General features: G+C 38.4%; 1 protein-coding gene across 8 annotated transcripts; it reads right to left on the bottom strand.

The window, feature by feature from the left end:
* Positions 1-8,440: 8,440 nt before the first annotated feature.
* CR2 (complement C3d receptor 2) lies at positions 8,441-57,692 on the bottom strand. Of its 8 annotated transcripts, XM_086342776.1 has the most exons (27): positions 57,544-57,692; positions 44,479-44,658; positions 42,385-42,484; positions 41,876-41,961; positions 39,997-40,395; positions 38,207-38,383; positions 38,022-38,124; positions 37,319-37,404; positions 35,836-36,225; positions 34,032-34,220; positions 33,844-33,943; positions 33,546-33,628; positions 32,443-32,850; positions 30,837-31,013; positions 30,654-30,744; positions 30,300-30,376; positions 25,344-25,751; positions 24,795-24,971; positions 24,633-24,720; positions 24,196-24,278; positions 22,433-22,825; positions 21,213-21,398; positions 19,691-19,879; positions 18,707-18,730; positions 16,701-16,776; positions 12,108-12,213; positions 8,441-9,159 (listed from the first exon to the last, which is right to left on the bottom strand). In XM_086342776.1, the coding sequence occupies exons 1-26, from the start codon at positions 57,599-57,601 to the stop codon at positions 12,123-12,125; spliced, it is 4,419 nt and encodes a 1,472-aa protein (XP_086198902.1). In that variant the 5' UTR covers positions 57,602-57,692; the 3' UTR covers positions 8,441-9,159; positions 12,108-12,122. The 8 variants fall into 8 exon arrangements, with proteins under 8 accessions (XP_086198902.1, XP_086198907.1, XP_086198904.1 ...); XM_086342781.1 differs by lacking the exon at positions 39,997-40,395; XM_086342778.1 differs by lacking the exon at positions 38,207-38,383.
* Between the last annotated feature and the right edge of the window lie 14,397 nt (positions 57,693-72,089).

The raw sequence follows: 72,089 nt of genomic DNA on the forward strand, positions 1-72,089 counted from the left end.
AACAGAAAGAGACTCACAGACTTAGAGAAGAAACTTCTGGTTAGAGCAGGAGAAGGGATCCTTAGGACGTTCAGGATGGACATGTACACACTGTTATATTTAAAATTGATAATCAGCAAGAATCTACTGTATAGAACATGGAACTGCTGCTCAATGTTATGGGACAGCCTGGATGGGAGAGGGCTTTAGGGGAGAATGTATACATGTGTATGTATCCAGTCCCTTTGCATGGCTCAGTCCCTTTGCTGTTCACCTGGAACTACTACAACTTTGCTAACTGGCTATGTCCCTGATAGCTCAGTTGGTAAAGAAGCTGCCTGCAATGCAGGAGACCCTGGTTTGATTCCTGGGTTGGGAAGATCCCCTGGATAAGGGTTAGGCTACTCACTCCAGTGTTCTTCTGCTTCTCTTGTGGCTCAGCTTGTAAAAAATCCGCCTGCAATGCCGGAGACCTGGGTTCGGGTTGGAAAGATACCCTGGAGAAGGGAAAGGCTATTCACTCCAGTATTCCGGCCAGGACGAGTCCATGGGGTCACAAAAAATCAGACACAACTGAGTAACTATCATTTCACTTCACCTCAATACAAAATAAGAAGTTCAAAAAATAAAAAATTTAAAAATTTAAAAAAAGTATGATTTTGTCTGTAGTTTAGAGACTAGATAGGAATAAAGGAATAGTGGATGGAGATACCAAGAAGGAGGATTTTACCATCATCAGGATGAGATTTGGTGGTAACCATGACTGGGATTCGCTAAGAGTCAGACACGACTGAGCGACTTCACTTTCACTTTTCACTTTCATGCATTGGAGAAGGAAATGGCAACCCACTCCAGTGTTCTTGCCTGGAGAATCCCAGGGACGGGGGGAGCCTGGTGGGCTGCTGTCTATGGGGTCGCACAGAGTCGGACACGACTGAAGTGACTTAGCAGTAGCAGCAGCTGCAGCATGACTGGGATTAAAGTAGATAATTAAGAAAGATATTGGACTGTTCTATACATCAGTGTCTGAAATGAGTCGCCAGTCCAGGTTCGATGAACGATACTGGATGCTTGGGGCTGGTGCACTGGGACGACCCAGAGGGATGGTATGGGGAGGGAGGAGGGAGGAGGGTTCAGATGGGGAACACGTGTATAGCTGTGGTGGATTCATGTTGATATATGGCAAAACCAATACAATATTGTAAAGTTAAAAAATAAAATAGAAAGATATTGGAGATAGAATGAGCAAAATTTGCTCAAGCATTGGATTTTGGCAAATTTCTTAAAGTTACTGGTAAGGAAAAGACGAGAATCAATAGTTAGCTTTAGGATTCAAAATGAATGATAAAGGTGTTTATTGAAATAAGAAGTACGGGGGAGGTACAAGTAAGAATTAAAAGATGAGAGAAGTGGGGATGTGTGGTAGGCAGAAGAATGGTTCCTAAGATGCCCCTGTCCTATTCCCCACAACCTGTGTTATGTAACCTTATGTGGCAAAAAGGATTATGCAGGTGTAATTAACTTAAGGAGTTGGAGGTGGGGAGGTTATCCTCTATTATCTTGGTGGGCCGTCTAATCAAAGGGATTCTTATAAGAGTAAGGCAGCAGAACAGAGAGGGAAAAGGCAATGTCTGAAGCAGAGTTAGAGTGATGCCACCACAAGCCAAGGAATCCCAGCTACCTCTAAAATCTGGAAGAGGCAAGGAACAGCTTTTTCCCTGGAGCTTTCAGAAGGAGTCAGTCCCATCAACACCTTGGTTTAGCACTGTAATACTCATTTTTAACATCTAACCTCCAGAACTGTTTTTAAAATCTACACCTTTTCAAAATTCAAGGTAATTTGTTATAGCAGTATCAGGAAACCCATATGGAGGGGATGGGGGTAGTCTGATCAGGGGAGAGTAATGAAGGTTTTTTGGATTTTTAACTGAGAAAGTTATGGAACTTTTAGCCATGGAACAAATGGAGTGTAGTGAGGGCCAGAAGGTGTGAGAATATTCTAGGAAAAGGTTGAGAGTATAGTTTGTTGATATGAAACTAGACTTCTAGAAAGGCCCATTGAGAGGACTTTTGTAAAGGAAATGGATGGAAGACAATCAAAAATCTCAGGAATTGTTGGATCTGTTAAGGAACAAAATGTACAATAAACAATAGATCAGGATAGAAACATATGAACCACATTGATCCAGAGGTCTTAAAAATTTTTTTGTTGAAGTATAGTTGATATACAATACTATTTTAGTTTCAGGTGTATAACATAGTAATTCAAATTTTATAGATTATATTCCATTTAAAGTTATTATAAAATATTGTCTATACGGTAATTCCCCTACATATGAATCTTCAAGTTGTGAACTTTCAAAGATGCAAATGTGTATTTACATGTCCAATCATGTAAGTTAGTCCACCTGTCTGGTGTACTTGTCATGTTCACACCATCCTCTAGAAGTGGTTGCATTTTTTGCGTACTTTACTGTACAGTATGGTATAGAGTCCAATAGTGCAGTATCCTTATTTCAAGCCCAAAATGTCCAGAGGCAAGTGTAAAAGCAGCAGTGATGTAGTTGGTACTACTGTCCTTTTCAAGATACTATACTGTAAGATTTTAAATGTTTATTTTGTGTGTTTGTCTTTTTTTTTGTATTTGTGTGAAAAGTATTATAAACCCATTACGGTGCAATACTAGACAGAAGGTTGTTAGTTGGTTACCGAGGCTAACTTTATGAGACTTACGAACAAATTGGTCTTATGAAGGTACTCTCAAAACAGAACTTGTTCATATGTTGAAGAATTACTATACTCAATATATTTCCTGTGCTGTATGATGTATCTTTATACCTTATGTATTAAAACATAGTGGTTTGTGCCTCCTAACCCCCTATCCCTGTCCTCTCCTCCCGCTCTCTCCCCACTGGTAACCACCAGTTTGTCCCTTATATCTGTGAGTCTATTTCTGTTTTGCTGTATTCATTCTTTTGCTTTATTTTCTAAATTCCACACACAAATGATCACATACAGTATTTGCCTTTTTTGTCTGACTTATCAACTAGAGGTTTTTTAATATTTTTGTGTATTATGGACCCCTTTGCCTATTTGATCAAGCAGGACTCCTTCTCAGAATTGTTTTTATAAATGCATAAAATAAAGTACACAGAATTACAAATAAAACTGGTTATACGGAAATATAGTTCTAGTCATGAATTTTTGGAGGTCTGTGGTGATCAAGATAAAAACCCTAGATTTAAAAATTAGTAGAAGCAAAAGTCATTTGTTTCTAAAGCTAGAGTTAGAGCAAGTCATATGGAGAGTGGAGTAATTTCAAATATCAAATGCCGTAAAGGGGGAGGAGGGGTATGAGGATTGAAAAGGCTTCAAATATTTCAGTAAATATGTTAGCTCTTCTCTCCTCTGTGCATAGATATGGTTCATGGTGGAATAAAGACATTCAAGGTTGGAAATTAATCTTCACTCATTATCTCTTCACTGTTGGAGACCCACATACACACCGTCCAGCAAACCTGCACTCACTCAGCATGTACAGCCTTAGTTCACACAACAGTCCAAAATACTGTCTTACTTCATTAGTCCTTTTATTAAAGTCTCAGTTCCTACCCTCACTAGGTGAAGAAGGGCAGTGTCCCAAAGGCCAGATATGTTTTTAATCTTCCATCCTTGTCCATTAGACTCTCTCCTAAGGCTCTATTGCGATAAAATCAACTTTGATCACATCACATCACAACCCCCTTGTATTTTTTTAATCAATAAATTTATTTTAATTGGAGGATAATTGCAATGCTGTGATGGCCTCTGCCATACATCACCATGAACTGGCCATAGGCATACCTGTGTCACCTCCCTTCTGTCTCCCCTCCCGCCTCTTCCTCCTCCCCATCCCAACAGTTCAGGTCGTCACAGAGTGCTGGCTTTGGGTTTCCTTTGTCACACATCAAATTCCCATTGGCTATCTATTTTACACATGGTAATATATAAGATTCAATGCTACTCTCTCAAATCATCACACCCTCTCCTTCTCCCATTGTGTCCAAAAGTCTGTTCTTTACATTTGTGTCTTTTTTAATATTTTAATACTTTCCTTTTTAATACTTTGATACCACTCTTTCTAGGATTTGATATCATCCTTTCAAGATATTCTAAATAGAGCAATGAAAGAAGAAGCCAGATCATAGTAGGCTGTGGAAACAGAAATAGAAGATTGAACTCCCCAGGCTTACATCACAAGCTATCAGAATATGCCACTCATTACCACTTCTTTTTACACTAGTCTCCTAGCATCTGCTTTCTTCCCTCATTTCTGAAAGGTTTTAGCTCCTACCTCATGGCAAACTTCTCTACCGTTACTCCTGTCATAATCCTCAGTGATTTGATATTCAGTGATGGTATTTTCCAAATACCTTATCTTTTTTCAACAATCCTGTCCTTTCCTCTATTCTGCCACTTATGCCCATGGCCATATCTTAGACCCTGTCATCATCCATAAATACAGTCCCTCTATAATTTTGGCCATCCCACTGTCCAACCACCAATCCTATCCTTCTAGTTCACCTCTAGTACCTTGATCCCAACAATCTTGGTATCTCTCAGTACCTACGATCCGTTTATCTTTTCTTTCAATTTCACACACCCTTAGTATCCTCACGTTCATCCTGACAAGATTCAATTCAATTCCATGGTCCATCATTATAATCACTATCTTGCATTCTGCCTCAGCCGCCTTGCCCTTCTCCCAAGTTATTGTATTTATTATGTGAACAATTTTGCTTAGATTCATTTCTCCACAATTTTGCCCCTGTACTCATGAAACTGAATGTGGCTGGAAAAAAAAAAAAAAAAAAAGTACGTCCATGAGGACTAGTCTAATGACAACTCACTTCAAATGGACCTTTGTAATGCGGGCTGGTGTTCTTACTATACTTACCTAATCCATTTACTCTCTCATTCTTCCAAGTGACTATCAATTTTTTTTTTTTTTTGGCATTGAACTCTCACTTCTCCATTGTTCTTAATATGTTTAGAGCTTTGCTTCTCTTTTTTTTTTAAACGGAAAAAAATAGGAAAAAAATTTAAAAAAAAAAAACAAACTTCTCTCAAAATTTAATCTGAATATTTCTATCCGGTTTAGATAATTTATCTCCTGTTCATAGGGTTATATAGTTCACACCTTATCTAAGGCTAAATTTGCCACTAATGCACTAGATTCTATCTGTTCTTTCTTGCTCAAATACATCACTCTAGGAATTCCCCTCTCTCTCCAGAATTATTACTTCCCCTTTTCTACTGGATTTTTACCATAGCATGCAAACAAATTTCTCCAAATGCAGCAGACATAGTCCCTCTTTGATTTTTTTAAATTATTTTTTCATTTAAAAAATTTTTTCGCCTAATATTTCTTTTGCTTGCAACCCAATCTGATGAGATATCTATATCTGCAGAGCTACCTCCTTCATCCCCTTGAGTTTCTATTTTTATTTAAGTGTTACCTTCTCAATGAAGTCTTCTCTGGCCACTATTTACAGCTGCACATCCATTCAGAACTTCCTTTCCTCTTTATCTGCTTCATATAATGTTAAAATTTTTACTTATTTTTTCATTTTATTTCCATCTGACAATCTGCTTGTCATTTGCCTCTCCTCACTAGAATAAAAGCTACTTGAGAAAACATGTTCATTTATCACTGCTATATCCCACAACCTAAAACATTGCCTAGCACGCAAGAATGGGTACCATAATTATTGGTAAGTGAATAGATGAAATGGTTAAATCTGCTAAGTTCAACCACTTTTTCAGAAAATTTGATGGTAAAGAAAAGGGAGATAGTTTAAAAGAGAAAGCATGGATGGTTTGGGGGAGGATTTGTTTCAGGGTTGGGGGTGGATATGTGTTGCTTTAACTGAACCCATTCTTTTGGAATTAAGCCCCTGATTTTTCCTGATTCCACAGTTCCATATGGTTCAGATGGATCACAATTTCTCAAATATGACAGTATTGACATATTGAACCAGACAATTCTTTGTTTGGGGGCTGTCCTGAGCACTGTAAGATGTTTAGCAGCACCTCTGGCTTCTACCCACTAGATGCCAGTAGCATTCCCCTCCTCCAGCTGTGACAACAGCAAACGTCTACAGGTATTTCCAAATGTCCTCTGTGGGGTGTGGGGGACTGGGGGGAGAGAAGGGAGGGTGTGATTACCCCACTTGAGAAGAACTAAGGTAAATCAATTCTATCCCCAGTTCTAAGCCTAGGCAAACAGCTTAGCCCTTGTCATCTGCTTATTCACTGCTCTGATCTAGTAAGTGGTTCAGCTGAGAACATTGTCCCAATTTGGACAAGTAAGAGTTAGTGAAGGCACTTTTGAAAGAGTTATTGGACCAAAGAAGTTCTTTGTGCTGGAATGCTAAACTGACAGGGCTTCCTAGGTGGTGCTAGTGGTAAACGACCTGCCTGTCAATATAGGAGACCCAGGTTTGATCCCTGGGTCAGGAAGATCCCCTGGAGAAGGAAATGGCAACCCACGCCAGTATTTTTGCCTGGGAAATCCCATGGACAGAGGAGCGTGGCAGGCTACAGTCCATGGGGTCACAAGAGTTGGACACGACTTAGTGACTAAACCACCACCACCAGAGAAGGAGGCCAGCAGAAAAAAACAAAACCAGGGAATGAAACAGATTCCTAAAGATATGATTTGAATATTTAATTCCCATTTTGACTGAAACAAGCTGCACCCTTGACCTTTTCTGTCATGAGACATAAAATTCCTTCTTGGTTTAAACCAGTGTGAGATGGATTTCTGTCACCTGCAGCTGAATAAGTACTGGCTTGAACACATTTTGTAGGTGAAAAAAGGCAGGCAGTGATGAGAGAAAGTATAACTGAGGGAGCAATGTCCTGGAAGAAATAGAAAGGGATGAGAAAACTGTATAGTCTGTAAAAAGTGGTAAGTGGAATTGAGAATAAGGATGGATAAACTTGAGAGGTGAAGAAAGAGGAACTAGAAAGCTATCCTGTGATATTTTCATCCTCTGCTAAGATAAGGAAGGTGGTAAGATATAATATGGGGTTTTCCAGGTGGCTCAGTGGTAAAGAATCCACTTGCAATGCAGAAGACACGGGTTTGATCCCTGGGTCAGGAAGATCCTCTGAAGAAGGAAATGGCCACCCACTTCAATATTCTTTCCTGGAAAATCCAATGGACAAAGGAAACTGGTGGGCTATAGTCCGTGGAGTCGCGAAGAGCCAGGCACAACTTAGTAACTAAAAAACAACAGGTTATAGTAGATGGCTTGAGGTGAATGAACAAATGAGTTGGAGAAATGAAAATGTACTGTAAATGAATAAGATACCAAACTACATACCAACTGAAAGCAATTTCTTAAGGAGATATCTGGACACTCATGTTCATGTGTGGGGAGGCTAAGTTGCTTCAGTCCTGTCTTACTCTGTGCAACCCTATGGGCTGTAGCTCGCTAGGCTCCTCTGTCCATGGGATTCTCCTGGCATGAATACTGGAGTGGGTTGCCATGTCCTCCTGCAGGGGATCTTCCCAACCCAGGGACCGAACCAGCATTTCCTGTGTCTCCTGCATTGGCAGCTGGGTTCTTTACTATTAGCACCACCTGGGAGACCCATTCATGTTCATAGCAGCAATATTCACAATAGCCACAAGGTGAAAACAACCCAAATGTTCATTGACGGATAATTAGATTTTAAAATATTGTATATACATACAATGAAATATTATTCAGCCTGAAAAAGAATTCTGACACATGCTACAACACAGATGGACATTGAGGACATTATACTAAGTGAAATAAACTTGTCACAACAGAACAAGTAACTGTATGGTTCAACTTATATATGAGGTATCTTGAAGTAGTTATGAAATTCATATAAATGGAAAGTAGAACGGTTGTTGGCAGGGGCTGAAAGATGAGGGGAATGTGGACTTACTCTTTAATGGATATAGAGTTTCAGTTTTGTAAATTGAAAAAGTTCTGGAGATCTGTTGCATAGCAATGTGAATATACTTACACTTCTGAAGTGTACACTTAAAAATAGTTAAGACTAAATTTTGTTACATGTTTTCTTTACTACAATTTATTTTTTAAAGATGTCAAACAGCCTACAGAATCTAGAAAAGTGGGAGTAAATCTGTGGTAGTGAATGAGCAAGATTTTATTTTCTCAATAATTTAAATACTGGAACAGAGAACACTGACAGCCAGATTTAGAGTGTGGTAGGAGACAATGAGTGCACTGGGGGAAGGTGTTGCTGGATAAGTGTTGAGGATGAGGGAATTCAGTTTGTGGGTTGAGTTTGACTAACGTGACAAAATGGTGGGCTCCAGGATGCATAATTGTTAAATCAAAAATTCTAAAAACCCTAAAACTATGTCTGCTATTCAAGAGTTCATTAATTCCAGAAAAAAAGATCACAAAAGGCAAGATTTTTTTTAAGATAAAATTTACTTGAATGACTAATGTACACATTGTCAAATGACATTTTACAACTATAGTTACTTCTGAGTTAAAGCTTCAGAATTACAACTTGACTCCTATAATTTTAAAAAAGATGTGCAAACTGGAATTACTGAGTGATTATAGAAAGGCAAAAATATATTCGATGAGAAAAACTCAAATCAAGTGGAAATAAAAGTGAGATGTTTAACTAAATCAGAGAAAGATGCTCTTATTAAAATAAAAACAGGTTTCCCAACAAATGTATGCCTATCATAACCACAGGATATGCTTCATACTTTGCTTAAATAATTAAAACCACACTATAATTAAAAGCATATGGTAACATAAGTATGTTGATTGCAGTATATATGTCTAGATTCTTTCTAGACACAAGGAAAGCTCTTTTTAGTGCCTTCCTTAAAAATGTAACACTTCAGAGATATGTAACTGTTTATAGCCATAGCCTGTCTCCAGGTACATCACAGGTGAGGCTTCAAAAAGTCCTTGAAATGCACATGGCGGTAAAACTGGGCTCCCATCTTTACCATCATCAAGCAACTTTTCTTTGTTCTGCTTGAGACCGATTGCATATAGGAGTTAAATCTTATGAAACAATCTCACTGATGTTGAGACCATACTAATCCACCTATTGATAGTAGAATGGTTTCTTTCCAACCATCAGTAGGGTTCCAAGCGGTGAGGCATACTGAAATAGATTAATTTGTATTTAGGAGGTGGCATGAAAAGCAGTGATGCAACTCAAAGTTTAAATATGAGTGTTAACCTTATCTTTATATATACCAATTACAAGTGCTATAAACAATGAAGTATCATTCAATTAAATGGTCCATCATATTACAAGAAGCAAATAAATAATAATTAAATTTTGCATTGATAGATATGAATAAAAATAAACGAGGAAGAAATTAAAATAATGGTCTCCTACTAACTTACTCATATATTCATTCAACAAACATTTACATGATAGCTTTACTTTGGGCCCCCAGGGCTTTGGTTTTAGAGATCACTCTGGCATAGTCTCTCCCATCCTCTTCTTCTCTTTTTCTGCAACTCATCGGCAACAAGGCATCATTTTCTTCCTCAACTGCCACAGCAGTTTTTCTCTGTCTAGTTTATGGCACTTAATGTTACACTATGATATGTATATGTCTTATTTCTCTGACTAAAATAAGTTCCAAGAGGGTAGAGGTGGTATCTTCATTTTATATTTTATAACTCATATAGGAGAAAGCAGCTTGAAGTCATATTTGAGCTTGAATTCTACCTTTGTCAACTACTGACCCCGAGTCTTTGGTCAAGAGAATTTTTTCTTCCTGGTTTTGTCACCGAGGATATTATATGCCCATTCAGGTATTGCTGCTGCTGCTGCTAAGTCGCTTCAGCCGTGTCCGACTCTGTGCGACCCCATAGACGGCAGCCCACCAGGCTCCCCCGTCCCTGGGATTCTCCAGGCAAGAATACTGGAGTGGGTTGCCATTTCCTTCTCCAATGCATGAAAGTGAAAAGTGAAAGTGAAGTCACTGAGTCTAGTCCGACTCTTAGTGACCCCATGGACTGCGGCCCACCAGGCTCCTCCATCCATGGGATTTTCCAGGCAAGAGTACTGGAGTGGGGTGCCATTGCCTTCTCTGACTAAGGTATTACCTTGGAATAATACACACCTTTTACAGTTGCAGTGAAGGCTAAATGAGATAAGGCATGAAAGAGCCTTAGCAAACCTCAGGGGGGCTCTTCATGTTGCCTGTCAACATTTCTGTACTCCCTATCATTCAGGCTTCACCTATCATGGTGACAAATTAATACCTTCTTCTCCTTCTCCTCAAGTCTTTAACATCTCCTTTTCTTATCTCCTTGTCAGCTGGTCATTTTGCTTTTTATTCACTGAGAACACAGAGGCATCAGAAGAGAGCTTCTACATGTGTTTTCCCAATCACATCTCCCCACCTGCCTTCATCTGCTCCCATGTGTTCTGCCTTTCCTGTTACTAAGGCCAGGCTCCTGGCTAAGGTCTACCTCCTGCTTGAACACTAGATCCCATTCCTCCTAGCTTAGGACATTGCTCCCACAATTTTTCCTTTTCTTTCCCTGTCATTTCCTTCCTTCCCCCTAGATCATTCTCTTCAGCTTATAGGAATAGCAGCTATTTCTCCATTGTTACAAATATGTCCCTTTGCTTCTTATCCTTGCCATTACTCTATTTATCTGCTCCTCCCTGTAGAAAAGATCCTTGAAAGAGAAATCTCCAATTTCTCCCCTTTCATTCTCTCTTAAACACTTCTGTCAACTCCAATTTGCTTCTTTTCCCCTACACCAAAACTGTTCTTATCAAGATTACCAGCAAATCTTATGCCAAACCCAGGTCAGTTTTCACATTGATGTTCCTTGATCTATCAGCACATTTGACAGGGTCTATCACTCCCTCCTCCTTAACGTTCTCTCTTTGCATGACTCCTGGAACACCACACTCTGGGGTTCCCTCCTGTATCAGAGCAGCTGCTATGCTCTTGTGTCAGCTCCTTCCCACTCTATGACTCCTAATGTTGGAGGATCCAGGGCTCAGCATTCAGACCCATTTTCTTCCCTTGCCTATCTCACTCCCTTTATTGACCTTACTCGGTTTCATTATTCTGTATATCCATACACTGACAAGACCCAACTTTGTATCCCAAGTCTGGTCCTATTCCTAAAATGCTGAGTTGTACATCCAGCTATCTTTTTAGCACCTGTATGTGGATATCTATTAGATATCTTACATTTAACATCTCCAAAGTGAACTGCTCATGTTTCTCTCTGGTCTTGATTTCATTCTCAGTTGTCTTAATTAACAGCAATTCTATACTTCGGGCTGCTCAGGCCAAAAACTCAGGCATCATCATTGACTTCTCCCTTTCTCTCATACCCTGATACAAACTGTCAGCAAATTCTACTGTCACTATCTCAAAAATGTATGAAGAATCTGACCTCTCCTCACCAGGCTGGTAATAGCAATTCACAACTTTAATTAGAGTTTTGTGATAGCGTCCACATGGAGGCCCCATCTTTCACCTCTGGCACTTACACTCTCTTCTTGATGAAGAAGTTAAAGTGATCATTTGCTTCCCTGTTTAAAATCCTTCAATGATTCTCATCTCAGAGCAAACACCAAGTTCATTACAATGACCTACCATACCCTATAGGGCCATCAATCTTCACCCTCCTCCTTGTGTGTGCCTCCAATGCAGCAGGAACATACCACCTGATACGGTCTTTGTGCTCACTGTTCTTTCTTCCTCTACAAGGCTGTCCTTGCTTCACACTAGTCTTTGCTGAACTGTCATTTTCTTAGTGAGGACTTCCCTTCTAACTCTTCTTCCCTATCTAGCCCCTTTTCTGGTTTATTTTTTCTCACAGTATTTATTGATTGATTGATTCTTATTTTGTTATGTATTTAAATATTTGTTGAATAGATGAATAAATTTAAAAAAACAGGGACATGAGTTGGTAATGTGAAGCAAGTAAACAGATTTTGTGCATAATTATTAAAGACCTATGCAACAGAGCCATATATATTTAGTACTATACTTATTGATAAATATAAATTGAAAGAAATTTTGACATAGAAATTAATAAAATATTTAAAACTTCATTAGATACCAGTTTGTCTTCTGATTAGTTTGCTGGGCTGTATGGGTCAACAGAGTATATGTCTAGTGTTTCTAAATGAACATCTTCTTTATAGTTTGTATTTGTGTAGTAATTGCTAAATGGAAAAAAAAAAGAAAAGAAAAAATAAATTCTTTATTCACTGGCCAAGATTACTATATAAAGGTGTAACAGTTGTTTTCTTTTTTGCAATTCCCAACACATAGTAAGTACTTTTTATGGATGATTTCATTTTATTGTCTTAACTATCTTATGAAGTAATCATTATAATTCTCATTTTTTGAAAAGACCCATAAAAATAATTTGCTAAGCTACTAAGTGTCCAAATCAGAAGTTGGCAAAACCAATACAATATTGTACAGTAATTAACCTCCAATTAAGATAAATAAATTTACATTTAAAAAAAGAAGTTTACATTGGGCAGCTTTATCCAGGCCTTTTAATGACTAATAATTAGGACTCCCAGATTGAAAAAATTTATAAAGAAGCTTTCACTTTATAATATGATTATAAACTTACCTTTGGAGGGCCAATCTTCCAAACTAACTTAAAAAGAAATTTTTATATTTGATATTTAATTCAAAATACTTATATAATCATGCAGCACTAAAAATTTTAAATGACTTTTAAGACATTTTTACTTTTTTTCTTTCAAAGCACATGTACTTTGCTGTGCTTCTAAAACATTTTGTCAAAATTAGCAAAAGACAATAAAAGGTGATTGCACTATCATGTAGAACTCTGAGATAAAATAATACAAAATTACTAGGAAAGAAAGTTTACCACTAAGGGTACTTACAACTTGCCACTCACTATCACATTTAAGAGGTCAATTTACATATTTAGCAGGAAGAGACATTAAAATTATTACAGAAGATAATTTTTAGGTTAATGTGAGATTTAGGTTTTACTGAAACATCTTAGAAGGCAAGAAGAGAATAACATAGTCTCTTCTTCACGTTTGAATAACTTCAAAATATTTAATTTTGTTAGTAGACATTGATTTTTAAATGATCCATTACTCATCTTACTTACAAAAAGTATTTAAGGCAGTTCAAATGTCTGTATTAAGTATAAGAAACTAAACTGAAGTCAGTTAGAAAATGGAAATAAAACAAGTGATGCTTAGAAGTTTAATTAACATATATGTTTAGTTCATAATCAACTGAGGCTCTTATGTATAGTGTTTGATATAAACATGTTAATAACTTTGTTAATAACTTTAATAATCAGATAGGAATATTACAAATTATTTATGCTTATAGGTGTTCCCAAAGTTTACAAATTTTCCTACACATGTAATGCTCTGATAGCAAACTTTGTAAAAGGAAGGTAGGAGATAGAGACCACCTTTTCTATTTACTTAAATGTCTTTTTAAATCACTCTTGACTAAAATTATGTTCTAACTTCCTGTGAGAAAAGCCATGCAAATGACATCTCTATGTTTGTTTTCTTAAGACCTTTAACTCTCCTGAATTCTATGAAGCCATTTTCTCCCAACTTTCTTTCCTCTTACTTCTGACAGTTCCTTCCCCCTCTTGCCTTTTAAGTATTACCGTTATTCTTAGATCTGTCTTCATCCTTGTTCTAATCTTCTATTTTGTTTGGTACCAAGGCTTCAATTGTGATTTAAGCATCATCTACCTGAGTCCAGGCCTCTCTCTTGAGTCCTGGAAGAGAGTACCTAGAAGTAGCAGATCAGAACTGCACCATTTTCCCCCACAAACCTATCCCTCTCCGTTTTTTGTGAACCATTGGATCCATCCAGTGGCACCCACTTGATTCATACTTTGTGTCCCCTTCTTCCCACATTTAATAATTCACTAAACCTTGAAATACTGATTGAAGGCGGGAGGAGAAGGGGACAGCAGAGGATGAGATGGTTGGATGGTATCACCAACTCAATGGACATGAGTTTGAGTAAGCTCCAGGAGTTGGTGATGAACAGGGAGGCCTGGTGTGCTGCAGTCCATGGGGTCACAAAGGGTCAGACATGACCGAGCAACTGAATTGACTACACTGAAATCCTGAAAAGCCTATTGTCTTCATAGTGAAAATATTTCCTTTTAAGATTTTTTTGGACATGGACCATTTAAAAAGTCTTTATTGAGTTTATTACAATATTGCTTCTGTTCTATGTTTTGATTTTTTGGTCAGCAGGCATGTGGAATATTAGTTCCTAATCAGGTATTGAACATATACTCCTGCGTTGGAAGGTGAAGTTTTAACCACTGGACCACCGGGGAAGCCCTTGAAGATATTTCCTACATCTATTGCATCCTCTTGATCCTCACCACTGCTGCTTTGGTTGACAACTCAGTACTGCCCCTTTTTAAAAAACTGAAAATCTGAACATATTGTTTCTTTGCTTAAGATTCTACAGGGTAAACACCAACTCCTTGTCGTGGCATACAAGGCTTTTGATGATCTAACTTTCAGACCATCTTTCCCCAAGACTGTTAAACATCAGTCCCATGAGATGTTAAAGGCATTTTATGAGAAAAAAGTTCAGCAGCCCAACTCGTCTGCAAGACTCGTTTTTGAAAAATTAAATGGGCTTCTTTCGTGTAGGACCTTAAATAGTCTCATGGTCATTGTGAATCCCCATGAGAAAAATGTAGCTTGAAGTATATCCCAATATTATTTGTTCATAGAACATCATTTCCCCTGAAATCATTCACAAAACAAAGGTTATGTGATAAACTCTGATAAACACTACTGCCTAAAGTACCTCCGACTGTAGACCCTTGCCAGACCTACTGCATTTAGGCCCTTCCAGGCTTAGAACAAACTATTCAGGTTCAAATATGCCATTATTACATAATTTCAATGTTACCCCCTTCATGTCTGATGCCTCCTCTAGGCATTACAGAACTGTGAACAGTGCAATCAGATCACTTAGATAGATCCAAATGATTGGCTTGTTAAAGTAATTTTGCTGGAATTTGTGGGTGACATGTTTATGGTGACATGATTTGGTCATCCCCCACTGGAAGTTATATGAGATTTGGTAAGACTTTACCTGATTATCCTCCCTATCACTAGCATTTATTGATCCTTAAGAACCTGGGCACACAGAACATTCCCTGGCTGATAATTGACGATATCATTTGCTAAAAGTGTATCCTTTGTACCTACCAGAATATTCTGCAATTTCCATAAGATTTTATGTATCAGAGGGGATCTTTTATGTCACTTAAACCTATGCTAACTTCAATGTTTCTCAGGCATGTCAATTGCTTATGTAGTTCTTATAATATATGATGGAAAAACAAGTCCCAAACTGCACCTTCTACTTGGAATACTTTTCTCTACTTGTCTACACTCTGTGAGGCATACCTGCAACATCTTCTCCACTATGAAAGCTTTTCTGATCAAAATTCCTAAGTACTGACCATTTGATTGCATCCCCACCAAACATTACTTAATCTACTCTGGCAATAATACTTTATGGATACAAATTTTTTTTAATAATAAATTTAAAATAAAATGAAAAAGTATGTCTAATTTATGTGTGATAAAACATAATATAGCAAAATGTAGAAACCTAGTAGTATATTTAAAGAGTCATGAAAACAACAATTGAGTTGTTTAAAGATTGCTTAAACAAATAGAAAGGCCTAGTATGTTTCTGTATGAGAAAGCATTTACAGAAAATGTGCCAATTCTCAAAGGTTAACCTATAGACATAAATGTAATCACAACATATATGTCTTTAGAAAATGACAGATCATCTAAAACTCCTATAAGAACAAACAGAAGAAAGAGGAAAATCTTTAAAAACTATAATGAGGGGATTCTTGTCTTGTTAGAAGTTATAATATCAGAAAACTATACTATTTGAATGCAAAGTGTTTGTGATAGAAAAATAGACACATCAATGAAACAATAAAAAAAGAATCCAGAAATACAATATATCCAGATATATTATTTGATATATGATCAAATTGGAGCTAACTTTCTGGAAAACCATTTGGCAATATTAACTAAGCATCTAAATGTTCATACACTTATTCCTAGAATTCTAAGGATCTAAGCTAAGGAAATATGGAGATGTAGAAAAAGTTTCTTTAGGTTTTTCTTGTTTTTATTTATTATGAAAATAAATGCAGAAGCAGTTTAAAATCTACACAATATGGATACATATTATAGAAAAATATGCAATCAAATTGGTAAAAAGAAAATGTGATTTAAATATAAAAATAGGCTAAATGAAAAAAAAATTAAGGCAGGATTAAAAAAAAATAAGGCCAATATTGCAGTTTAAAAAAAAAGAAATAAAATAATCATATAGGCAAATGCCAAATATCAGCAGTTTTTATGACTGGGACTTTTTCCTATTTTTTAGATTTTTTATTATGTATAAATAAATATTATCTTATCTGTATAAATACCATTCAAATAAAATGAATGCTCGTTATCTTTTAAGTTCTTACAGAAAGGATATTCTATTTAACACAAGATGCCTTATTCCAGTTATCACATTGCAGTATTTATTTCATTTAACTTGTGCTTCTGTGTTTAGTTTTAGGAAAGAAGTCAAAATCTTTTGTGTATTTTTGTCAAGCAGGCCTCAAACTTACCGTTCTCTGTGTTTTGATATCATGTATAAGGCGACAGCACCCAAGCAGAAAAGAGCTATTACCCCAGCAGAAAAACCTAAAATACAAAACAGAGTATTAAACGATAGAAAAATGTAACCTACATTGTTTTGAAGTGATTGTGGGGCCTGTTCCTAGTGGTGGGGAAAATGTTATGTGACTTTTTTGCTTATTCTTCTTCAGCCATACAGATACTAAATTCCGAAATAGTTGTATGTGGGCTTACGTTTTGGATTTAATCCAGTTCATATTTATTCTAAAGCACCAAGCATTTGATCACAAGGTTCCAGTCAAGTTTAGGTTCAGCTTTTCTGTTCTTTTCAGTTTTATTAGTAATATTCTTGTCACTGGAGTGAAATTAGAAGCTCAGGACACCAGGATTCCGTGACTTTTCATACAATATTTAACTCTCAGTTGTGAAATATATTTTGCCACTGCAGAATAAATGAATCTGTTTTGATAGCAACCAAATTATGCAAAAGACCAATAGTTAAACGAAAGTTTTGTGTGTGGCACTCACTAGCTCAGTCATGCCGTACTTTTTGCGACCCCATGGACTATAGCCTGTGAGGCACCTCTGTCATAGAATTCTCCAAGCAAGAATACTGAAGTAGGTTGTCATTTCCTTCAGGGTATCTTCCCAACTGAGAGATTGACCTCACATCTTTTGCATCTTCTGCACTGACAAGTGAATTCTTTACCTCTGCACCATATGGGAAGCCCAAACTTTTAGTAAACCTAAACTTTTGAACTAAAAACTGGGAGTAGCTGATCAAGTCATTCATTTCATCCTATCCAAAAGTGACAGTTTGTGATGTGAAGTGCACATTAAAAGAGCCTTAGAACACTTAAAAGAAAAAAAAGTACAATTTCTCATGAGTTCAAATGAAAAACTTAACAGGCAGGATACAGGGCTTCCCTGGTGGCTCAGATGGTAAAGAATCCGCCTGCAATGCGAGAAACCTGGGTTGGATCCCTGGGTTGGGAAGATCCCCTGGAGAAGGGAATGGCAACTCACTCTAGTATTCTTGCCTGGAGAATTCCATGGACAGAGGAGCCTGGTGTACCACGGTCCATAGGATCACAAAGAGTTTGACATGACTGAGTGACTAAGCACAGCACATATCAGTTCTGTTCAGTTGCTCGTCTGACTTTTTGCGACCCCATGAACTGCAGCACTCCAGGCTTCCCTGTCCATCACCAACTCCCGGAGCTTACTCAAAGTCATATCCATTGAGTTGGTGATGCCATCCAACCATCTCATCATCAGTCGTCCCCTTCTCCTCCTGCCATCAGTCATTCCCAGCATCAAAGTCTTTTCAAATGAGTCAGTTCTTCACATCAGGTGGCCAAAGTATTGGAGTTTCAGCTTCAGTGTCAGTCCTTTCAATGAATATTCAAAACTGATTTCCTTTAGCATGGACTGGTTGGGTCCCCTTGCTGTCCAAGGGACTCAAGAGTCTTCTCCAACACCACAGTTCAAAAGCATCAGTTTTTTGGCCCTCAGCTTTCCTTATAGTCCAACTCTCACATTCATACATGACTACTGGAAAAACCAAAGCTTTGGCTAGACGTACCTTTGTTGGCAAAGTAATGCCTCTGCTTTTCAATATGCTGTCTAGGTTGGTCATAATTTTTCTTCCAAAGAGCAAGCATGTTTTAATTTCATGGCTGCAGTCACCATCTGCAGTGACTTCTGAGCCCCCAAAAATAAAGTCTGTCACTGTTTCCATTGTTTCCCCATCTGTTTGCCATGAACTGATGGGATCAGATGCCATGATCTTAGTTTTCTGAATGTTGAGTTTTAAGCAGCTTTTCACTCTCCTCTTTCACTTTCATCAAGAGGCTCTTTAGTTCTTCACTTTCTGCCATAAGGGTGGTGTCATCTGCATATCTGAGTTTATTGATATTTCTCCAGTGCCTCAAAATTTACATATATTTGTATAAATTACCTTAGAAGTTTTATTGAAGAATTTAAGAAAACTTACCAGCAATAAGAGGAGCAAGTGAACCTAAGGAAAATACAAAATCATGAAAACATTAGTTTAGTTGCATGGCTCCACATAGCTCCAAATACCATGGATGTCCCAGAAATTAACACTCAGATCCCTCTTCTTTAAGTCTACTTAAAAAGATGTATCAGAACACTGAATTATACCCAATCTTTCTTCATTCTTTATGTAACAACTTCATTGGCCTTTAAATTTTTTTCCACTTTAAGGTGAGGTAGTTTACTCATGAAAAAAAAAATAATAATAAGCTCAACTTTATAATCAGGGATTTCTCAGGTCAGAATGGAAACAACGATTACAACAGTTTAGTTAGCATATTTTTGGAGGTCCCTGTCATATCAGTAAGCACTTATAAATCAAGATTCAGCAATAGCAGAAGTCTCAGGAGCAACTTCTTTCAAAATACAGTCTGTCTTTTGTATCTGTGGATTCAACCAACCACTAATTAAGAAATATTTGAAAAAGTAAAATATTCCAGGAAGTTCCAAAAAGCAAAGCTCACGCTGTTAGCCCAGCATCTATTTACATAGCATTTACATTGCATTGGGTATTATAAATAATATAGAAATGACTTCAAGTATATGGGAGGATGTGCACAGATTATATGCAAATACTATGCCATTTTACATAAGGGACTTGAGAATCTGCAGATTTTTGTATCTGAGGGGGTCCTAGAACCAATTCCCCTGAGGATACCAAAGGACCACTGTATAAGGCTGTGAGCTTTGCACCTTTTAAATCAGTGCTCATCTCTCTTTATATTCTTTCTTTACTTTCCCAATCTTCAGAAAGTCTCACTTTTACTACAATAGACCACTGACTTCAAATTCTTCTGTTACTATACCACTGATCACAAACCTACATCACTTTGAAACCCAGGAGTCCCTGAAATTGGATAACCCTCTGTCTCTTCTTTCCAGTGAAACAAGTAGAAGCTGCAGAGAAGCTCTTTGCACTTACTGGGTGATTTGCAAACAGCCAAGGGAGGGTTCCATCGGTGATCTTCCTGACACTGGCTCTGGGGACTGCCTTCTAGGGTATACCCGTCTTCACACATTAAAGTGACAACAGCTCCATATTGATACATTCTTCCAGGCTCCAGCCCATTCTGGATTCCATTTATATGTTCTGGGAAGCTACAGTTCACCTCTGAAATTAAAGGAATCTAATTGAATCTGTGTCATATTTTGACCTTCAACTAAGAATGTAGATACTGCCCTTAATGGAAAGATTTATGAAACCAATTTATTCTATTCTCAGTTAGTAAAACTTCACTGAAATAACACAAAATTATATCCTAGGCATAGACTTTTAGTGTCAGCCATCTACCTCAATAACACCCTGGTTATCAAATAACTTTCTTTCTTGTGCTTTAGTCTCTAAACCAATAATGAATAATTTTTGTGGCTTCTTAGAGAAATGATGCAGGATGAATGAGTAATGTTAAGACTTCTGAATTATTTCCTCAACTTCTACTCTTGTTCTCTAACTCTTCTTAGATCTTTAGTCTTTGCAGTGTAGTGGCCAATAGTGTGAGATTTTGGATTTAAACTAACTCTAGGGCTTTCAAGTTGTTTGACTCTGTATAAGTTATAAATCTCTCCATTCTTCGAGGACTTCATCGATAATACAGGAATAATGACACCAATCTCATACGGTTCTCATGAGGATTAAATGACAGAAGGCATGCAAAGTGCTGTGTGCCCTAAGTGCTCAACTAATATTTAGTATTAACTCACCACTCATATTTCATATGCACTATTTATGATAGTAAAAATGACATTCTGAAAAACTTTTATAAGTATACCCATAATTCTACCACCACTTACAGGGAAATATGCTCAAAAAAGTATTTTTAGGAGTATTTTGTCAAATGTACACTTATCATAACTAACCACAGTGCACATTCGATCTGTATTAGTTGTTTAATCTACATAAAGACTTCATCTTTCCATATTTAAGTGACTACATATATGATAGCTCATATAGACTAAGGCCTTCAGTCATTTTCTTTATTTTGCAATATTTAGATTACTTCATCTATTAATCCAATTAAATATATTTAATTGTATTAAATACATTAATTAAATGATCCAATCAATGCATCTATTTGGCTATTTTAAGTTGAAAGTACTTAGGAGAAGGCAATGGCACCCCACTCCAGTACTCTTGCCTGGAAAATCCCATGGACAGAGGAGCCTGGTAGGCTGCAGTCCATGGGGTCACTAAGAGTCAGACACAACTGAGCGACTTCACTTTCACTTTTCACTTTCATGCATTGGAGAAGGAAATGGCAACCCACTCCAGTGTTCTTGCCTGGAGAATCCCAGGGACGGCGGAGCCTGGTAAGCTGCCATCTATGGGGTCTCACAGAGTCGGGCACAACTGAAGTGACTTAGAAGCAAGTTGAAAGTACTTAACTGAAAATATCTACTTGGGACAAATTTTATTTAAAAAATAAGAAAACAAATACAGAACACACCTTTACAATATGGAGCAGGTTGGTTCCAGGTTCCTTCATGTGTGCAAAGAAGGAGTGCCTCTCCCACAAGCAGATAGCCTTGGTTGCAGCTGTACAGGATTGACATTCCAGGAGAAAATCGAGTTATGTCTCCACCAGTATGATTTCCATGGGAGATTGTAAGTGGACGTTGACAGCCAAAGAAAGCTTAGACATCAATATGAAAGGATTTTTAATTTAGTACAGAGGAACACATAGCCAATACTCTCTGTAGTTGATAACAATACATAAAGAAGGCAGGCAACAAGCCAACTGATCAGTATCCAAAAATACTCATTCCACCCAAACCAAGCAGTATAGGACAGATATTTGCATTTCCTACCTACACCATATATGATCTGAAAGCAAATGTCAAAAGTAAGATAATGAAACATCAGTGGTTGCAGCCTACAATTGTAATCTATCAAAGAATAGTAATCTTTTCTCTTTATATGGTAGAAAGGCTATAGTCAAGTGTCACGCCTTCAAATATCTACAGGCACCAGGAAGTGATGCCAAGTTATAGAGCACCTATCTTTCTAAAAATGGCAGCCACTGCCTAATTCAAGCTACTGGTACCTTGCAGGAAAGCAAAGGGGATCCTCACTGTATCACAGATTCACAGTTTATCTTGGGCAGTAGGGATGGGTCTCACTTAAAATAAGACTGCTGTGCTAGACAAAAATAAACAGTTCTGAATTCAGTTCTTGGTTGCCAGTTGGCATTCTCTGTTGCAGATAGCCACTGACAGGGATAAAACCACCAATGACAACTAAAATTACAAGACAATTAAGTGGGTTTTAAGGCTAGTTCCATTCTCCAGAATACTCAAATATATCTTTCTGGCTGATAGCACAGCCTTAAATATGAAATTATCAAGCAATGTTACTGCCAAACATTTGCTGAAAAAGGTATGTGCATTTTTGCTATTCTAAACTAATAAAAATAATAAATTTGGAAGATCCTATCAATTTAGAAGTTAACTGTTATCCTTTCATGTACCTTTTGTCAACATGCTTGGAAAGAAAAAGGAAAACAAAAAATGAGCTGAGAAAATAAGACAAGCAAGTGTTTTGTAAAATAATATGATTACCTAAGCTTTTAACTTGCCTTTCTATAGGTGAAATGACAAGTGCACATTCAAAACCCCTTTTTAAAAATTCTATGTAACACCCCATATTTTGTTCCTTAAAATATCTTACCCTTTTTGATGCAAGTTGGTACACCTGGCACCCATTTGTTGTTGGTATGGCATCTAATCAAGTGACTGCCATTCATGATGAAGCCGGGATTGCAGGCAATATGTAATATGTCATTGTGGGAATATGAAGAATAGGTTTTATTTAGCTTGTGTCCATGCATGACTTCTGGGTTAGGGCAGTGAGTCACAGGAGGAGATTTTAAGCACTGCGGGGCACGTCCACTCCAAGATACAAGTCCTTTAGAATCACTTATGCACCGTATACTTTTCTCTCCCAGGAGATCAAATCCTTGATCACATTCATAAGAGACTTCGCTTCCATATGGAAAGCCTCCTGGCAGCACACCTCTGTACCTCCCATTGTTAATCACTGGTGGGTCCTGACAGTGGATAACTGCAGAAGAGAACAGGAAATTCTGCTTCAGCTGGTACACCATAGTAGACAGTCTTCATTCAGATACAAATGCCACTATGCAACTGTGTGTACTGCTGCTGCTACTGCTGCTGCTGCGTTGCTTCAGTCATGTCTGACTCTGTGCAACCCCATAGACAGCAGCCCACCAGACTCCCCTGTCCCTGGGATTCTCCAGGCAAGAACACTGGAGCGGGTTGCCATTTCCTTCTCCAATGCATGAAAGTGAAAAGTGAAAGTGAGGTCTCTCAGTCGTGTCCGACCCTCAGCGACCCCATGGACTGCAGCCGACCAGGCTCCTCTGTCCATGGGATTTTCCAGGCAAGAGTACTGGAGTGGGGTGCCATTGCCTTGTGTGTACTGCACATAGCTATAAAGTTGTTTCTTGGAGGAGGAAATGTCAATCCACTTAGTTCTTGCCTGGAAAACTCCATAGACAGAGGAGCCTGGCAGGCTACAGTCCATGAGGTTGCAAAGAGTTGGACATGGCTGAGTAACTGAGCACACATAAAGTTATTTAAATTTTAGATGCTGAATCATAATTTCTTTAAAAAACTTCATTGAATTTTTTGACTCTATGAATAATACATACTCATTCCAAAATAATTCAGAAAATAGAGTATAAATATAGACAAAGGAATAAATACAGCTATGTTCCCATGAAATAAATAGTTTATATTGTTATTTTTTTAATTTTTAGCAATTAGCAGGCTTACTGCAAATACAGTCATTCCTCAGTACCCACAAGGGACTGATTCCAGGGTCCCCCATCAGTACCAAATTCCAAGGAGGCTTAAGCTTCTTATATAAAATGGCATAGTGTTTGCATTTAACTTATGCACAGACTCCTATATATTTTAAATCACCTCTAGATGACTTATAATACTGAATACAATATAAATGCTATCTAAATATTTACAAATACAATGTAAATGCTAAGTAAATAGTACACAGTGCATAGCAAATTCAAGTTTAGCTTTTGGAAACTTTCAGGATTTAAAAATATATATAATATATATATATATTATATATATATAAGTATATATTATATATATATAATATAAATAATATAAATATAAATAATGTAAATGTAAATAATATATAATATATATATTATTTACAGTTGGTTGACACAAAGTTATGAAGCCTGCAAACACAGAGGGTCAACGGTATTCATTTCCTACTTGACAGTTTTGTTTCCCACTGCCAGTACTATCTAAATACCAAAACATGTTTTATATAAACTAAGCTAGAACACATACACTGCTGAGGCATAGAATAGCTCTGCAGTGACCTATCCTCTTTACCTCTCTACAACCCCATGGACTTTTTTTTTTTTTTTTTTAACTTACTTTCACAAACTGGAATCCTTTGGAACCAAACCCTATTTTCATCATCTTGACATTTTTGAAAAGCATATTTCATCATCCGGTACCTAGAGAGAGATTATAATACATTTTCTCTTCTTAAAAATCACATCTCTGAAACCTAGCCTCCTCAAACCAGTAATATAGAGGCACTTCTAAATAAGAAATTTGGCACAAAAGAGTCAAAAGTCTTGGCCCTTCAAGTAAGAAAACTGCTTTAGACTTAGGGTGCTCCCAGCAAAGACATTTTCATGTCAATAAAGGACTGAAAAGTTAGAGATGCTAGTTAGACCTTCATAACCTCGCATCCTCTGTTAATGTGACAATGAAGAACCTTAAAAGGGAGTCACCAGGACAAATTGAGGCTAGAATTAATGCATAAAGCAAGATGGAGACCCTTTATGAGAATGAGTCTTACTAACCCTTCTTGGCAAGATGTATTAACTGGTACCACAAGTGAATCAACTGGAGGTTCTCGAACATCTTCTTCCAAAGGTTGGCATTGTGCTTCTAGAGGAGCAAAGTTGAAATTACTTATATATGCTTGATATAAAAGAGAAAGACAACTCAGGAACTGAAAATACCTTCACACCGAGGGACAGACGGACTCCAATTTCCTGAAGACATACAATGAATGGATCTGTTTCCCACAAGCAAGTAACCAAGGTCACAGGTGTAGTCTACAGTCATCCCAGAGACAAAGAGGACCCTATTTCCACCTGTATGCCGACCATGGTGGAGCCCAGAGGGTGGCTGACAGCCTGGAGAGAAAACTTCCCACATAAATACCAACAAAAACTCAAGAACACTAAATACACAACATTTGACAATAGACAATCTGAAACTTTTAAGCAAAACAGCAAGCCCTTATTCATTACTGAGTGCTTTCTGCTCTTTTGAAGGAAACTGCCACCTTAAAAACAGATCTTCTGAATTATCTACCTTGACTTTATCCCATATCCAAGGGAGCATTTGGATAAAGAACATATACAACACGAATAGACTGTTTTAATACAGAATGGGATGGTAATCTATGCCCCTTTGCTTTTTCCCACAACTCTAGCTTTGAGTGGGAGGTAACAAACAAGAATAAACAAATAAATACCTCCATTTTTTCTCCACTTGATTTTTACCTTTTTCACAAACTGGTATTTCAGGATCCCAGGTGTTATTGGCTTTGCAACGAACCTGACTGCTGCCCTTCAAAATAAATCCATCATCACACTTGAATATCACACTGTCATTGTAGAAATATGGAGCTTCCTTTCCAGATATCTTGTATCCATTTGCAACATGGACATGCGAACATTGAACAGCAGGGAGGGAGAGTTTACAGAGAGGAGCAGGGCCACTCCAGATGCCTGTCTCTTGATCATTGCTTATACAACGAATTGTGCTCTCCCCAATGAGGTTGTACTTCACTCCTCTCTCTGGCCCAGGGTTACATGTGTAAGTGACTGTAGTTCCATACAGGACATCTTCTGAAGAACTGCCTGTGTGTACTCCATTGTAGATAACAGGAGGTGGTGGGCAGGTGATATCTGGAGGGAGGAAAACTTACTCTACAATTCTGTTTCAGTATTAAACACCAAAGAAAAGAAATGAAGCTGATTATAAATCTTTTATCAGGTTTCCTAGAGAATATGGGTGAGATATGATTATGTTTTGTGTCAAAACTCATCATGTATGTAAAATTCAATTTAAAAGATTTCATTGAAAAAATCTTTGCAATGTGTTAAAAGATGTATATAAATATCATATTGTGACTAAAGTCTGATAGCAAATTATTAAGAAAAGAATTCTTTTTATAACAACCAATAGGTCAATAGGCAGACAGAATGAAAATCACAATCACAGAAAACTAACCAAACTGATCACAGGGACCACAACATGTCTAACTCAATAAAACTATGAGCCACCAGGATAGATGGGTCATGGTGGCGACTTATGACATAATGTGGTCCACTTGAGAAGGAAATGGCAAACCACTTCAGTATTCTTTCTTTGAGAACCCCATGAACTGTATGAAAAGGCAAAAAGATATGACACTGAATGATGACCTCCTCAAGTTGGTAGGTGCCCAATATGCTACTGGAGAAAAGTGGAGAAATAACTCCAGAAAGAATGAAGAGACAGAGCCAAAGTGAAAACAATCCCCAGCTGGGGATGTGACTGATGATGGAAGTAAAGTCTGATGCTGTAAAGAACAATATTGCATAGGAACCTGGAATGTTAGGTCCACAAATCAAGGTAAATTGGAAATGGTCAAACGAGATGACAAGAGTGAACATCAACTGTTTAGGAATCAGTGAACTAAAATGGACTGGAATGGGATAATTTAGTTCAGATGACCAATATACCTATTACTGTGGACAAGAATCCCTTAGAAGAAGAGTTTCCCTCAAAGTCTACAAAATAGTCTGAAATGCAGTACTTGGGTGCAATCTCAAAAATGACAGAATGATCTCTGTTCATTTCCAAGGCAAACAATTCAATATCACAGTAATCCAAGTCTGTACACCAACCACTAATGCTGAAGAAGCTGAAGCTGAATGGTTCTAGGATGACCTACAAGACACTCTAGAACTAACACCCAAAAAAGATATTCTTTTCATCACAGGGGACTGGAATGCAAAAGTAGGAAGTCAAGAGATACCTGGAACAACGGGCAAGTTTGCCCTGGAGTACAAAATGAAGCAAGGCAAAGGCTAACAGAGTTTTGCCAAGAGAATGAACTGGTCACAGCAAATATCCTTTTCCAACAACACAAGAGATGACTCTATACATGGACGTCACCAGATGGTTAATACCAAAATCATATTGATTATATTCTTTTCAGAAGATGGAGAAGCTCTATACAATTAGCAAAAACATGACTGGGAGCTGACTGTGGCTCAGATCATGAACTCCTTATTGCAAAATTCAGACTTAAATTGAAGAAAGTAGAGAAAACCACCAGACCTTCAGGTAAGACCTAAATCAAATCTCTTCTGATTATACAGTGGAGGTGACAAATAGATTCAAGGGATTAGATCTGATAGACAAAATGCCTGAAAAACTATAGATAGAAGTTCATGACATTGTACAGGAGGTAGTGATTAAGACCATCTGAAAGAAAAAAGAAAAAATGCAAAGAGTCAAAATGGTTTCCTGAGGAGGCCTTACAAATAGCTAAGAAAAGAAGAGAAGTGAAAGGCAAAGGAGACAAGGAAAGATAAACCCATCTGAATACAGAGTTCCAAAGAATAGCAAGAAGAGATAAGAAAGCCTTTTTCAAGTGATCAATGCAAAGAAATAGAGGAAAACAATAGAATGGGAAGAAACTAGAGATCTCTTCAAGAACATTTAAGATACCAAGGGAACATTTCATACAAAGATGGGCACAATAAAGGACAGAAATGGTATAGACCTAACAGAAGCAGAAGATATTAAGAAGAGGTGGCAAGAATACACAGAAGAGTTATACAAAAAAGATCTTCAAGACTCAGATAATGATGATCCTGTGATCACTCACCTATAGTCAGACATCCTAGAGTGTGAATTCAAGTGGGCATTAGGAAACATCACTGCAAACAAAGGTAGTGGAGATGATGGAATTCCAGCTGAGCTATTTCAAATCCTAAAAGATGGTGCTATGAAAGTGTGGCACTCAATATTCAAGAAAATTTGGAAAACTCATCAGTGACCACAAGAATGGAAAAAGTCACTTTTCATTCCAATCCCAAAGAAAGGCAATGCCAAAGTAGTTTCACACTACCACACAAATGTTCACCCACTAGTAAAGTAATGCTCAAAATTCTCCAAGCTAAGCTTCAACAGTACTGAACCAAGAACTTCCAGATGTTCAAGCTGGATTTAGCAAAGGCAGAGGAACCAGAGATCAAATTGCCAACATCCGTTGGATTGTAGAAAAACAGGAGTTCCAGAAGAACATCTACTTCTGCTTTATTGACTATGCCAAAGCCTTTGACTGTGGATCACAACATCACAACAAATTGTGGAAAATTCTTAAAGAGATGGGAACCCCAGACAACCTTACCTGTCTCCTGAGAAATTTGTATGCAGGTCAAGAAGTGACAGTTAGAACCAGATATGGAACAACAGACTGGTTCCAAATTGGGAAAGGAGTACATAAAGGCTGTATATTGTCACCCTGCTTGTTTAACTTATATGCAGAGTACATCATGCAAAATGCTGGGCTGGATGAAGCACAAGCTGGAATAAAGATTGCCAGGAGAAATATTAATAACCTAAAATAAGCAGATGACATCACCCTAAGGCAGAAAGTGAAGAGGAAGTAAAGGGCCTCTTGATGAAAGTGAAAGAAGAGAGTGAAAACGCTGGCCTAAAACTCAACATTCAAAAAATGAAAATCATGGCATCTGGTCCCATCACTTCATGGCAAACAAATGGAGAAACAATGCAGTGAGAGACTTTATTTTCTTGGGCTCCAAAATCACTGAAGATGGTGACAACAGCCATGAAATTAAAATATGCTTGTTCCTTGGAAGAAAAGGTATGACCAACCTAGACAGCATATTAAAAAGCAGAAACATTACTTTGCCAAAAAAGGTCCTTCTAGTCAAAGCTAGAGGGCTATGAGGGCTTCCCTTATAGCTCAGTTGGTAAAGTATCTGTCTGCAATGCAGAAGACCCGGGTTCAATACCTGGGTCAGGAAGATACCCTGGAGAATGAAATGGCAACCCACTCCAGTATTCTTGCCTGGAGAATCCCATGGACAGAGGAGCCTGGCAGGCTGCAGTCCATGCGATCACAAGAGTCGGACATGACGGAGCAACGAAAGAGAGAGAGAGAGTCAAAGCTATAGTTTTTCCAGTAGTCATGTGTGGATGTGAGAGTTGGAGCATAAAGAAAGCTGAGCATCCAAGAATTGATGCTTTTGAACTGTGGTGTTGGAGAAGACTCTTTCGAGTCCTTTGGACTGCAAGGAGATCATATCAGTCAATCCTAAAGGAAATCAGTCTTGAATATTCATTGGAAGGACTTCTGAAGCTGAAACTCCAATACTTTGGGCACCTGATGCAAAAGACCCTGATGCTGGAAGGACTGAAGTCAGGAGAAGAAGGGGACACCAGAGGATGAGATGGCTGGTTGGCATCACCTACGTGTTGGACATGTGTTGAGCAAGCTCTGGGAGTTGGAGATGGACAGGGCAGCTTGGCATGCTGTAGTCCATGGAGTTCCAAAGAGTCGGATATGACTTAGTACTGAACTGATATGAATAGGTCAATAAACAGCACAGAGGAATAGAATTAAGGTTTTTTGAGATGGCTTATCTTTGTGTTGTGATGGTATGGTAGGTTAGCCAAGAATTTTTATTGTTTACTTAACATCTACTTTTTGCTAGACAATGTTCTCATCCTTAATGTAGGGATAGTAGCATTTAATTATAACAACTTTGAGGTCTGAAATCTTATGGCAACATTACAGATAAGAGGCCTGAGTTCAGAGAAATTACATAAATTGCCCCAAGTCAATAAGTAGAAATAGAATCTGAGTTCAGATCTCATCTCAGTCCTCTTTCTTACCACTAAGCTAGTATACCCAGACTTAAGGATGATGGTTCATATACTTACTGACTTCATTACTCTTATTCTCCCAAATCACATAAGAGAATCAGTAGTTAAATGAGTTCACATTAAGTGATTGCTATGCTTTGAGTAAAAGAGGAGACAACAGAAAGCAAAACTGTGCAACTATAACTATTGACAGAGAGAAAAGAATGGAATCTAATATTCATAATCCCATAACATGTCTAAAACAGAAATCTCATAGGAAGCTAAAGTGAAAGTGAAAGTGAAGTTGCTCAGTCGTGTCCGACTCTTTGAGACCTCATAGACTGTAGCCTACCAAGCTCCTCTGTCCATGGGATTTTCCAGGCAATAGTACTAGAGTGGATTGCCATTTCCTTCTCCAGGGGATCTTCCCAACCCAGGGATCAAACCCGGGTCTCCTGCATTGTAGAGAGACGCTTTACCATCTGAGCCGCCACAGGAAGCTAGATCCTCTGTTATTCATATTCATTGATCTCACATTATTCTAGATCCCCTGTTATTTTTCTACTTACCTTTACAAAGACGAATTTCCATAAACCAAGGAATTGTGCCTTGACACTGCTGATAGACACTTTCACCCAGTCGGTACCTAGGGACAAAGAGTCAAGACATTTTGTTATCTGTGGACCATTAGCCTAAGCAAAAGCTATTGGCTCAATAGCACATATTACTTTCAGGACAGGCAACTATAGGAACAAAAATGTAGCCACCAGGAGCACAACCCATCCACTGAACAGCATAGTCTCCATTAATGGAAAAACAGAGTGATCAACATGTCCACAAACCCATGAAGAAGGTCTTTGAGATAAACTCTTAACACAGGGCTTGCAGTGTAGCTACTGTAGTCTGAGATAGTCCTCACTTACCCTTCATCACAAGTAGAGTTAACATCTGGTCTAATAAATTGGTTCTTGGGTTTTTTAAAGACTTGCTTTCCGACAGGTTCACATTCTGCCACTAAGAAAAAAAAAAGGAGAATGAGAAATCAACTGAAGGCCATTTCAAAACCAAAAAAAAAAAAAAAAAAATCAAAATTCAGAGCCTGGCACCTTTGCATGTGGGAGCAGTGGGCATCCACACTCCATCAGGGGTACAATGTATGGATTCTTCTCCCACCAGCTCATAGCCAAGGTCACAGCTGTATTTTATGGATGTCCCAGGGTCAAAGCGAACCCTGTGTCTGTCTTCCTTCTGCCCATTGAGGATTTTAGGAGGGGCTTGACAATCTAAAAGAAAGGCAGATAATTTTTCTTATGTAAACAACAGAAAAAACTGAGCCAAAGATATTGATATCAATGCTACAATGCCATTCTGGTGGCAGTTGTACAGTACAGCCGTAATCTTGCAGCCCAGTTTTGGGTAACTTTAGGTCAGTGGTTATCTTTTTCTTTTTCTTTTTTTTTCTGCATTTAGGCTGCTGTAGATTGTTTTCCATTCCAACTGAGTGCTCCAACTCATTTGCTGTCTCTTCCTGTTTTAAGGAACCCTCTTGTATGCTTCTAATGGGAGATTCTGATCTATCTATAGGGTGGGATTTTGCTGAAGTCTCTTTTAAGAAATCACTGTTAAGACAAGCAAACATTTTCTCCAGTTTTTTTTTTTTTTTTTCACTTTAAAGAAAGGGACAATTTAGTGATCCCTAATGTTTTTCCTCCAAGGATACTTCCACAAAATGAATGGTAGTGTTTTAAAAGGCTCTGTATAACTGATATTCACTATATTTGATGAGGGTGGGCTTCCCTGAAAGCTCAGCTGGTAAAGAATCCACCTGCAATGCAGGAGAACCCGGTTCGATCTCTGGGTTGGGAAGATTCCCTGGAGAAGGGATGGGCTGCCCATTTCAGTATTCTTGGGCTTCCCTGGTGGTTCAGATGGTAAAGAATCTGCCTGCAAGGTGGGAAGATTCCAACCCAAGGATGGGGAAACAATGGAAACAGTGGCATACTTTATTTTCTTGGACTCCAAAATTGCTGTGCATGGTGACTGCAGCCATGTAATTAAAAGACACTTGCTCCTTGAAAGAAAACGTATGACCAACCTAGACAGCATATTAAAAAGCAGAGACATTACTTTGCCGACAAAGGTCTGTATAGTCAAAGCTATGGTTTTTCCAGTAGTCACATATGGATGTAAGAGTCAGACCATAAATAAAGCTGAGCACCAAAGAATTGATGCTTTTGGACTGTGGTGTTGGAGAAGATTCTTGAGAATCCATTGGACTGCAAGGAGATCCAACCAGTCAATCCTAAAGGAAATCAGCCCTGAATGTTCATTGGAAGGACTGATGCTGAAGCTCCAATACTTTGGCCACCTGATGTGAACAGCTAACTCATTGGAAAAGACCCTGATGCTGAGAAAGATTGAAGACAGGAGAAGGGGATGACAGAGGATGAGATGGATGGATGTCATCACTGACTCGATGGACCTGAGTTTGAGCAAGCTCTGGGAGTTGGTGATGGACAGGGAGGCCTGATGTGATGCAGTCCATGGGGGTCACAAAGAGTCGGACATGACTGAGTGACTGAACTAAACTGATACTTGGTATAATTGAGGGGACTGGAAGCTGGAAAAGGTCCTGCTGAAGTCCATAACACCTTCTCTAATGTTTCTAAAGAAGAAATCAGTAGCATTTATTCTGAACATTGGAATACCCACCCTTTTCACAGACTGGTACTGACGGTTCCCATGTGCCTTGGGCATTACATCGGACTGCCCTGCTACCCTTCATGGTAAAGCCAAACATGCAAGCAAATACCACAGTGTCATTATAGGAATATTGATCTCTCTGCCCAGATGATATTTGGCCTCTTGGGATCTGAGGAGGTGGACACAAAAGCTCAGAAACAGAAAGTTCACAGCGTGGGGCAGGTCCGCTCCAGGTCCCAGTCTTCTGACTATCGGTGGTACAACGGATAGTTCTCTCCCCAACGAGGATGAAGTTCACTCCTTTCTCTGGGCCTGGGTCACAAGTGTAACTGACTGTGCTTCCATATCGAAAGATCACTGAAGTGGTGCCTGTATGTCTTCCATTGAGTATAGGAGGAGGTGATGGGCAAAGAATTTCTAGAAAATTAGAGAGATAGTTGACAAGATTACAGCTGTACTATCAACAAAGAATGTCTCCGGTGTTTCTAGATGCCACTCTCATATCCTCGGTTCAGGGACAATAGTGTTTGAATCTGTGATGAATCTGTCAAAGCAGCTATAGCAAAATAATTCAGAAAGTATGATCTAAAATTTTGTTCCTGAATATATCTACTTTGCTGATCCTTTTATTTCTTTTACCAAGTATATAATCTCCATTATGTGCATGGCCTGGATGGCAATTGTACATAGCTTTCAGAGAAAAAAATGCTCAGGAACCCTGTTTTACCTGAGTAAGCAAAGGATAAAGAGATAATACAAGGATGCTTCAGTGAAGAATATATCCCTTAAAATCTAAAGATTTCTTCACAGCCTGTGCAAGTCAGTGAAACTTTGAGCCATGCTGTGCAGGGCCACCCAAGATGAATGGTCATGGTGGAGAGTTCTGAAAAAATGTGATCCACTGGAGAAGGAAATGGCAAACTACTTCAGTACTCCTACCTTGAGAACCCCGTGAACAGTATGAAAAGACAAAGATCTCTAGAGGAGATCTTTGTTCTATAAGATCTGTGTAGTAACAACTAGACAAAAAACTTTCAGTTAAGCTGAGGAGGCAGTGTCTTGCTGAACCTCTGGCCAAGGAGCAAGTTACAAACTACAGTTGCCTAACTTACCTTCACATGCTGGCATCCTGGTCCAAAAAGTACGCTGTCCAAAAATTACACACTGACTAGAAAGTGGTCCTTGTAACCGATACCTGGAGACAAAGGGAGGTCATTCAGAATGATTAGGCAGAATGAAAGCCTCTATTAAAAATCCAAGATAAATTCACTTAATTTGTGGGCACTAACTTCTTTTTATCAGCATTATCTCACAACCTCAAGCTGTCCATCGACCCTCATAGTTTCACAGTTCACACCATGCACACATAAGTCAAATGAATGAAACCCCATTGGGCCTCTAGACACTCACCCTTCATTACAGGAAAAGTTCACAGTTGCACCAACCCCAAAACTAGTGGGCCTCTTTATCTGCCCATTGAGAAATGGTCCTGGAGCTTCACACTCTGCCTCTAAGAAAGCAATCCAAAGATGAGCAAAATATGGCAAGTAACATAACAGCCCAAATTCTTAACCCAGATGATTGTCAATTTAGAGTACCTTTACATGTGGGAGCAACAGCACTCCAGTCTCCCGAAGACAAACAGTGAATGGTGTTTTCTCCAAGAAGTAAATAACCAGGTTCACAACTGTAGGTCACAGTCAATCCTGGAGCAAAGGAGCCAACACTCTCCCCTGTGTGATGCCCATTGGCAATTGTGGGAAGTGAAGGACACTCCAGGGGGATATCTTTACACACACATTAGGAAAAAGGTCATCAGATAACAGTTCCTTCACAGTCTGTATTTTGATTTAGTACATACATCCAAATAAATGATACATGATGTATGGCAAACAGTCATTATTAATATTCAACTCAGTCTTTTAAAGATTAAACAGGTGTGGTTTAATTATATCCATTTTATACTACAAATAGTACATTATATTTTAGTTATACTTTATGAATTATATTTACCATGTGAAAACCTTCAATTACCAAAAAATAAAGTCCATTTTTCACTCATACTCCCATTCTACCCTTAAGCCTATTCTATGCTCCAAAAGTAGCATGCTGTTATTTATAAGATTATCCTGCCAGATATCAGTAATATAGTTTGTTTTTATCCTATATGTGATATATACACACACATTTTTCCTTTGTGTGATGCTCAATACATATTGTTCAATGCCTTGCTTTATTTGTTTAATAATCTATGTCTTTCCATGTCAATACATAGAGGCCTATCTAAGTCTTTATAAAGACTTAATTGTTTTTCAGGCTTCCCTGATGGCTCAGATGGTAAAGAATCTGCCTGCAATGCAGGAGACTTGGGTTCCATCCCTAGGTCAGGAATACCCCATGGAGAAGGGAATGGCAACTCATTCTAGTATTCTTGCCTGGAGAATTCCATGGACAAAAGAGCCTGGCAGACTCCAGTCTGTGAGTCTCAAAGAGTCAGACATGATTGAGTGACTATCAAACACACACACAATTGTTTTCCATGGTCACCTCATTTGTGACTATCTTCAGAATGCCCCCAAGATTTTATAGATAGAATCGTATTTTGATTATTTTGATAGTACAATTTTTGTCAAATATTGCCAGATCCCATAATTACATAACTGAAATTCAGATTTAGAGTTCAAGCAATGTAAGTCAAACAAAATACAAAGAAAAGGAACTTACAGTAGTTCCTGTTCTCAAAGTTGTTGTTCAGTCACTAAGTCATGTCCAACTCTTTGCAACCCAATGGACTGCAGCATACCAGACTTCCCTGTCCTTCACTATCTCCTGGAGTTTGCAAAAACTCATGTCCATTTTCAAAGTAACTTGATTTGAAATGTTATGGCTTAGGAGATGAGTTTGGAATATAGTGTGGATCACTCAGAAAGTATTTATAGAGGTCAAAGGGAATGGCAAATCATTTCTGCCGTACTACATTAACAGCTCTTATAGATAAATTTTAAATCCATTTAGTATGTTTTTGCTTTAGGAGCCCACATTTCTTTTCATTTGACAATACCTTAGATAGACAGTTTAAACTATCCACTTTCCACAGTCCAGACTAACTCTGGCCTCTATCATTGTGAGATATTCCATTCAAATATTAGGTGTGTTCAGTTAGATTTTCCCATTATATTTTAAAATTATTTGCTCTATTGATGAATGAACATTTATATCCCTCTACAACTAAGGAAAAAAAAAATAGGAAACTGTCATTTTCACCCTTTCCCTTGCTTCCTCCCTCCACCCTTACCATTTACACATTCACACTGTTCTTCCTTCAGAATGATCCCAAACTTAACCTGCACAGAAATGGAAGGGACCAAGCTCCTGGCTCAATTTTACTTTCATTCTACTCACCACTCTCACAGGTTGGTAATGGTGTCGGACCCCACCTTCTATTTGCTCGGCACCAAACAGTTTTGTTTCCTTTCATGGTGAAATTGGCATTACAGGAAAATGTCACAGCATCACCGTGTCTGAATGGTGGTCTAGATGTTTTACTTCGGTATCCCCCTGGTACTATGGGTTCAGAGCAAACAGAATTTCTATCGTAATATTCACAGATAGGAGGAGCTTTATCCCAGATTCCATTCACATTGTCTTTACTTATACAAAAAAGACGTCTTTCTCCAATGAGGCGGAAGGCACTCTGACATGTATAGGTCACCACAGCATTATGAGCTACAGGACCAGAATAATAACTACTGCGTCCATTTTTGATAGAAGGAGGGGGGTCACAAAAAATCCCTGCAAAGTAGGAAAGAAAATATGTGGTCACACTGATCATGAAAATAAGATTCAAATTTAGATAAAAGATCCAAATATAGGTCATGTCACTGTTTCAGAAATAGATTAGAAATTCATATAATTTCTTTCTTATTCATACTGACTCTGACAGCTCAGTAAGAGCTGTCCCTAAGCTGCTAAATTCTTACCTTTCTCTTGATCTTCAGCAAAAAAAGCAATTAGGACCAAACAATAACAATGAAACAGAATTTATTGAATAGTTCTGTGTCTAATCAACTTTAATAATGAAACAAAAGGTAAATAGTACATGAAAATAATGTTAATGACGTACTAATTACATGTGTACAATTTGGGCTCAATAGGCCTGGTTTCAAATCCCCACAGTCATTCAATAGCTGCGTGACCTTAGACAAGTCTCACCCTCTTTAAGCCTCAGTTTCCTAATCTAGTAAGAAAGTAGCTGAAAATGACAAGTACAATACCTGGAACATGCTAATTATGCAACACCTATTTCAAGCACAACTGGGGCTATTAAGTATAGAGACCACATTCTGTCCTGTTACAAAAGATACTGCATCCTCACTGCAAGTCAATTGTCTTCTTTTAATGCTTGTCTCCTTTGAAGAAGCCACAGGAAATGGTTTCAAATAATATCTTTTATTTACTTGTCCTATTGGGCATGAAGAATATTAATTGTTTATAGCTGTATTAGTATATGTACACTTTTCCTGAGTGAGTCTCAGAATAAAGAAAAAACTGCCAACCTCTGAAACTTCTGGTTGATTTCCATTTAGCTCCAAGATTTGCTCATCAGATGAGGAAGTGGCATTACCATGTCAGTGCATCAGTGCTATTCATTTTCAGCTGGAGTAACTTTTGAGAGCCTTTATCCTTATACACATAGAATACTCAACACCATTTGTAGTCAACTGAATAAAGTTAGTTTTGGCCTGCATTCTAAAACATACAGAAGAGTGGCATGTATATGTTCAAAGCATACATGTTGATAGATTTTATAATTGATAAATGCATAAGAACAGACCAAAAATCAAGAGGCACAATCCATACTTGATTACTTTTGCTTTCTACTCACGTTCACAGACAGGAAATTTATTACTCCAGAAAACTCTCATTCCTTCTGAGACACACTGACTAGAAGACTGGCCATTTAACCGGTACCTTAAACAATAAGGGGCAGCAAATTATCACCAGAACAAACCAATTCTCCGTTACATGGAAACTAAACACTTCTTTCAAGAGTGTGGGATTAATGGGGTCTATCTTCATAAGAATTTTCCCTAAGGAAAAAGTCCAAGATTGCGAATTAGCTAAGTTATATGAAGACTTCAGACCAGCTAAAAACACAGAGCAAACAGTCCTGATGGTCTGCTCTTTCCTTGAGTTCTTGCTTTAATCTTCAGCATCCAAATGTTAAGATTTTCTTGACCATTAGAAGGAAACAACCTTAGTTCCTAGTGAAGAAAACATCAAAGACTTTGTTTCTTAAGCTCACTTCAAAGAGCCCCTCTTACTGAACCCTCAACATCCATTCAGTCTCCATAAAAGAAATCTTAACTTCTGAGCCTAATCTTTGCTTTTGCAAATGATGAGAGGACAGTTCCCAACTTTGGCTGACCATGCACACATTTGGAGAAAATAAATGGGATTCTTTTAACAACAGAATTCTTAATCATAAAAGGTAAAGAAAAGGAGAGAGAAAATCAGAGGCAAAGAAATGTAACTGTCTTTAAAGATCACACTTAGCAATGACTAGCTATGGGTCACTTTGCACTCACCCTTTATCACAAACAAATGAAACCTCTGCCCCAAGCTGGAGATTAGGAGGAGCTACCACACGACCATTGAGAAGTTGGTTTGGAATGTCATCACATGATTTCACTAGGAAAAAAGAAACAAGGCTGGCACATGAAGAGTCAGGAAACAACTGAGTTTCCTTGAGATGAAATAGACCTTTATGCACCTTCACATTTGGGTACTAGATGGCTCCAGGTTCCCAAGGATGTGCATTGTATAGGATTAGTTCCAATGAGAGTGTAGCCAGGCTCACAGCTGTAGGACACTTCCTGTCCAACTGCAAAGAATTCCTCATCCAATTGGTTATAATTACCATGGTGGGTATGTGGAGGTGGTAGACACCCTGAGAAGAAAACAGGACCGGAGGCCTGTTATTTCTAAAATAAGAACTTTCTTCTCTACAACCTAAGCCAATTTAGGGTTGGCAGGAGTTGGATAAAGGTGGTCATGTCAGCCCTCCTAAGTTTAAGGCAAACACTCTTTTGGGTGAGACAGAGTGACGCTACTATGTGTTACATATTTTAGACATGATGCACTTTGCATCTATCTCCTCTGTATCTTGATCTGTGCCAGGAAATATGACCCCTCCTCATCATTTTCCTGTTTTATTTAAATGGATATCCTCTCACTAATACTGTAGCCAAGGGAACCAAACTATTATAATGCCTTTTTTTTTTTTTTTTAACCACCAAAATATCCCCTTTCTTCCTGGTCCCCACACCATTGATGAAGTGTTTAAGTCTTGGGGAAGGAACTTCAAATGGTGCCAGGTTTTTAGGAAGTCGGGCATTTCTCAATAAAAGTAGGAGAAAGAGGGGAAATGGGGGAAGTGACTCAGTCTTAATTCTAACCTTATTCCATAAAGGCTACATTTTTCAATAGAAGAATGTATAAAGCGTATAGTAATTTGAATCTAATTCTGATCAGTCAATTTTCCCTACTGGCCTGGCTAATGGGATTAAGAGTTAATTTTATCCTCATTTAAATAAAATCTAACTACATACAATTTTAATCATACAAAAATCTTTGATCACTGGCTCTGGTACTATCTGCTTTTTTTTTTTTTTTTTTTAGTGTCTTCTGATTTCCCCTAAATTAATGTATATCTAGCTCTGTCCCAGAATATAGTAAATTTCTCATCTCTTCAACATTTAGATACTACTTTCAAAGTTTACTTTAAAATTTTTTTTCCCACTTACCACATCACCCTATTTAACCCCCCAAATAATATGTAATTATTTTATATTGTTAGGTTGATCATGTTTCCATTATAAAATTATAATTATCTTTTAATTTGTGTCTATCTATTGATTGTGAAAACTGATAAACATATTTTACTATTGTGATTATGCAACTATTATTCACATAATACCACTGTATCATGATTGGTCAACAGAAAATAACAGAATTCTATATCACTAAAACTACTATTTAATAGAAAAACTTGAATTTACTTTTTAAAATCCAGATACATAGAAGAATTATTTTGGATTATTTTTTGAAAAATAAAAATGTCCAGGTATTGCTACTTTTCTCTCCAGAGCTCCAGGTGTGTTTCTAATGAGCAGATATGTTTAAAAGCAACTGGACTATATAATGATCTCTTACTTTTATCTAGTTTGTTGCACCTTTTCTATTTCATATTCAGTGCTCCCATTTCACTTAGTTTATGTTTTCCAATTTCTCTGTCTCTTTTTTGTTGTTATTGCTGCTGTTCTTTCTCAAGCCTTTATCAAGCATAGTAGAAAAGCTTTTGTACACCTATATGTATGTAGTATTATAATAAAAATATTTTAGAAAATTTATGAATCTTTGCCTAGCTACTTTTAAATTCTTTAACCAGGATATCCAACAACACACACTGTCTTTATCATCCTCTTCTCATAGGTATCCTACATCTATCTCTCCCAAAATCTCATTTTATTTCTAGATCCCCAAAGTTGCAGCCCAACTCACCCTTGAAGCACTTTGGCAGTGGAGGATTCCATTTGCTGTTTGGTTGGCACCATACTGTGTTGCTGCCTTTCATGGTAAAGCCAGGCTTACACTTAAACATCACAGAGTCATTTAAAGAAAATGAACGCCTAAATCCAGATTCCATAGCTCCATTTTCAACTTCTGGAATTGGACATTTGACTACAGGAATACACTGAGGGGGAGGGCTGTTCCAGATGCCAACTTGATTGTCTTTGCTGGTGCAATATATTGACTTCTCACCCAAGAGGTCAAACAGCTTTTTCCCATTCTGTCCAACATGGCACTGATAAGTAACCACTGTTCCATAGTAAAAGTAGTCTCTATTGCTGCTCTGAAAGTCTCCATTAGAGATGGCTGGGGGTGGCTCACAAGGAATAGCTTTGGCAGTGTGGTAGATAGGAAAAGAGAGAAGGTATTTAAATATTATATCTTCTGTAACAAACACATGAAAAGATGCTCAACATCACTTATTATCAGAGAAATGCAAATCAAAACCACAATGAGGTACCATCTCACGCCAGTCAGAATGGCTGCTATCAAACAGTCTACAAACAATAAATGCTGGAGAGGGTGTGGAGAAAAGGGAACCCTCTTACACTGTTGGTGGGAATGCAAACTAGTACAGCCACTATGGAGAACAGTGTGGAGATTCCTTAAAACACTGGAAGTAGAACTGCTCTATGACCCAGCAATCCCACTGCTGGGCATACACACTGAGGAAACCAGAATTGAAAGAGAAACGTGTACCCCAATGTTCATCGCAGCACTGTTTATAATAGCCAGGACATGGAAGCAACCTAGATGTCCATCAGCAGATGAATGGATAAGAAAGCTGTGGTACATATACACAATGGAGTATTACTCAGCCATTAAAAAGAATACATTTGAATCAGTTCTAATGAGGTGGATGAACTGGTGCCTATTATACAGAGTGAAGTAAGCCAGAAAGAAAAACACCAATACAGTATACTAATGCATATATATGAAATTTAGAAAGATGGTAACGATGACCCTATATGCGAGACAGCAAAAGAGACACAGATGTATAGAACAGTCTTTTGGAATCTGTGGAAGAAGGCGAGGGTAGGATGATCTGAGAGAATAGCATTGAAACATGTATATTATCATATGTGAAACAGATTGCCAGTCCATGTTAAATGCATGAGACAGGGTGCTCAGGGCTGGTGCACTGGGATGACCCTGAGGGATGGGATGGGGAGGGAGTGGGATGAGGGTTCAGGATAGGGAACACATGTACACCCATGGCTGATTCATGTCAATGTATGGCAAAAACCACCACAATATTGTAAAGTAATTAGCCTCCAATTAAAATAAAAAGAAAAGAAATTTAAAAATAAATGTAATATCTTCTGGGAATTTTGTCTCAACTCTTGCAAACCAAACTTCCACTTCACCTACAATTAACCCATATTGCTGAAATTCTGTAAGCTCATCTCAAAGATGGTTCTAAATGGAAAGTATCAAGGTAGGAAGATACATGGAACTGGCCTAATAAAACCTCCTAAATATGACTTAGTCACCAGTCCTCACCCCCAGAGTACAGATAAACTCTTACAAAAGGTACTTAGAGTGCCATAAATTCTGCTTGGATTTAAGCTGGCAGAGTGGAGTCTTGTAGCATATTTTAGACTTGAGCAATTATTCACTGTGAACTAACTTACCATCAAGGTACAGTAAGCGAAAGAAAGGGTAGTGGGATCGGGGGCATGGAAGAAAATAAATCACAGATTTGTGTCCAGATCTGCTCAGAACAAGTGTAACCTTCCTGGGTACTTATTTTGATGTGTAGATGCCCACTTTCCCTCTAGAGGGGGACAAGAACAAAAATTCTACTCACATTCACAAAGGGGTAGGTCCTTATCCCAGGTTACTGTATTGTCTGAGATAAGACATGTAGCAGATGTGTCACCAATGAGTCGATATCTAAAGATAAAGAGATGAGTGATCATCTCCCAGCTGGACATTTTAGAAAAGCTTAGAACTTTTTCCACTGAAAGAATGGCAAAGAATAGAATATCATGGTGAAAGTAATGGTGAAGGACTATGGACATATACATAAGATTCAACAATGTAAAGACAAATGAAATTTGACCTCCTGGTCACTAACACTGAAGATTTAAAATTGGAAGAGGAGTAGCGCAAATTTTTTCTCTTCTAGGGATCCACTCTAGTGGGTCATCCTAAACAGTTCTCCCTGGAGCATATCAGAGAGGTGATTCTTTTTATTTATCCATTTTTAAGGGTGGGTGGCAATTACTCATATCTTTTTTTTTGGAAGACAGATGATTTCCATTGAAACTACTGTTCTAATATCCACGTACTTGGAGATGTCTCCTGCCAACTCACCCTCTGTCACAAGAAAATGTAATTGTTGCCCCAAACATGATACCCTGAGGTGTGTGGACAGAGCCATGGAGGAGTTCTCTAGGAACCGTACATGATTTACCTACAAGGGAGAACAAAACAGAAAAAAAAAAAAAAATCGGGATTGGGATTTTAGGGATTTTTTTCTGCTTTTATTAAATTCCAATATGACTGGACTGGCTGAGCAGCCTACCCATGCTTATGCAAAGAACTTTTGGACATTTAGAAAATTTTTATCTTTCAACTCCATAACACTATTTGTTTAAAACCTGTAGTCTATATTTCTAAGTGTGGATGAAAATATTATTTGTGGTCAACCATAATTTATAGTCTCTCAGTTCAGTTCAGTCACTCAGTCATGTCCGATTCTTTGCGACCCCATGAATTGCAGCACGCCAGGCCTCCCTGTCCATCACCAACTCTCAGAGTTCACTCAAACTCACGTCCATCGAGTCAGTGATGCCATCCAGCCATCTCATCCTCTGTCGTCCCCTTCTCCTCCTGCCCCCAATCCCTCCCAGCATCAGAGTCCCGACTCTTTGCGATCCCATGGACTGTAGTCTACCAGGCTTCTCTGTCCATGGGATTTTCCAGGCCAAGAGTACTGGAGTGGGTTGCCATTTCCTTCTCCAGGGGATCTTCCTGACCCAGGGATTAAACCAGGTCTCCTGCATTGCAGGCAGATGCTTTACCCTCTGAGCCACCAGGTACTGTAATTTATAGTCTCTCCTCCCTTTTATACTCTGTCAGTTGATGGCAACATCTAGCAAGTCTTGTGGCTTAAAAAAAAAAAAAAAATTATAATTTCCTTTCTATAGCTCATTATTTACCACCTGTCCTTAATTCAATTGATCATCAAGTTTTCATGACTAGATTTCAGAAATCTCTCTCCAAACCAATTATTTTGCTACTACTAAAATCTCTCATTAAATCACTGAGTAATAAAATTTACCTTTCTAATGCCGGTTGCCACTGGTCCAGTAAATGTTTCATGCCACTGCACACATTATCATTTAGAATCACAAATGCAGTCATGCTACTCCCCACACCCAAAAAATTACAATCACTTACCAATGTTCATTGGAAAAAAAATGTATGGCCCACGACAGTTAAGTTCCAGTCCTCATCATTTACTATTTCTCACCATGAACCTTGTGTTCCAACCACAATTTTTTTTTCTATTTTGTATTTTTCAAAGACATCATGTTCTTCCATATCTTTATATGTTGACATATGCTATTATTTTCTGTCTGTAATGCCCAGATGTCCCGGTTCTCCTAGATAGCACTTATTATTTATTCTCTGTGATGTCATATAATTTTATCTCTATAGATTAAAAAATTATACCATAGCACAGTGTTTGCTTAAAAGCCAGTCTCTACAAATAGTATAGGAGTTCCTCAGAGACTAGCATATTAATTTATATATCTCTCCCCAACCCCACCATCTAGCTTCATGCTTTATACCTAGTGATTATTCAAATATACTTCTTGAATTGAATTGGGTAAGATTGAGGTGAAACTAATATTAGAATTAGTTTATACTAATTGGCTCAGACGGTAAAGCATCTGCCTGCAATGAGGGAAACCCGGGTTTGATTCCTGGGTGGGGAAGATCCCCTGGAGAAGGACATGGCAACCCACTCCAGTATTCTTGCCTGGAAAATTCCATAGACTGGGGAGACTGGTAGGCTACAGTCCATGGGGTCGCAAAGAGTTGGACACGACTGAGCAATTTCACTTTAATATATATATATATATATATATATTAAGATATATATACTTAAAGTTATATATATTAAGATATATATGACTTTTAAGATCACTATAACACAGTACAGAGACCATAGAACAAAGTCATGAAAATTATAGGATAAACAGAGTTGGCCAGCTGTGATGATTTAACTCCAATACCCAATATCTAATACCCTTAGGAGTAAAAGAAAACATGGAGAATCTAGGAACTCATTCATTTGAGATTACTGACTAATCTTCTTATCTTTTATCTTGAAAATTACAGGTTAGCCCATAGAGACATGCTATAGACTCAAAGATTCTTCTATTACAGATTACTCACGTTTACAGAATTGCTGAGCATTTGACCAGTTGGAGGTCTTTAGGCAGGTGACAAAGAATGACTTCTTGAAATACCCAGGAAGGCACTCATATTCCCAAGTTTTGCCAACAGCAAACTCAGACTGATCACTCTGAATTTTAGGCTTAGCAAAAGGATATCTTGGCAGGAATTTACACTGACCTAGAGACAAAGATCACAGGAATATCAAAACTGAGAGGCTAAAATCTCTACTGTGCTTCTGTATGGTCACAAGTTACAATGACAAATTTTATCTTTAGAAATTAAATCTAATATGTAGATATTTGAGGGAGTCAAAGAAAATGTATCTTACAGTATGAACGCATATACAGAGAAACAAGCTCAGGAGTTCAAAGACTTTTTATGACAGACTTCAGAAGAAGAGCTGGAGAAAATAATTTTTTAATAAAATGCCACAAAGACTCTGGAGTTCCACCTTTATAAAATCTCATAAAAACAAACTAAAATGGTATAAAAACTTTTCTTCAATATCACAGGAAACAAGTATATCAAGTATATCAGATTTTGTGACCTCATCTCATGTAAGAACCTCCAAAATTACTTTTATGAATTATCATTCCTATTTTAGTCTTTAAAACTTTAGGCCCTAGTAAGGAGAAAATGCTGGGCTGGAAGAAGCACAAGCTGGAATCAAGATTGCTGGGAGAAATATCAATAACCTCAGATATGCAGATGACACCACCCTTATGGCAGAAAGTGAAGAGGAACTCAAAAGCCTCTTGATGAAGGTGAAAGAGGAGAGTGAAAAAGTTGGCTTAAAACTCAACATTCAGAAAACGAAAATCATGGCATCTGGTCCCATTACTTCATGGCAGATAGATGGGGGAACAGTGGAAACAGTGTCAGACTTTATTTTTCTGGGCTCCAAAATCACTGCAGATGGTGACTGCAGCCATGAAATTAATAGACGCTTACTCCTTGGAAGGAAAGTTATGACCAACCTAGATAGTATATTCAAAAGCAGAGACATTACTTTGCCAACAAAAGTTCGTCTAGTCAAGGCTATGGTTTTTCCAGTGGTCATGTATGGATGTGAGAGTTGGACTGTGAAGAAGGCTGAGCGCCGAAGAATTGATGCTTTTGAACTGTGGTGTTGGAGAAGACTCTTGAGAGTCCCTTGAACTGCAAGGAGATCCAACCGGTCCATTCTGAAGGAGATCAGCCCTGGGATTTCTTTGGAAGGAATGATGCTAAAGCTGAAATTCCAGTACTTTGGCCACCTCATGCGAAGAGTTGACTCATTGGTAAAGACTCTGATGCTGGGAGGGATTGGGGGCAGGAGGAGAAGGGGACGACAGAGGATGAGATGGCTGGATGGCATCACTGACTCGATGGATGTGAGTCTGAGTGAACTCTGGGAGTTGGTGATGGACAGGGAGGCTTGGCGTGCTGCGATTCATGGGGTCGCAAAGAGTCGGACACGACTGAGCGACTGAACTGAACTGAACTGAACTGAAGGAGAAAATAGAATTGTTTTTTATTCTTCATTATTTTTTCCATTAACCTAATGGAGTAATATGCCCCCAAAAACATTTAGTAAATACTTTCTGATGGGTACCAGATAAAAGGAGATAGTTGTTTCAAGATATGTCTCTGTGACTTAAAGTAATTGTGATTATGATGATTAAAAAGAAACAAATCTTATTCTAGGAGGTGAGGAAAAAAAAAAACTGTAATGACCTGATGCTTTACAATGTACCTTGAAAAGAATTTTTCTAGATATGAAAGACAGTTCAAGTTTCATCTCCACAATGATGGTATATTTGAATATCAAATCTATAAATCTCCTTTTTCAAACAAATCTGAAACAGTTACAGGTGCAAGTCAAAGAACAAACATGGACTAACTGACACAAAGGAAAACACAGACCTCCCAAGATTATAGCTGAATCCAGTGTTTTTGTAGCCAACACTTCTATTGATGGAGTCATACAGACAGGAGTCTTTGGTGGAGGCATAGGCCAAACAACAGGGAGGGAACACAGCCCCGCCCGTGCACAGATAATTGGATTAAAGATTTACTGAGCATGGCCCCATCCATCAGAACAAGACCCAGTTTCCCCCACAGTCAGTCTCCCCGATCAGGAAGCTTCCATAAGCCTCTTATCCTTATCCCTCAGAGGGCAGAGAATGAAAACCACAATCACAGAAAACTAACCAAGCTGTTCACATGGACCACAGCCTTGTCTAACTCAAGGAAACTGTGAGCCATGCTGTGTAGGGCATGGGGAGAGTTCTTACAAAACATTGTCCACTGGAAAAGGGAATGGCAAACCACTTCAGTATTCTTGCCTTGAGAATTCCATAAAGACTATGAAAAGGCAAAAAGATAAGACACTGAAAGCTGAAATCCCCAAGTCAGTAGGTGCCCAATATGCTACTGGAGAAGAGTGGAGAAATAACTCCAAAAAGAATAAAGAAACTGAGTCAAAGTGAAAGGACCACCTAGTTGAGGATGTGACTAGTGATGGAAATAAAGTCTGATGCTGTAAAGAATGGTATTGCACAGGAACCTGGAATGTTAGGTCCATGAATTAAGGAAAATTGGAAGTTATCAAACAGGAGGTGGCAAGAGTGAACATCGACATTTTAGAAATCAGTGAAATAAAATGGCCTGGAATGGGAGAACTTAATTCAGATAACCATTATATTTATTACTGTGGGCAAGAATCCCTTAGAAGACATGGAGTCTCCCTCATAGTCAACAGAACAGTCTGAAATGCAGTACTTGGGTGCATTCTTAAAAATGACAGAATGGTTTCTGTTCATTTCCAAGGCAAACCATTCAGTATCACAGTAATTCAAGTAATCCCCAACCACTAATGCCAAAGAAGCTGAAGTGGAACAGTTCTGTGATGACCTACAAGACCTTCCAGAACTAGTACCAAAAAAAAAGATGTCCTTTTCATCATAGGGCACTGGAATGCAAAAGTAGGAAGTCAAGAGATACCTGGAGTAACAGGTAAATTTGGCCTTGGAGTACAAAATGAAAGGGCAAAGGCTAACAGAGTTTTGCCAAGAGAATGCATTGGTCATAGCAAACACCCTTTTCCAACAATACAAGTGATGATACTACACAGGGACATCACCAGATGGTCAATACTGAAATCAGATTGATTACACTCTTTGCAGCTGAAGATGGAGAAGTTCTATACCCTTAGCAAAAACAAGACTGATTGTGGCTGATTATGGCTCAGATCATGAATTCCTTATTGCAACAATCAGACTTAAATTGAAGAAAGTAGGGAAAACCACTAGACCATTCAGGTATGACCTAAATCAAATCCCTTATGATTACACAGTGGAAGTGACAAATATACTCAAAGAATTAGATGTGATAGAATCCCTGAAGAACTATGGACGGAGGTTCATGATGTTGTACAGAAGGCAGTGATCGAGACCATCCCCAAGAAAAAGAAATGCAAAAAGGCAAAATGATTGCCTGAGGAGGCCTTACAAATAGCTGAGAAAAGAAAAAAAGTGAAAAGCAAGGGAGAAAAGGAATGATATACTCATCTGAATGCGGAGTTTCAAAGAATACCAAGGAGAGATACAAAAGCCTTCCTCAGCAATCGATGCAAAGAAATAGAGGAAAATAAAAGAATGGGAAGACTAGATATTGCTTCAAGAAAATGAGATACCGAGGGAAAATTTCATGCAAGATTGGGCAAAATAAAGACCAGAAATGGTATCGACCTAACAGAAGCAGAAGATATTAAGAAGAGGTGGCAAGAAAACACAGAACTACACAAAAAATATGTTAATGACCCAGATAACCACAATGGTGTGATCACTCACCTAGAGACAGATATCCTGGATTCGGAAGTTAAGTGGGCCTAAGGCAGCATCATGACAAACAAAGCTAGTGGAGGTGATGGAATTCCAGATGAGCTGTCTCGAGTCCTAAAAGATGAATCTGTGAAAGTGCCGCACTCAATATGCCAGCAAATTTGGAAAACTCAGCAGTGGCCACGGGACTGGGAAAAGTCAGTTTTCATTCCAATCTCAAAAAAAGGCAATGCCAAAGTAGCCTCAAACTACCGCACAGTTGCATTCATCTCACACCCTAGCAATGTAATGCTCAAAATTCTCCAAGCCAGGCTTCAACAGTACCTGAACCAAGAATTTCCAAATATTCAAGCTGGATTTATAAGGCAACGGAACAAGAGATCAAATTGCCAACATCCATTGGAACATAGAAAAAGCAAGAGTTCCAGAAAAACATCTACTTTTTCTTTATTGACTATGCCAAAGCCTTTGACTGTGTGGATCACAACAAACTTTGGAAAATTCTTAAAGAAATTGGAATCCCAGACCACCTTACCTGTCTCCTGAGAAATCTGTATGCAGGTCAAGAAGCAGCAGTTAGAACAGGACATGGAACAACAAACTGGTTCCAAACTGGGAAAGGTGTATGTCAGTGCTGTATAATGTTACCCTGCATATTTAACTTATATTCAGAGTTCATCATGAAAATGCTGGGCTGGAATCAAGAATGCTGGGAGAAATATCAATAACCCCAGGTATGAAGATGACAACACCATTATGGCAGAAAGTGAAGAGGAAGTGAAGAGCCTCTTGATGAAAGTGAAATAAGAGAGTGAAAAAGCTGGCTTAAAGCTCAATATTCAAAAAATGAAGATCATGGCATCTGGTCCCATAACTTCATGGCAAATTGATGCAGAAACAATGGAAAAAGTGAGAGACTTTATTTTCTTGGGCTCCAAAATCACTGCAGATGGTGACTGCAGCCATGAAATTAAAAGATGCTTGCTTCTTATAAGAAAAGCTATGACTAACCTAGACAGAATATTAAAAACCAGAGACATTACTTTGCCGACAAAGTTCTGTATAGTCAAAGCTATGGTTTTTCCAGTAGTTATGTTAGGATGTGAGAGTTGGACTATAAAGAAAGCTGAGCACCGAAGAATTGATGCTTTTGAACTGTGGTGCTGGATAAAACACTTGAGAACTCCTTGGACTGCAAGGAGATCCAACCAGTCCATCCTAAAGGAAATGAGTCCTGAATATTCATTGGATGGACTGATGCTGAAGCTGAAGCTCCAATACTTTGGCTACTTGATAGGAAGAACCAACTCTTTGGAAAAGACCCTGGTGCTGAGGAAGATTGAAGACAGGAAGAGAAGCAGATAACAGAGGATGAGATGGTTGCATGGCATCACCAACTCAGTAGACATGAATTTGAGCAAGACCTGGGAGTTGGTGATGGACAAGGCAGCTTCACGTGCTGGAGTCCATGGGGTCACAAAGAGTTAGACACAACTGAGTGACTGAACTGGTCGACAGGATCTAAGAATAGCCTTTACTGTTGGGACCCATGTCACACTGTAGGTCTCCTGTTTCTTTTCTCAACTCCTCTGTTTTCCTCCATTAACAACTACAAATGTCTTCAAGCATATACTTTTGCAAAACAGCAAGACTCTATGGGGAAAGTCAGGGTTTGACCTCAATGAAGACCAACTTCACGACCCTGTCATTATTTGTATCAATTCACCCTAATCAAATGATTTAACCTATACATATCCAATATGAATAAGAACAACCCTAAATAATTCCATAAGCTGAAAACCTGTCTGAATTTACAAGATTTTTTCAGTAGTGATGACATGGACTAAGATGCAACCAAGATCTTGGAGAAGCAAAATGTAGAAGTTAATTTATAACATGACATTTGGGGGTGAAATTAAGTAAGAATCACACTTTCTGGATGAGAAATATTAGGAAATTCTTATCTTCAAAGAGACTTAGGAACTTTCTCTCTTTGCGGGGACATCAACTCTTATTAGTAGGGCTTCCCTTGTGGCTCAGATGGTAAAGAATCTGCCTGCAATGCAGGAGACCTAAGGTTGATCCTAAGGTTGTAAATATACAAGCAACTCCTACAGCTCAACTCTAGAAAAATAAATGACCCAATCAAAAAATGGGCCAAAGATCTAAATAGACATTTCTCCAAAGAAGACATACAGATGGCTAACAAACACATGAAAAGATGCTCAACATCACTCATTATCAGAGAAATGCAAATCAAAACCACTATGAGATACCATTTCACACCAGTCAGAATGGCTGCGATCCAAAAGTCTACAAATAATAAATGCTGGAGAGGGTGTGGAGAAAAGGGAACCCTCTTACACTGTTGGTGGGAATGCAAACTAGTACAACCACTATGGAGAACAGTGTGGAGATTCCTTAAAAAACTGGAAATAGAACTGCCTTATGATCCAGCAATCCCATTGCTGGGCATACACACTAAGGAAACCAGAAGGGAAAGAGACATGTGTACCCCAATGTTCATCACAGCACTGTTTATAGTAGCCAGGACATGGAAACAACCTAGATGTCCATCAGCAGATGAATGGATAAGAAAGCTGTGGTACATATACACAATGGAGTATTACTCAGCCATTAAAAAGAATACATTTGAATCAGTTCTGATGAGGTGGATGAAACTGGAGCCTATTATACAGAGTGAAGTAAGCCAGAAGGACAAACACCAATACAGTATACTAACGCATATATATGGAATTTAGAAAGATGGTAACGATAACCCTGTATACGAGACAGCAAAAGAGACACTGATGTATAGAACAGGCTTATGGACTCTGTGGGAGAGGGAAAAAAAAAAAAAGAAAAGACTGATCCTTCCACTCTATAAGGGACCAAATTCAAGGACTCCAAAAGCAGTGCTGAGTCCAATATTGAAACAGCTTTTCACAAAGATATACGTGACTGTGTTGCTGCTGCTGTTTAGTCGCTAAGTGGTATCCGACTCTTTGTGACACTGTGGGCTGGAGCACACCTGGCTCTTCTGTCCATGGGATTTCCCAGGACAGAACGCTGAAGTTGGGTTGCCATGTCCTTCTCCAGAGGGTATTCCTGACCCAGGGATGGGACCCACATCTCCTGCTTGGCAAGTGGATTCTTTACCACTAAGCCACCTGGGAAGCCCATGTGTGACTATATGGAATTAAAAATAAACTCATCTGTTTTCTCATTAAAAAAAAAATAAAATAAAATAAAATCAGGACTAAACATCAGTATAAATAATGATAGGATCTAAAATAGAAGATAGTGACAAAATATTGACATACACATCACATAAACCATGTTAAAACTAAGTATGCAAAGGAGTTTCTAGAGAACAAAAATATATTTAATTCTTTATTTGTGTTTAAGGAGATTTACCTGAACTGGCTTAGAAGTCCATTTGAAATGAATAAAGAACAAATATATAGGATAATAAAAATAAACCTGAAATTTAAGACAGATAGCAGATAGAAGGAGAAAATATTATAGATAATGAGAATTATTATGATCAAATATCAAAACACTGGTTTCCTTACTATTTGATAATTTTTGAATGACCAGTGCAGGTATTAACCAAGATACTGTCTTAAATACAGAATATGCATCAGTGAACATTAGACACAAGGTTCTCACCTTCATGGAATTTATATTAAAATAGAGGGAGGTAGACTATAAATAAATAGATGATATATAAGGGAAATAAACAGAATTATGTATCAAAATGTAATGGACTAGGAAAAGAGGAGACAGGATGGCATACAACTTCAGTTATGATGATTAAGGAAAACCTATGAAGAATAGACATTTGAGTTATGACTGAAGGATAAGAAGGTGTCAGCAAGGTAAGGTGCTGGGTAAAAGCAATGGATTTGCTATGCCTTAGGAATAGACTAGGGCTTCCCTGGTGGCTCAGATGGTAAAGAATCTGCCTGCAATGTGGGAGACCTGGGTTCAATCCTAGGGTTGATAAGATCCCAGGGCATGGCTACCCATTCCAGTATTCTTGCCTGGAGAATTCCAATGGACAGCGGAGACTGGTGGGCTATAGTCCATGGGGTCACAAAGACAAAAGGCAAGTGTGGCTGGAATTTGGTGATCAGAGTGAAATGGGATGAAGCTAGAAAGCCCAGCAGAAAGAATTGCACAGGGCTTCTTAGTCTACAGTAGGATGTCACCATGTTCTTTTGGGTGGATGTCATTGGAGAGTTCAAGCAAGAGAGTCATGTGATCTAGTTTAACTTTTAAAAAGAATAATCTGGTAATTGGATGGAGAATGGACTGGACTTTTACTTTCAGAAGTAGGAAGTACAATCTGGGGGCTATTAAAGTAGATTAGCCCAAATAAAATAAAGCTTGGATACAAGGAGACAGAAACAGATAAACTAGGAATATACTATAGAAATAAAATTGGTAGGACTCCATTGTACTAGACGTGGGGCTAAGGGAATGGGAGTATTCAGTAATGGCTTCAGGCTTTTTTAAACAAAATTTATTTTATTTATTCATTTATTTGACTGCACTGGGACTTATTTGATGCATGTGGGATCTAGGTCCCTGACCAAGGATCAAACCAAAGCCCCCTGCATTGGGAACACAGGGTTTTAACCACTGGACCACCAGGAAAAACCTAATAAATGGCTTTTAAGCTTTTGATTTGAGCTACTTGGTTGATGGTAATACAATGTATTGAGATTGGAATGGACCTGTGTCTGTGTGTGTGTGTGTGCACACGTGCACGTGTGTGTGTGCACGTGTGCACATGTGTGTGTTGTGGGGAATGTACAGAATTGGTTCCACTTTAGACTTGGTATATTTAACATACTCAGTGGACATTAAGATGCAAATGCAATTGCATGCACAAATTTGCGTCTCAGGAGAGAGCTCAGGGCTACAGATAATACGTATGAGTCATCAACATATAAATAGTATTTGAAGTCATGAGACTGGATAGCTCTCTTAGGAATAAAGTATGGAGGAAAACAGAAGAGGCCCAGGACTGAACCCTAAGACCCTCTAAAAATATTAGAGATAGGGCAAAAGAGACTAAAGGTAACCAGAGAAAATAGGTAAAAATAGGAAAAAATGGATAAGAGTGTCTTGTTTTGGAAGATGATAATGAAAACTGTTTCAAGAGGCAGAAGTCAGTCAGCTTTTGCTGAAAGACTGAGAAAGATAAAGATAGAAAAATGACCATTGGATTTGTTAGCAGAAGGTCAGTACTGACCTTGATGAGAATAGCTTCAAGACAACAGTGTGGAAAGAAGCCTGTCTGGGAAGGATTAATGAGAAAAATAAGTGTGAGAAAGTAGTCAATGAGAATTTTTGCTGAGAAAGATGAGAAAAAGGACAAAAAAATGGACTGCCACTGGATCATGAAAAGCTTCTTCCTGCAACCAAAGAAAGTATGCCCTGGGGCATATTTAACTGCTGGTGGGGATCATCCAAGGGAGAGATACAAATGGATGATATGAGACAGGGGATATCTGCAGAGGTAAAGTCTTTGCACAGGAAACAGAGGATGGATTGTGATCATGAACACAGAAAGAGGAGCTGACTTTTGTCAGGAGGAAGGATACTTCTTCTTACTGAACTCCTAGATATATGCAAATGCTGGGGATTCATCAGGCAATAAGACAGATAAAGGCCTTGTTCTCATGGCCTGGTAAGGGAACAAACAAGTAAATAAATTGAAAGGTTTTATATGATGATAGGTGCTCTGTGCAAAAAAGAACATGGTTATGTGATAGAGTGACCTGGGGCAGGAGCTACTTCAGGTAAGAGTCAAAGAGTCAGAGAAGAATAACAGTGGGTCTGAGACCTGAATGTTGAGGAGACAGGTAAGGGGTGACCTGTAGACAAGTATTTATCAGAGGAAAACTAGTGCAATAGCTAAACAAGTGTGACTCCAATTAAGGAACAGAAAGAAGGTCAGCATGGCTGGAACAGAGGTGGTGAGTGAGGAATATAGAGAATTTCAGAGAGAGGCAGAGGCTTGGCATTGAGTTTAAGGAGCATGGATTTTGTCTCAGTGTGATGGGAAACCCTTGGCAGGTTTTAAGCAAAGGAGAGAAAAGGATCTGATTTCAGACAGAGGTAAATGATTGGAAAATAGGGGAATTTCTTTTAATGATTTTGTTTCCTTAGTGTTGAGTGAGGTGAGGCTGTCAGTCAAGGTAAGAGTGAAATTTAAGAGTATAAGAAATTTGAATTGGTTTATGCAAATAGGCAAAAGGGGAAAAACAAAACCACTCTGAGAAGGAAATTTGGTCTTTAAAACTTTAAAAATTGCTTCAGAATTTTTCAGAATGCTTGTTAAATCTTGGATTTCTAAGCCAACTCCCAGACATATCTCTGGAAGGTAAGATGGAACCTAGAAACCAAAAGTCACCATAATTCCTCAAAAAATTAACAATAGAACTATCATATGATTCAATAATTACATTTCTAGGGATATATACAAAGAAAATGAAAACATTAACTTGAAAAGATATCTGTACCCCCATGTTCATAGCAGCATTATTTATACACGTAAACATAGCCAACACATGGAAATAACCTAGTTGTCCATCAACAGATGAATGAACGAACAAGTTGTGGATGAATATATACAATGAAATATTATTCAGCCATTAAAAAGCAAGGAAATCCTACCATTCACAACAACGTGGATATTTGAAGGCATACTGAGTGAATAAGTCAGAGACATACAAATAATGTATCATTTCACTTATATGTGGAATCTAAAAACAAAAATACCAAACTCCAAGAAAAAAAGAGATCTGATTTACCATTACTGAAGACAGAGCATGGGAGGAGAATTGGAGGAAGATGATCAAAAGTTTTAAATTTCCAGTTATATGAAAAATAAATATAGCAATGTAATGTACAACATGATAACTATAATTAACATGGTTTTATGATGTGTGGGAAAATTGTTAATAGAGTATGTCCTAAGTTCTCATTGGGCTTCACTCATGGCTCAGAGGTTAAAGCATCTGCCTGCAATGCGGGAGACCTGGTTTCGAACCCTGGGTTGGGAAGATCCCCTGGAGAAGGAAATGGCAACCCACTCCAGTATTCTTGCCTGGAGAATCCCATGGACAGAGGAGCCTCGTGGGCTACAGTCCACAGGGTTGCAAAGAGTTGGACACGACTGAGCTACTTCACTTCACTAAGTTCTCATCACAAGGAGAAATTTTTTTTCTTTTCTTTTTATCTTGTGTTAACTAAATGGATGTTAACTAAACTTACTGTGGTAATCATTCTACAGTATGTGCAAATCAAACCATCATGCTGTACACCTTAAACTTAGTGATGTATATCAGTTATTTTTCAATAAAACTGGAAAAATATATGTATGCATACTTTTTGTAAAAGGAATGTCAAGAGTTTCTTAAGCATCCTCAGAGGCAGGAACTGGCCAAGAGCCAAGGGATGGACAGGGGAGGGTACATAGTAGGAGGAGGGTATGAGCAGAGCATGAGCAAGAGATCATAGGGTGACAGTCAGTCAAGACGAGCAGGAAGTGGTAGGGAATCAGGAGGGGTATGCTTAAGTGAGATCCAAAGTCTTAATTCCACAGTCAGTAGGAAGCCCTTTTAGATTTTTGAGCAAGGGAGTGAAATAATGAAAAAGATATTTTTAGTTTTCATGATTGGAAAGGTTGGACAAGTATCAGAATAACCTGTAAGAGAGGAGGTTGTTACAAAGGTAATCATAATGAGAATGATCAGAATACTGGTGTGAGAATGATAAGACAAACAACAGAAGCACACTAGTTATGACAGCTGGCAGTTCAGTAAACCTGCTCTTTCGTGTGTCTGGAGTTAAGTGACTGAGAGGATAGTTCTGCTCTGGTACTGGAAGGGGATGCTCTGGCATCCTTGGGGGAACAATGAATTGGCAGGGTTCAATTGATAACATCCTCTCTGAAATTTAGAAAAACGAATGGAACGCTGGCAGGAAGTCTGGTCAGGAACAATGCCACAAAGATGTGTTAGAGAAAGTTGTGAAAGTACATTTGTTCAAAGAGAGTTAATAGGTAGGAGAGAGAGATAGTGGTTTGGGGAAATGTTCAATTAAGGGTCAGGAAAAAGTTGAATGTTAGGAAGTTGACAAAGTAAACTGTAATAGAACCAAAGTATGCAATATCGCCTAGCAAGCTGGCAGTGGTCAAGCTTAAATGCTGACTCCATCAGAACAGATCCAGATAGTCATCTTATTACTGGCATTTAGTAATAACACCAAACATCCAGCTTTCATTTGCTTAATTTCATCTGCTATTCAGGGCAGTCCAGTAAGGGTAGGGCTGCTTATCAATAGCTTCCTTTTAAAGGTGAAGAAACTGAGGCTTGGGAACTAAATGACTTGCTAAAAGTCACGTAGGTATTGAGGTCTGTATACAGTAAATTTCTTATCCACTGTCCTCTGAAAATTATTAGACAGTTATACCTAGCCTATTACCAACAGACTCCAATCTTAATTTACAATTTAAATTACAATTTAAAATTAAACCAATCTGGAGGAAGAAAATTATAATAAACGTTGAATGACACTTTCTGGTGCCCTTGACAATAAATAACACAAAGAACTGCAGTATTTTATTCATATATCAGCTTTTCTAAGTAGCTCCAGATGTTTAGCATTTAGGATCTCTCTACCAATATCACATCAAAATTTAAAAAAAATATATATATATATGAGAATCACTCCTGGGAATCAGACATTGTTCCTTTTTGGGAAGCTAGCGGGAGGCTGTGCTGTTTTTATTGGCAGGGGGGCGTTCAGTGTGTGCAGAAACTCCCGCGCCTAGCGGAGCAAGCAACTGCACTCAGCACAACTAGGTTTCGGATAAGGGTCTCGGCATTAGCGCTCGCAGACCTGAGGGACCCAGAGCGCTGAGCACATGCTGAGTCCCGGCCGCTCGGAGCCCGGCGAGCACGGGGCGGGCACGTCACGCCACAGGATACACTGGACAGATCACATAGTGCCATTCCGTCATGCATCCAGCGATACTGGTGGCCCCAGCACGGGAGCAGCGAGCGAAGACCTTCAGGACCAAGAGAGGTGCCCCAAACGAGCGAGAAGCAGGCAAGGTTGTCCCACCTTCTCACTTTTGACTGCTTCCTTTGCATCGTGGCACAGAGGCCATCCCGGTCCCAGACGCTTCCCTACCTCCATGATCCCATTCCCAGCTCACCGAGGACCCCCGGCGCGAGAAGAGTCAGGAAAACCCAGATCGGGCCCGCGGCGCCCATGCCACGGCTGCAGCCCCAGCGGCGGGATGCGTTCTGAGACCCGCGAGCCTCCAGCAGCTCCGAGAAGACAGGGCTAGAGAAGCTGGCAGCTGCAAGCAGGGGAAGGTGGGCCCTTAAGTAGTATCTGGCACCACGTGCTAGCCTGAGTGCACACCTGCAGGCTGCTGGGGGCGGGACCGCACCGTGAGGGTGGCAGAAGGAGCTGCGGGTTGGCCCGGGGCCGGCGGGCGGAGAAACTCTGATTCACTGTTTGGCCCAGACGCCAATCTTTAGTGCACTCGCTTTCCAACTTTTTGGACCGCGCAGCCCAGGGCATCTACTTTTGCCGCTGGGGCTCTGAAGCAAAATAGCACTACCCTGACCGATCTATGAGGCTCTCCTGTCCTGTCCTATTCTATCATCTCCTCTCCTCCCCCGTCCAACCCTTCCTCCCTCTGCTCACTCTCCCTTGCCCCCCTCTCCCCTTTCCCTTTCCGCTTCCCTCACTTTCTCTCTCTTGAAAATTCTGGTTTGGATCCGCTAAATTCATTTCAAAAGTTATTCATGTTTCCAACCTTCCGTTTGAAAACCGTTTACTTACAAAGGAAACTAAGGAATAGCAACCACCTCTGATGTCCTTTTCTTTTTATTTTGCAATAACTAAGGCAGAAAAGTTGCAAAAATAATACAAAGGATCCCCACACATTCATCACCCAGATTACCCAAATGTTAACATTTCACTATATTTTCTTTTTCATTCTCCAGCTCTCCCTCTTTCTAGATAAATAACTATGATATAGTTATATAGAGATTTAGATATATACACATATAGGTTTATAAGTGTATATGATTACAATTATATAAATTTTTACTTTAGAACTCTTTGAGATAAGTTACAGGCATGATGCCCCTCTTCTAAATACTTCAATATGTATTTCCTAAAAACGAGAATATAGTCTTACATAATTTCAGTACAATGAGCAAAAACAGGAAATTAACGTATTACCTAAGGGACAGACCATACAGATTTCTCCAATCATCTAATAGTCGTTATTATGGCAAAAAATGTGGGGGAAGGCCAGTGCCAATTCATGCACAAAGGAACACACACCCACTCTTTTCTGGTGCTGAGTCATTCTAGGATCATTCATTGCATTAGATTGTTGTTGTTGTTATTTTTTTCTCATTTATTCCGATAAAGTCTTTTTGTTTTTCTGTTTTCCTGACCTTGAAATTTTTGAAAGCACACAGCAATTATTTTTGTTTAATGACTTTTAAATTAGTTACCTATTTCTAGTAGTAAATTACCCTTATTAATTTAAAGCAAGAATAAACACACATTATCTCACACAATTGCTGTTTGTCAGGAATTTGAGAGCGTATAAGCAAGGTGGTTCTGGCTCGAGCACTTCATGAGGTTGCAGTCCAGACATTGGCCAGAACTGCAATCATCTGAAAGTTGGACTGAGACTGGAGGATCTAAGTCTAAGATGACTCAACCACATGGCTGTAGGTTGGAGGTCAGAAATCCTCACGAGGAGGACCATGCCCTAGGACTATTTGAGTGTCCTTGTGATATGCCAGCTGGCTTCTTATAGAATAAGAGAAAAAAGCAGAAGTCACAATGTCATTTAAAATTTATTCTCAGAACTCATACTATATTACTTCCATAGTATCCTGTTGGATACTTGTGATGGTTAATTTTATGGGTCAGCTTGACTGGTCTATGAGATGCCCAGATATATGGTCAAAAATTATTCTGAGAGTTTCTGTATGGGTGTTCTCAGATGATATTAACTTTTTTGGTAATATATATTTATTTTAACTATTTCCAGTTTTGTTGATATATAATATTGTATTAGTTTAAGGTGTACATCATAATGATTTGATATATGTACATATTGAAAAATGATTAGAATGGTAAGTTTAGTTAACATCCATCACCTCACATAGTTACAGAGTTTTCTTATAATAATTTTTAAGATCTACTCTCTCAGCAACTTTCAAATATGCAGTACAGTATTGTTGACTATAGTCATCCTGCTATGCATTATATACCCAGAACTTATTTATCTTATAACTGGAAGGTTGTGTCTTCTGACCACCTTCACTCATTTTCCCCACTTCCCACCTGCCCCTATCTCTGGCAGCCATCAATCTGTTCTGTAATTATAAGTTCATTCTTTTTAGATTTCACATGTAAATAAGATCATACAGTATTTGTCTTCCCCTGTTCAACTTGTTTCACTTAGTATAATGCTTCCGAAGTTCATCCATGTTATAAAAAATGGCAAGATTCATTCTTTTTATGGTTGAATATATATATATATATATGCACATTTTTATTTTCCTCTCCTGATGTATACACAGAAGTGGAACTGCTGGATAATATAGCAGTTCTGTATTTTATTTTTTTGAGGAACTACTCTTTTTCCATAGTAGCTCCATCAATTCATATGAATCCTTTTATAAACATCCTATTCAACACTTGTTATCCCTTATCATGGTAGCCATTCTAACATGTGTGAAGTGATACCCCATTTTGGTTTTGGTTTGCATTTCTTTGATGATTGATCATGTTGAGCATCTTTTTATGTGTGATATGTAGAAGCTTTTTAGTTTGATGTAGTAATAGTTGTTTGTTTTTTGCATATGTTGTCTTTGGGTGTCAAATCAAAGAAAAAATTGTCAAGACCAATGTCAAAGAGCTTACCCCCATGTGTTCTTCCAGGTATTTAATGTTTCAGGCCTTACATTCAAGTCTTCAATGCATTTTGAGTTGATTTTTGTGTATGGTGTGAGATGGTTCAGTTTCTTTCTTTTGCTTATGGTTGTAGAGTTTTACTAACACCATTTACAGAAGAGAGCATCCTCTATTCATTGTTTATTCTTGGCTCCTTTGTTGTAAAATAATTAATCTTATATATATGGGTTAATTTTTGAGTGCTCTATTGTTTTCCATTGATCTGTGTGTCTGTTTTTATACAAATACCATACTCTTTTGATTTTTATAGCTTTGTAATATAGTTTACATGAGATAATATAAAATATATGTGTTGATCTCTGCTCCTTGTTCCTGGCACAGAGCTCCTAAAATCCTTGATATTTTCTAGGTGTTTACCAGGAGAATATCTTGTTCTAACATATGTCTTTGATTCTACCCTAACACAGCTCATAAAACCCTAGTAAATTTTCATGATATGAGCACTAGGAACATCTTTTGTTCTGTTGAGGTGACTCTTGCAGGACTTCTGGATGGAGGCTTGTCACTAGAAAGACAAAGTCATCATTAGAAGCTTGCAAGTTTTGCCCCCTCCCTTTCCCATCCTCCAGAGAGGGGAGAGGCTAGACATGGAGTTAATAATTGACCACCCCTACATGAAGAAACCTCCATAAAATCCCAATAGTGCAGCCATAGAGAGCTTCCTGGCTGGTGAAGACATTCGCACCAGGAGGGTGACATACTCCCAGTCCACGTGTACAGAAGTTCCTACATTTGGGTCCCTCCTAGAGCTTGCCCTAAGTATCTCTTCATCTGGTTGTCCATCTGTAACCTTTATTATGGTGGTGAGGTGAAAGTGTGCTCAGTCATGTCTGACTCTTTGTGATCCCATGGGTTGTAGCCCACGAGGCTCCTCTGTCCATGGAATTTTCCAGGCTAGAACTAGTGGAGTGGGTTGCCATTCCCTTCTCTAGGGGATCTTCCCAACCCAGGGATTGAGCATGCTTTTCTTAGCATCTCCTTCAATGGCAGGCAGATTCTTTACCACTGAGCCACCAGGGAAGTTCATCCTTTATTATATCCTTTAATAAACTGATAAATGTGAGGCAGTGTGGCCCTGAGTTTGATGAGCTTCTCTAGCAAATTGATCAGACTCAAGAAGGAGGTTTTTTTAACCTCCAATCTATAGCCAGTTGGTCATGGCCACAGGAGATAAACTGGGTTTCTGAACGGCAACTGAGTTGGGATGAGAGTAGTCTTGTAGGGCTGAGCCCTTAACATGTGGGATGTGATGCAATCTCTGGGTATAAAGTGTCATAATTGTAGTCCAGGACACTCAGGTGATGTTGCAGAGAATTGCTTGAGGTGGGTAAATTCCTCCAGGCATTTGGTCACCAGAAGTGTAAAAAGGAGTGTTCTACTAATGGTAAAGGAGACACACAAGAAAGAAACACACAGTGGGGAACAATTGGGTTTTTCCCTACATAGGGGAAAAAAAAAAAAAAAAGCTGAGTTTTTTTCTTTATAGTTTTAAATTAGGTCCAGTTTTGTTTCTTTCCCAAGATTGCTTTGGCTATTAGGGGTATCTTGTGGCTTCACACAAATTTTAGGATTTTTTTTTTCTGTTTATGTTGAAACTACCATTGAAATTTTAATTGGGATTGCATTGAATCTGTGAATCATTTTGGGTAATATGGGTATTGTAACAATATGAACTCTTTCAATTCATAAGCATAGAATATTTTTCCATTTATGTATGCCTTTTGTCATTGCCTTCTCCAGTGGACTATGTTGTGTCAGAACTCTCCACCATGACCTGGCTGTCTTGGGTGGCCCTACATGGCATGGCTCATAGTTTCATTGAGTTAGACAAGGCTGTGGTCCATGTGATCAGTTTGATTAGCTTTCTGTGATTGTGGTTTTCATTCTGTCTGCCCTCTGAGGGGTAAGGATAAGAGGCTTAGGGAAGCTTCCTGATGGGGGAGACTGACTGTGGGGGAAACTGGGTCTTGTTCTGTGGGTGGGGCCATGCTCAATAAATCTTTAATCCAATTTTCTGTTGATGGGTGGGGCTGTGTTCCCTCCTTGTTGTTTGACCTGAGATTAAACAGTGGTGGAGGTAAAGAAGATAATGGCAACCTCCTTCAAAAGGTCCCGTGCATCCACTGCTGCACTCAGTGTCCTGGACCCCATAGCAGGCCACCACCAACCCACACCTCTGCCAGAGACTCCTGGGACACTCACAGGCAAGTCTTGGTCAGTCTTTTGTGGGGTCAGATTAGGGTTTTTTCCAGTAGTCATGTATGGATATGAAAGTTGAGCTATAAAGAAAGCTGAGCGCTGAAGAACTGATGCTTTTGAACTATGGTGTTGGAGAAGACTCTTGAGAGTCCCTTGGACTGCAAGGGCATCAAACCAGTCAATCCTGAAGGAAATCAGTCCTGAATATTCATCAGAAGGACTGATGCTGAGGCTGAACCTCCAATACTTTGCCCACGTGATGCAAAGAACTGACTCTGGAAAAGACCCTGATTCTGGGAAAGATTGAAGGCAGGAGGAGAAGGGAACGACAGAGGATGAGATGGTTGGATGGTATCACTGACTGGATGGACATGAGTTTGAGCAAACTCTGGGAGTCGGTGATGGTCAGGGAAGCCTGGCATGCTGCAGTCCATGCAGTCGCAAAGAGTCGGACATGACTGACTAAACTGTACTTGTCTTTTGTAGGCATTTTTCATATTATTTTTTCTATTTTACTTTATTGACGTATAGTTGATTTACAATATTATATTAGTTTCAGATATATGGCATACAGATTAAATATTTTTATAGATTATATTCCATTTAAGCTTATTACAAAATAATGGCTACATTTTCCTGTGCTACATAACATATCCTTGTAGGTTATTTATTTTTGTATGTGATAGTTTGTGTCTCTTAATTCTATACCCCTATTGTGACCATTACTCTCTTCCCATTGGTAACCATTGGTTTTTTCTGTATGAGTCTGTTTCTATTTTTGTTGCATACTTTTGTTTCATTTTTTAGATCCCACATATAAGTGATACCATTGAACAATTGTGTTTCTCTGTCTGACTTTCTTCACCCTCTAGGTTTATCCAAATTGCTGCTAATGGCAGAATTTCATTCTTTTTATGATTGAATAATATTTCATGTATACATGCGTGTGTGTATGCCATATCTTCTTTATCCACTCATCTGTTTATTCTTAGAAAATCAGTTTATTGGCAATCCATATGCTTTCTACAAAAAAATGTATCATAAAGACAAAGATAGGTTAAAAGTAAATGACTGAAAAGTTATAACATGCAAAGAGTAACCACAAGAAAACTGGCACGCCTAAGCTAGTATCAGACAAAGATTTGAAGGCAAAGAATTTTACAAAAGCATAAGAGGGACAATATATAATATTAAAAGAAACAATCACCAGGAAAAAAAAATCCTAAATGTACATACATTTAATGAAAAATCACAAAAATTAAAGAGGCAAAAACAAAGAACACAACACCAAACAACTGCTAAAATACCCAACTACAATGAATCTATTTTATTTTTTTCAGCACACATGTATCACTTGCCAAGGTAAACCACATAGTGATCCACAAAGTAGGTCTCAAAAAAGTCAAATATTTGGTACCTTATGAAATATATTCTCTGGTCATAGTGAAATTAAATTGGAAATCAATAAACATTAGATACTTAGAAAATCCCAAAATGTTTAAATGCTTATAAATGATACTTCTAAATAACCCATCTCCTTAAGAAAAAAATCCTGAGGGATTAAAAATTTTTGAAACTGAATGATAATAAAGACAGAGTACACAAAAAATGCTGGGATGGAACTAGAACAACATATATATAGAAATGTATGGCATTACAAGTTTGAAATTACATCCAGAACTGATATTGAAGCTGAAACTCCAATGCTTTGGCCACCTGATGCAAACAGCTGACATTTGAAAAGACTCTGATTCTGGGAAAGATTGAGAGCAGAAGGGGAGGGGGATGACAGAGAATGAGATGGTTGGATGGCATCACCAACCCAATAGATTAGAGTTTGGGTGAACTCTGGAAGTTGATGATGGACAGGGAGGCCTGGTGTGCTGCAGTTCATGGGGTCGCAGAGCGTCAGACACGACTGAGTGACTGAACTGAACTGAACTGAATCTGTTGATGGATACTTTCATATCATAACTATTGTAAATAATGCTGCTATTAACATTGGAGTGCATGTGTCTTTTTGTTTACTTCAGATATGTATTCAACAGTGAAATTGCTGGATCATATGATAATTCTATTTTTACTGTTTTGAGGTATCTATATATTATTTTCCACAGTGGATACAGTAATTTATCTCAACTATGTACTGTGGTTCCATTTTGTCCACATCATTGTCAACTTTTGTTATTTGTAGACTTTTTGATGATAGCCACGAGTATGAAGTGATTTCTCACTGAGGTTTTGATGTGCATTTCTCCGATGATTACCTGTGGTGAGCCTCTTACCATGGGCTTATTGGCCATTTGTGTATCTTCTTCGGAAAAAATGTTTTTTGGAGTTATCTGCCCATTTTTTGATTTCTTCTTTTTGATATTGTGTTGTATAAGCTGTTTATATATTTTGGATATTAAACTCTTACTGGTCATATCAATTGCAAATATTTTATTCCATTTATTTGACTGTCCTCTCATTTTGTTGACGGTTTCTTTTACTGTTGAAGTTTTTTTTTACTTTAATTTGGTCCCATTTGTTTATTTTTGCTTTTATTTCCTTTGCCTTAAGAGTCAGATCAAAGAAAAATATTGCTACTATACATGTCAAAGAGTGTTCTACGTATGATTTCTTCTGGTATTATGGTTACAGGTTTTACTTCTATCTCTTTAATCAATTTTTAGTTTATTTTGCATATGGATACAGGAAATGTTCTACTCTCATTGTTTTATAGATAGCTGTCCGATTTTCCCAGCATATTTATTGAAAGGCGTGTCTTTCCTCCATTGTATATTTTTGCTTCTTTGTTGTAGATTAATTGACTATATGTTTGTAGGTTTGAACATTCTTGGCTTTGCCTTTCTTTGAGATTGGAATGAAAACTAACCTTTTCCAGTCCTGTGGCCACTGCTGAGTTTTCCAAATTTTCTGGTGTATTGAGTGCAGCACTTTCACAGAACCATCTTTTGGGATTTGAAAAAGCTCAGCTGGGATCCCTTCACCTCCACTAGCTTTGTTCATAGTGATGTTTCCTAAGGCTCACTTGACTTCACACCCTAGGATGTCTGGCTCGAGGTGAGTGATCACATCATAATGGTCAGCTGGGTCGTTAAGATGTCTTTTGTATAGTTCTGGGTATTCTTGTCACCTCTTCTTAATATCTTCTGCTTCTGTTAGGTTCATACCGTCTCTGTCCTTTACTGAGCCCATCTTTGCATGAAATGTTCCCTTGGTATCTCTACTTTTCTTGAAGAGATCTCTAGGTTCTTCCAATTCTATTGTTTTCCTCTATTTCTTTGCATTAATCACTTAAGGAAGATTTCTTATCTCTCCTTGCTATTCTTTGGAACTCTGCATTCAGATGAATATGTTTTTCCTTTTCTCCCTTGCTTTTAACTTTTTTTTTTTTAACTTTACAATATTGTATTGGTTTTACCATATATCAACATGAATCTGCCACAGGTATACACGTGTTCCCCATCCTGAACCCTCCTCCCTCCTCCCTCCCCATACCATCCCTCTGGGTCGGCCCAGTGCACCAGCCCCAACCATCCAGTATCGTGCATTGAACCTGGACTGGTGACTCATTTCATATATGATATTATACATGTTTCAATGCCATTCTCCCAAATCATCCCACCCTCTCCCTCTCCTACAGAGTCCAAAAGACTGTTCTATACATCAGTGTCTCTTTTGCTGTCTCGTATACAGGGTTATTGTTACCATCTTTCTAAATTCCATATATATGCATTAGTATAATGGCACCCCACTCCAGTACTCTTACCTGGAAAATCCCATGGATGCAGGAGCCTGGAAGGCTGCAGTCCATGGGGTCACTGACGGTCGGACATGACTGAGCGACTTCACTTTCACTTTTCACTTTCATGCACTGGAGAAGGAAATGGCAACCCACTCCAGTGTTCTTGCCTGGAGAATCCCAGGGACGGGGCATCCTGGTGGGCTGCCATCTATGGGGTCACACAGAGTCGGACACGACTGAAGTGACTCAGCAGCAGTAGCATACTGTATTGGTATTTTTCTTTCTGGCTTACTTCACTCTGTATAATAGGCTCCAGTTTCATCCACCTCATTAACTGTTTTTCTTTTCTCAACTATTTGTAAGGCCTCCTCAGGCAACCATTTTGCCTTTTTGCATTTCTTTGTCTTGGGAATGGTTTTGATCATAGTCTCCTGTACACTGTTACAAACCTCCAACATAGTTCTTCAGGCACACTGCCTATCAGATCCAGACCCTTGAATCTATTTGTCATTTCCACTGTGTAATCATAAGGGATTTGATTTAGGTCATACCTTAATGGCCCAGTGGTTTCCCCTACATTCTTCAATTTAAGTCTGAATTTTGCAATAAGGGGTTCATGATCTGAGCCACAGTCAGCCCCTGGTGTTGTTTTTGCTGACTGTTTAGGGTTTGTCCATCTTCAGCTACAGAGAATATTATCGATCTGATTTCACTATTGACCATCTGGTGATGTCCATGTGTAGAGTCTTGTGTTGTTGGAAGAGAGTGTTTGCTATGATCAATCGTTCTCTTGACAAAACTCTGTTAGCCTTTAGCCCTGCTTCATTTTGTACTCCAAGGCCAAATTTGCCTTTTACTCCAGTAATCTCTTGACTTCCTACTTTTGCATTCCAGTCCCCTATGATGAAAGTCACATCCTTTTCTTCGGTGTTAGTTCTAGAATGTCATGTAGGTTTTCAGAGAACTATTCAACTTCAGCTTCTTCAGCATTAGTGTTTGGCGCATAGACTTGGATTACTGTGTATTGAATGTTTTGCCTTGGGTTCTGGCCTCTGTATTCAGTTCCACTGACTTATGTGTCCATTTTAATGTCAAACAGTGCAGTTTTGATCACTGTAGCTTTTTATTATAGTTTGAATTCAGAGAATTGATACCTCCAGTTTTGTTCTTTTTTCTCAACTTGGCAATTCAGGGTGATTCCATATAATTTTTAAAGATTTTTTCTAGTTCTGTGAAAAATATTATGGGTATTTTGATAGGGATTGCATTCAATATGTAAATTATTTTGGATAGTATGGACATTTTAACAATGTTAAATCCTTTAATCAAAGAACATGGAACATCCTTCCACCTCTTTGTATCATTTTCAGATTCCTTAATTAATGTTTTATATTTCTTAGAGTATGGATATTCCTCCTCCTTGGTTGAGTTTATTCCTAGGTATTTTATTCTTTTTGATGCAATTGTAAATGGGGTTATTTCCTTACTTTTTCTGGTAATTCATTATTAGTATATAGACAAGTAACAAGTTTCTATATATAAATATTATATTCTACATCTTAACCAAATTAATTTATTAGTGCTAATAGTTTTGGTAGAGATGCTAAAGCATTCTATATAAAGTATCATGCCATCTGCAAAGCAAACAGTGGAAGCTTTACTTTTTCCCCTTCCAATTTGGATGCCTTTTAATTTTCTCTTGTCTGATTACTATAGCTAGGACTTCATATACTATGTTAAAAAGTAGCAAAAGTGGGCACCCTTTTCTTGTCTCTGGTTTTAGAAGAAAGGCTTTCAATTTCACCACTGAGTATGATGCTGGTTGTGGGTTTGCCATAAATGGCCTTTATTATGTTAGAATATATGCCAACATATACAGGATATTTACCTCTATATCAGCTTTGATAAGACTTTTTATCATGAAGAGATGTTAAATTTTGTCAAATGCTTTTTCTGCATCTATTGAGATGATAGTGAGATTTTTATTCTTTCTTCTGTTAATGTAATGTATCATACTGACTGATTATAAATATTGAAGCATCCTTGCATCTCTGAAATAAATTCCACTTGATCTTTGTATATGATCTTTTTTTATATATTGTTAAATTTTGTTTGCTAATATTTTGCTAAGATTTTTCATCCATATTCATCAAAGATATTGCCTGTAATTTTCTTTTTGTGGTATCTTTGTCTAGTTTTGGTATCAGGATCACAGTGTCTTCATAGAATGAACTTAGGAGTCCTCTGAAATTTTTTGGAATAGGAGTGTAGATATTTATATCTTTGAGAGCATTTCCCTGTGAATCTGTCTGATTCTGGACTGTTATTTGCTGGAAATTTTTTAAATTAAAAAATTCAATTTTACCACTAGTGATTGGTATGTTCACATTGTCTGTTTCTGATTCAATTTTGAAAGGCTGTATATTTCCAGAAATTTGTCAGTTTCTTCTAGGTTGTCCAATTTGTTGCCAATACTATAACTTTGTAGTATTCTCTTATGAAATCCACAAGACCAGGAGCTGACAAATTCATAATTAAATTGAATAAAGTAGGGAAAACCACTAGATCATTCAGGTATGGCCTAAATCAAATCCCTTACAATTATATAGTGGAAGTGACAGAGAGATTCAAGGGATATGATAGACAGTGCCTGAAGAACTATGGATGGAGGTTCATGACATTGTATAGGAGGCAGTGATTAAGACCATCTGCAAGAAAAAGAAATGAAAAAAGTCAAAATGGTTGTCTGAGGAGGCCTTACAAATAGTTAAGAAAAGAAGAGAAGTGAAAGGCAAAAAAAGAAAAGGAAAGATATACCCATCTGAATGCAGAGTTCCAAAGAAAAGCAAAAACAGATAAAAAACACCTTCCTCAATGATCAATGAAAAGAAATAGAGGAAAATGATACAAGGGGAAGAAACTAAGATCTATTCAAGAAAATTAGAGATACCAAGGGAACATTTCATGCAAAGATAGGCACAATAAAGGAGAGAAATGGTATGGACCTAACTGAACAGAAAATATTAAGAAGAGGTGGCAAGAATACACAGAAGAACTACTACAAAAAAAAGAACTAAATGAACCTGATAAACATGATGGTGGGATGATTCACCTAGAGCCAGACATCCTGGAATGCAAAGTCAAGTGGGCCTTAGGAAGCGTCACGACAAACAAAGCTAGTGGAGTTGATGGAATTCCGGCTGAGCTATTTCAAATCCTAAAAGATGGTGACATGGAAGTGCTGTACTCAATATGTCAGCAAATTTGGAAAACTCAGCAGTGGCCACAGGACTGGAAAAGGTCAGTTTTCATTCCAATTCCAAAGAAAGGCAATGTCAAAGAATGTTCAACCTATAGCACAATTGCACTCATCTCACAGGCTAGCAAAGTAATGCTCAAATTCTCCAAACCAGGCTTCAACAGTATGTGAACCATGAACTTCCAAATGTTCAAACTGGATTTAAAAATGGCAGAGGAACCACAGATCAAATTGCCAACATCCACTGGATCATAGAAAAACCAAAAGAATACCAGAAAAGTATCTACTTCTTCTTTACTGATTATGCCAAAGCCTTTCACTCTGTGGATCACAATAAACTGTGGAAAATTCTTAAAGAAATGGGGATCCCAGACCACCTTACCTGCCTCCTGAGAAACCTGTATGTAGACAAAGAATCAACAGTTAGAACAGGACATGGAACAGACTGTTTCCAAATTGAGAAAGGAGTACATCAAGGCTGTATATTGTCACCCTGTTTATTTAAATTATATGCAGAGTACATCATGCTGGATGAAGCACAAGCTGTAATCAAGACTGTTAGGATAAATATCAATAACCTTAGATACACAGATCAGATCATATCAGATCAGTCGCTCAGTCATGTCCGACTCTTTGCGACCCCATAAATCGCAGCACGCCAGGCCTCCCTATCCCTCACCAACTCCCGGGGTTCACTCAGACTCATGACCATCGAGTCCGTGATGCCATCCAGCCATCTCATCCACTGTCATCCCCTTCTCCTCCTGCCCCCAATCCCTCCCAGCATCAGTCTTTTCCAATGAGTCAACTCTTCGCATGAGGTAGCCAAAGTACTGGAGTTTCAGCTTTAGCATCATTCCTTCCAAAGAAATCCCAGGGCTGATTTCCTTCAGAATGGACTGCTTGGATCTCCTTGCAGTCCAAGGGACTCTCAAGAGTCTTCTCCAACACCACAGTTCAAAAGCATCAATTCTTTGGCACTCAGCCTTCTTCACAGTCCAACTCTCACATCCATACATGACCACAGGAAAAATCATAGCCTTGACTAGATGGACCTTTGTTGGCAAAGTAATGTCTCTGCTTTTGAATATGCTGTCTAGGTTGGTCATAACTTTCCTTCCGAGGAGTAAGTGTCTTTTAATTTCATGGCTGCAGTCACCATCTGCAGTGATTTTGGAGCCCAGAAAAATAAAGTCTGACACTGTTTCCACTGTTTCCCCATCTATTTCCCGTGAAGTGATGGGACTGGATGCCATGTTGAGCTTTAAGCCAACTTTTTCACTCTCCACTTTCACCTTCATCAAGAGGTTTTTGTGTTCCTCTTCACTTTCTGCCATGTGGGTGGTGTCATCTGCATATCTGAGGTTATTGATATTTCTCCCAGCAATCTTGATTCCAGCTTGTGTTTCTTCCAGTCCAGCATTTCTCATGATGTACTCTGCATATAAGTTAAATAAACAGGGTGACAATATACAGCCTTGACATACTCCTTTGGAACCAGTCTGTTGTTCCATGTCCAGTTCTAACTGTTGCTTCCTGACCTGCATACAAATTTCTCAAGAGGCAGATCAGGTGGTCTGGTATTCCCATCTCTTTCAGAATTTTCCACAGTTTATTGTGATCCACACAGTCAAAGGCTTTGGCATAGTCAATAAAGCAGAAATAGATGTTTTTCTGGAACTCTCTTGCTTTTTCCATGATCCAGTGGATGTTGGCAATTTGATCTCTGGTTCCTCTGCCTTTTCTAAAACCAGCTTGAACATCAGGAAGTTCACAGTTCACATATTGCTGAAGCCTGGCTTGGAGAATTTTGAGCATTACTTTGCTAGTGTGTGAAATGAGTGCAATTGTGCGGTAGTTTGAGCATTCTTTGGCATTGCCTTTCTTTGGGATTGGAATGAAAACTGACCTTTCCAGGCCTGTGGCCACTGCTGAGTTTTCCACATTTGCTGGCATACTGAGTGCAGCACTTTCACAGAATCATCTTTCAGGATTTGGAATAGCCTAACTGGAATTCTATCACCTCCACTAGCTTTGTTCATAGTGATGCTTTCTAAGGACCACTTGACTTCACATTCCAGGATGTCTGGCTCTAGGTCAGTGATCACACCTTCATGATTATCTGCTTCGTGAAGATCTTTTTTGTACAGTTCTTCTGTGTATTCTTGCCATCTCTTCTTAATATCTTCTGCTTCTGTTAGGTCCATACCATTTCTGTCATTTATCGAGCTCATCTTTGCATGAAATGTTCCTTTGGTATCTCTGATTTTCTTGAAGAGATCCCTAGTCTTTCCCATTCTGTTGTTTTCCTCTATTTTTTTTTTTTTTTTTTTTTTTTTTGCATTGATTGCTGAAGAAGGCTTTCTTATCTCTTCTTGCTATTCTTGGAACTCTGCATTCAGATGCTTATATCTTTCCTTTTCTCCTTTTGCTTTTCACTTCTCTTCTTTTCACAGCTATTTTTAAGGCCTCCCCAGACAGGCATTTTGCTTTTTTGCATTTCTTTTCTATGGGAATGGTCTTGATCCCTGTCTCC

The sequence above is a fragment of the Bos grunniens genome, chromosome 16 (assembly GCF_055505025.1).
Source record: "Bos grunniens cultivar Pamir isolate PY7600 chromosome 16, Bosgru_T2T1.0, whole genome shotgun sequence".
Classification (NCBI taxonomy): Eukaryota; Metazoa; Chordata; class Mammalia; order Artiodactyla; family Bovidae; genus Bos; species Bos grunniens.

Excerpts from the sequence above, each read along its gene's own strand:
- CR2 (XM_086342776.1), bottom strand. The coding sequence starts at position 57,601 with ATGGGCGCCGCGGGCCCGATCTGGGTTTTCCTGACTCTTCTCGCGCCG. Across the intron at positions 25,752-30,299 it reads GGAAATTCGTCTTTGTAAAG|ATATCACCTGCCCACCACCT; the intron begins GTAAGTAGAAAA and ends TCCTCCCTCCAG. Across the intron at positions 24,279-24,632 it reads AATACATCTTGCCAAGAAGG|GTACCGGATGATGAAATATG; the intron begins GTTAGTAAGACT and ends ATCTCTCTCTAG.